This window comes from Muscardinus avellanarius (assembly GCF_963383645.1).
Source record: "Muscardinus avellanarius genome assembly, chromosome: X".
NCBI classification, from domain to species: domain Eukaryota; kingdom Metazoa; phylum Chordata; class Mammalia; order Rodentia; family Gliridae; genus Muscardinus; species Muscardinus avellanarius.
This window is the reverse complement of record NC_137792.1, coordinates 50,392,094-50,461,830: the sequence shown is the minus strand read 5'-3', so window position 1 is coordinate 50,461,830 and position 69,737 is coordinate 50,392,094. Positions and strand designations below refer to the sequence as shown.

General features: G+C 48.3%; 5 protein-coding genes across 8 annotated transcripts in view; 4 read left to right on the top strand and 1 right to left on the bottom strand.

The window, feature by feature from the left end:
• Nucleotides 1-2,444, bottom strand: part of DNASE1L1 (deoxyribonuclease 1 like 1) — a gene marked incomplete at both ends in the record, with an annotated part of 11,181 nt that extends 8,737 nt beyond the window's left edge. Inside the window, 3 exons of the mRNA XM_080718891.1 lie at nt 124-210; nt 289-377; nt 2,310-2,444. Coding sequence (XP_080575017.1) covers nt 124-210; nt 289-377; nt 2,310-2,444 — 311 coding nt within the window. The remainder of the gene's footprint in view (nt 1-123; nt 211-288; nt 378-2,309) is intronic.
• Nucleotides 2,445-14,733: 12,289 nt separating this feature from the next.
• Nucleotides 14,734-26,111, top strand: TAFAZZIN (tafazzin, phospholipid-lysophospholipid transacylase; the record flags this gene model as incomplete). 4 transcript variants are annotated; one of them, XM_080719624.1, is made up of 10 exons in its annotated part: nt 14,734-14,842; nt 15,009-15,137; nt 16,875-16,920; nt 17,145-17,230; nt 24,259-24,339; nt 24,419-24,460; nt 24,666-24,728; nt 24,856-24,908; nt 25,815-25,892; nt 26,010-26,111. In XM_080719624.1, 10 exons carry the CDS (start codon nt 14,734-14,736, stop codon nt 26,109-26,111), a joined length of 789 nt encoding a protein of 262 aa, XP_080575750.1. The 4 variants fall into 4 exon arrangements, with proteins under 4 accessions (XP_080575750.1, XP_080575751.1, XP_080575752.1 ...); XM_080719625.1 differs by lacking the exon at nt 24,419-24,460; XM_080719626.1 differs by lacking the exons at nt 24,856-24,908; nt 26,010-26,111 and having other exon boundaries at nt 25,815-25,864.
• Nucleotides 26,112-40,218: 14,107 nt separating this feature from the next.
• ATP6AP1 (ATPase H+ transporting accessory protein 1) lies at nt 40,219-50,117 on the top strand (the record flags this gene model as incomplete). Its single annotated transcript, XM_080719313.1, has 10 exons — nt 40,219-40,373; nt 40,619-40,745; nt 45,249-45,323; nt 46,161-46,354; nt 46,883-46,923; nt 47,451-47,536; nt 48,446-48,684; nt 49,324-49,371; nt 49,459-49,690; nt 49,908-50,117. 10 exons carry the CDS (start codon nt 40,219-40,221, stop codon nt 50,115-50,117), a joined length of 1,407 nt encoding a protein of 468 aa, XP_080575439.1.
• A 1,349-nt stretch (nt 50,118-51,466) lies between these two features.
• Nucleotides 51,467-57,275, top strand: GDI1 (GDP dissociation inhibitor 1; the record flags this gene model as incomplete). The annotated part of the gene is made up of 11 exons (XM_080719262.1): nt 51,467-51,511; nt 52,713-52,820; nt 52,993-53,092; nt 53,234-53,368; nt 53,828-54,026; nt 54,271-54,402; nt 55,733-55,832; nt 56,218-56,389; nt 56,700-56,844; nt 56,980-57,034; nt 57,123-57,275. 11 exons carry the CDS (start codon nt 51,467-51,469, stop codon nt 57,273-57,275), a joined length of 1,344 nt encoding a protein of 447 aa, XP_080575388.1.
• Nucleotides 57,276-59,090: 1,815 nt separating this feature from the next.
• On the top strand, nt 59,091-67,888 carry FAM50A (family with sequence similarity 50 member A; the record flags this gene model as incomplete). The annotated part of the gene is made up of 13 exons (XM_080718890.1): nt 59,091-59,201; nt 61,436-61,520; nt 61,623-61,722; nt 62,210-62,355; nt 66,058-66,134; nt 66,275-66,341; nt 66,493-66,554; nt 66,715-66,791; nt 67,114-67,168; nt 67,323-67,371; nt 67,464-67,534; nt 67,654-67,764; nt 67,880-67,888. 13 exons carry the CDS (start codon nt 59,091-59,093, stop codon nt 67,886-67,888), a joined length of 1,020 nt encoding a protein of 339 aa, XP_080575016.1.
• Nucleotides 67,889-69,737: the final 1,849 nt, after the last annotated feature.

Here is a 69,737-nt window from a genome sequence, read left to right as displayed (position 1 = left end):
GAGAACAAAGCACAGCAAGAAGGTGAGACTACCCAGGAGGGAGGGTCTTGTGGCTCTTGGAACTAGTGAGCCAATAAACAGCAAGGCCAGGGGCCACTCCTGTCCTTCTCAATGCATTCTTACCTGTAGATGTACACATACTTCTCTTTGTATGTGCTGCGCCCCAGCCGGGAGCTGTCCAGGGAGCTATAATGCTTGGAGCCATCAAATCTGCTGGAAAAAGGGGAACCCAGGGTCATCCTAAGGTTCTGGGCAGGCCCTGGATTAGACCCACGGAACCCTCCTCACCGTTTGAGTTCTTGTAGCAGAAGGGAAATGGCGTTGTTAGAAGAATCCACCACCTCCTGCAGCACCATGATGTCACAGCGAGCCAGAATCTGCAGGATACCAGGAAGACCAGCCCTACTCAAAACCAGCCACTACAGTGGGGCCGGGGGCTGTACCTGAGAAAATTACTATGGTGTGGTCAATACTGTTAGGACTCATTAGCTGCAGCCTAGAGAGCAGTGGAATTAGAAAGGACCTGGGAAGTGGGGTGTGGTGGTGCATGGCTGTAATTGCAGCACTTGGGAGGCTGAGACAGGAGAATTGCAGGTTCGCAGCCAGCCTCAGCTACTTAGTGAGGCCCTCCAAAACTTTGTGAGACCTTGCTTCCAAATAAAAATAAGAACTGGGCATGGTAGCACACACTTGTAATGCCAGCATTTGTGAGGCTGAGACCGGAACATCGCGGTTCACGGACAGCCCCAGCTACTTAGTGAGGCCCTCTGCAACTCAGTGAGACCCTGTTTCAAAATAAAGAATAAAAAATTGGGTAGGGGGTGTAGCTCAGAGGTCAAATGCCTCTGAGTTCCATCCCCAGAATTGCAAAAAAAAAAAAGGGGGGGGGGGTTATGGTGTAGCTTGGAGGTAGAATGCTCCTGGGTTCAATATCCAGCACCACCACCAAAATAAATAAATAAATAAATAAATAAATAAATAAATAAATAAATAAATAAATAAGAAAGAAAGAAAGATAGATAGCCGGGCATGGTGGCGCACACTTGTAATCCCTGCGCTTGGGAGGCTGAGACAGGAGGATCATGCAGGTTCAAAGCCAGCCTCATCTGGCTTAAGAGACCCTGTTTACAGATAAAAGTAGAAAATAGGTCTGGGAGTGTAGCCCGGAGGTAGAAGGCCCCTGGGTTCCATCTACAGTACCACAAAAAAAAAGAAAGAAAGAATAAAAAATAGGGCTGGGGGTGTAGCTTGGAGGTAGAATGCCCCTGAGTTTCGTCCTCAGTACTGCAAAAAAAAAAAAAAAAAAAAAAAAAAAGAAAAAGAAAGAAAGAAAAGAAAAAGAGAGAAAGAAAGAAAAGAAAAGACTGTCATCTATACCGATCCCTCACCCATTTTACAGAGAAGGAGTTTGAGGGCAATGACAGGTAAGAGACAAAATCCACATTTGCACACTTGCATTTCTACTTTTTTTTTTTTTTGCAGTAACCAGGATTTGACCCAGGGGAATTCTATATCTGAGCTACACCTCCAGACCTTGTGTGTGTGTGTGTGTGTGTTACTGGGGATGGAGCATAAGGGCTTTCTACCTCTGGGATACACTCCCAGACCTTTTTTTTTTTTTTTTGCAGGTTTGGGGATGGAACCCAGGGGCATTCGACCTCCGAGATTCACCCCCTGCCCTGATTTTTTTTTTCTTTTTTCTTTTTTTTTTTGCGGATCTGGGGATGGAACCCAGGGGCATTTGACCTACAAGCTACACCCCCTGCCCCATTTTTTATTCTTATTTTGAAACCGGGTCTCACTGGGTTGCAGAGGGCCTCACTAAGTAGCTGAGGCTGGCCGCGAACCACGAACCACGATCCTACAGTCAGCCTCCTGAATGCTGGGATTACAAGTGTGCACCACCACGCCCAGCTTTTATTCTTTATTTTGAAACAGGGTCTCACTAAGTTGCAGATGGCCTCACCAAGTAGCTGAGGCTATCCGCGAATCACAATCCTCCTGTCTCAGCCTCCCTAATGCTGGGATTACAAGCATGCGCCACCACGCCTGGCTAGCTTTTATTTTGAAACAGGGTCTCACTAAGTTGTTGAGACCCTCACTAAGTAGCTGAGGCTGGCTTCGAACCTGTTCAATCTCCTGTTTCAACCTCCCAAGTACCGGGATTATAAGCCTGCACCACCATGCCCAGCTTGCACATTCATATCTCTAGATGTCCCCTCTACTCTGGAACATGCTCTGGTCAAGCAGGGCTGGGGGCTTCGGGTTATGGTCCTAAGGAGCACAGATTCCTGCAGCAATTAACTTACCTGAACTAAGGTGTCCTTGACTTGTTCCTTGGCCACCTTGGCCAGCGTCAGCCGCTGGGTGTTGAAGGCGCAGATTCGAAAGGCCTCAGCCCCACCAGTCAGCAGGATGAGCAGGAGAGAAGGTAGACCACACATGGTTGCGTGTGGCTATGTGGTCTCTCTAGAGAAATCCAAGCTGCCCAAGATGCACTCCCAGATGGACCTGGTTAAGCAGCAGCCATGCTGCAGGGGTCCTGCCTCTTCACATATGGCTTGACCACATACGAAACATTTAGCACAAAATGTACCATCTAACTAAGTAATGTACAGTCCAGTAGCATTAAACACATCCACACTGTGATGTAACTGTTACCGCAATCCATCCCCACACTTTTTCATCTTTCCAAACTAAAATGTTAAGCCCATTAAACATAACTGGTGCCAGGTGTCCTAGAGAACGCCTGTAATCTCAGTACTTGGAAGGCTTAACATGGAAGATAACAGGTTCGAAGACAGCCTCAGCAACCTAACGAGGCCCTCAGCAACCTAGTGGGACTGTTTCTTTTTCTTTTCTCTCTTTCTTTTTTTATTTGTGGTACTGGGGGTTGAATCCAGGGGTATTCTACCTCTGAGCTACACCCCCAGACCTTTATTTTATTTATTTATTTATTTATTATACAGGAGATTGAACCCCAGAGTATTCTTTTTTTGAATGTGTGTGTGTAACTAGGGATTGAACCTAGGGGCATTCTACCTCTGAGCTATACTCACCACCCTATTTTTTAAAAATTTGAAACAGGGTCTCAATAGGTTGATAAGAGTCTCATTACTTGCTGAGGCTCTCCTTAAACCTGTGATCCTCCTGTCTCAACTTCCTAAGTACTGGGATTACAAATGTGTACTACCATGCCTGGCTGAGATTCTTTCAAAAACAAAAAAAACAAGTCAGGTTCTCAGCCAGCCTCAGCTACGTAGTGAGGCCCTTTGCAACTCAGTGAGACCCTGTTTCAAAATAAATAATAAAAAATAAGGCTGGGGGTGTAGCTCAGAGGTAGAATGCCCCTGGGTTCCACCCCTAGTACCGAAAAAAAGAAAACAGCCGGGCAGGGTGGCACATGCTTGTGATCCTAGTACTTGGGAGGCTGAAACAGGAGGACTGCAGGTTTGCAGCCAGCCTCAGGAACTTAGTAAGGCCATCTGCCACTTGGACCCTGTTTCAAATAAAGGAGTAAAATAGGGCTGGGGGCATAGCTGGGAGGTAAAATGCCCTTGGATTCCATCCCCAGTACCTCAAAAAAAAAAAAAAAGCCGGACATGGTGGCACACTCTTATAATCCCAGTACTTGGGAAACTGAGACAGGAGGATCACAGTTTGAAGGACAGCCTCAGCAAATAGTGAAACTCTCAGCAATCTAGGGAGACCCTATTTCCATATAAGAAAGCAAATTGGTATAGCTTGGAGGTAGAATGCCTCTGAGTTCAATTCCCAGTATCATACACACACACACACAAAAAAAAAAAAAAAAAAAAAAAAACAGGGCTGGAGTTGTAGCTCAGAGGTAGAATGAACCTAGGTTCAATACCCAGCGATTTCCTGGAGGATGGGGGAGAACATAACTTTCTTGTCAAGAAGCTGAGGGAAGCTGGGTGTGGTGGCACACACTTGTAATCCCAGCATTTGGGAGGCTGAGACAGGAGGATCACGGTTCTTGGACAGCCTCAGCTACTTAGTGAGTCCCTTTGCAACTCAGTGCAGCTACTTAGTGAGTCCCTTTGCAACTCAGTGAGACCCTGTTTCAAAATAAAGAATAAAAAATAGGGCAGGGGGTGTAGCTCAGAGGTTGAATGCCCCTGGGTTCCATCCCCAGACCTGAAAAAAAAAAAAAAAAGCTGAGGAAAGTCGGGTGTGGTGGCGCATGCTTATAATCCCAGCATTTGGGAGGCTGAGACCGGAGGATCGTGGTTCGGGGACAGCCTCAGCTACTTAGTGAGGACCTCTGCAACTCAGTGAGACCCGGTTTCAAAATAAAGAATAAAAAATAGGGCAGGGGGTGTAGCTCGGAGGTTGAATGCCCCTGGGTTTCATCCCCAGACCCGCAAAAAAAAAAAAAAAAGAAGAAGAAGCTGAGGGAAGCTGGGCGTGGTGGCGCACGCTGAGACCGGAGGATCGCGGTTCGTGCACAGCCTCAGCTACTTAGTGAGGCCCTCTGCAACTCAGTGAGACCTGGTTTCAAAATAAAGAATAAAGAATAGGGCAGGGGGTGCAGCTTTGGAGGTCAAATGCCCCTGGGTTCCATCCTCAGACCCGCAAAAAAAAAAAAAAAAAAAAAGAAGAAGAAGAAGCTGAGGGAAGAAGATTGCTGGAGCCCAGGAGTTTGGGACCAGGATAGGCAACATAGCAAGACTCTGTCTCTCTGTCTGTCTCTTTTGGTACTTAGGATTTAACTCAATTGAACCCAAGGGAGTTCTACCTCTGAGCTATACCCCCTAGATGTGTGGGGGGGGTACTAGAGATTGAGACCAGGGACATTCTACCTCCAATCTATATCCCAACCCTTTTTATTTTTTTGTTTGGAAACAGAGTCTCTCTAGGTTACTGAAAGTCTCATTATGTTGCTGAGGCTATCCTCGAACCTGCAATCTCCTGTTTTAGCCTAAATACTGGGATTACAGGGTAGACCATCATGCTGGGCAAAACTAGGGATGAAATTCATTCTACCTCTGAGCTACACTACCAGCTCAATTTTATTCTTTATTTTGAATCAGAGTCTCACTAAGTTGCAGAAGGACTCACTAAGTAGCCGAGACTGGCCGCAAACTTTTGATCCTCTGGTCTCAACCTCCCCATGTACTGGGATTCCAGCATACGCCACCACGTCTGGCTAACTCCCTTTTTTTTTTTTTTTTTTTTTTTTACAAATTTTGTTGTTGTTGTTGGTACTGGGGATTGAACCCAGGGGCAACCTACCTCTGAGCAACACCCCCAGCCCTATATTTAATTCTATATTTTGAAACAGTCTCACTAAGTTGCGGAGGACCTCACTAAGTAGCTGAGGCTGGTCGCGAACCTGTGATCCTTCCTATCTCAGCTTCTCGAATGCTGGGATTACAAGCATGCACCACCACACCTGACTAGTTCCCTTCCTTTTAAAGGCTGAATAACATTCCATTGCATGTATAGACACACTTTATTTATCTACTCACCCATTAATAAACAAATAATGAGTTGTATTCACTATTTGGACATTTTGCTACCATACAAATAACTTGATTTCTTCCTCCCTCCCTCCCTCCCTCTCTCTTTCTTTCTGTTTTGCCATACTAGGGATGGAACCCAGGGGCATTTCTACCTCTGAGCTACACCACCAGTTGTATTTTTTTTTAGTCTTTTTATTTTTTGAAACAGGGTCTCACTGAGTTGCGAAGGGCCTTGCTAAGTAGCTGAGGCTGTCCACGAACCACGATCCTCTGGTTTCCGCCTCCTGAATGCAGGAATTACAAGCGTGCCCCACCACGCCCAGCTGGATTTCTTGCTTTCAGTGATTTCCTGTTATGTACCCAGAAGTGAAATTGCTGGATCATATGGTAGTTCTATTTTTAATTTTTTTCAGTACTGGGGGTTGAACTCAGCGTCATTCTACCTCTGAGCTAGACCACAGCCCTATTTTTTATTCTTTATTTTGAAACAGGGCATCATTAAGTTGCAGAAGACCTCACTAAGTAGCTGAGGCTGTCTGTGAATCCATAATCCTCCTGTCTCAGCCTCCCATGTACTGGAATTGTAAGTGTATGCCACCATGCCTGTGCACATTTATTTATTTTTTGTTTGTTTGTTTATTTATTTTGTGGTACCAGGGATTGAACCCAGGGACATTCTAGCTTTGATCTACACCCTCAGACCTATTGTATTATTTTATTTTGTGGTGCTGGGGATTGAACCCAGGGGCATTCTACCAGGGACATTTTACCTCCAAGCTGCACTTCTAGGCCTATTTTTATTCTTTATTTTGTTTTTCTTTATTTTTTAAATTATTATTGATTTTTTTGGTGGTACTGGGGTTCCTGGAAGCCTCCGGGCTACACTCCCAGACCTATTTTATTTTTGGAAACAGGGTCTCTTAAACCAGGGCGGCTGGCTTTGAACCTGCGTGATCCTCCTGTCTCCGCCTCCCAAGCTTGGGGATTACAAGCGTGTGCCACCACGCCCGGCCTTTATTCTTTATTTTGAAACAGGGTCTCACTGAGTTGCAAAGGGCCTCAGTAGCAGCTGAGGCTGTCCACAAACCACGATCCTCCTGTCTCAGCCTCCCGAGTACTAGGATTACAAGCGTGTACAACCACACCTGGCTGCATTCTTTTATTTTGAAGCAAGGTCTCACTAATTTGAGGAGGGCCTCACATGTTGCTGAGGCTGGCATCAAACCTGCAATCCTCCTGTCTCAGCCTTCCAAGTACTACGATTACAAGCGTGCACCACCACACCTGGCTCTACTTTTTATTTTTACACACACACAGAGACATACACATTTTTTTGTGGTACTGGGGATGAAATTCAGGGCTTTCTACCTCTGAGCTACACCCCCAGACCTATTTTTATTCTTTATTTTGAAACAGGGTCTCACTGAGTTGCAAAGAGCCTCACTAAGTAGCTGAGGCTGACTGCAAACTGCAATCCTCCTGTCTGAGCCTCCCTAATGCTGGGATTACAGTGAGCGCCACCATGCCCGGCATTATTATTATTATTATTATTATTATTATCATTATTATTTTAGTTTTGGAGATGGAACCCAGGGGCATTCGACTCCGACTACATCCCATGTCCTATTTTGTATTTTTATTTTGAAACAGGGCCTCACTAAGTAACTGAGGCTGTCCACGAACCTGGATTCTCTGGTCTAAGCTTTCCAAATGCTGGGATTACAAGGGTGGGCCACCACGCCCAGCTGGCTCTATTATTTTTTATTTCGAAAGATGGCCTTGCTAATTTGCTGAATCTTGCCTCAAATCTGTGATCCTCCTGTCTCAGCCTCCCAAGTACTGAGAGTCCAGGCATGTAGAAGCCAGCCATGCTCTCTCCGCTTATCTTTCTCAGGCTCACCTCCATTCCACCCTGTCTTTTAGGCTCGGTCTCTCACTCCTCTACCTGTCCACGTTGCTCACATTCTGAGACATAAAGCCCTCTGCTTCACTCTGTCTGCTTTTCTCAGTCTCCCTTTTACCTTCCTCTCTCGGTTCTCTTCCTTGTCGCGTCGCCCTCTGTGTCTCAGTCACTGTATCTCCCTCCTGGCTCGCTTTGATGCCGATTTCTCCCTCACCACCTGCTCTGTCACTCATGCTAATTTGGGTCTCCTGCCCTGGCGCCTATTCTTGGATATATGTGGCCATTCGGACAGCCCTGGGCTGGCACTGGCAGGTTTGGAGACTTTGGAGCCAAGGGCTCCCACCAGGGCTATGGGCGTCAAGAATCAGAAAAAGGGACTGTTCCTCGCTTGAGCTCATAGCCCAGCCCAGTTTGACACCAGATCCGAGCTTCCTTTCCCTTCTGAATCCTCTCCCCAGGGAGGGAACACCTCTCCTTCTTTCCCTCCTCCCGCAGTGCTCTCATACCTTCAGCACACATGGATGAATTCACGCCTACCTCAGTGTTCAACGGATCGCAACAGCCCACGGGATCGCAGGGCCTATTTGGATAGAGACCGGAGGGCCAAAAGAGGAAGCGGACTTCCAGACCCACCCTGCGGAGCCGGGCGGGATGCCCAGCCCTCCAGGAGAGACAGCCCCGCCCCGCCTCGGCCCCGCCCCGCCGCAGGCCTGGGAACCGCCTTGCTCCAGACCAAGGGTCCCGCCAAAGCCGCCCTCCCCAGGCGGAGTAAGGAAGGCCCCGGGGGCTCGGCGGCCTGTAACATTTGTGCATCCTGAGTCACCAGAGCAGAGCAGAGCAGAGCAGTTAGGGCTGAGTTAGGTGTGTCCTCGCGGGCCCTTTCGAAACTCAAAACGAGGACAGGGTGACAGGATCCGCGGAGGTCCTCAAAGGATGATTGTAATGAGGTCCTGTTTGAGTGTGTCGATACCCCTTTTAGGCCCACGGCTGGAAAGTTTTGTTTTGTTTTCTGGTGCTGAGGATGAAACCCAGGCCTCGAGTATGCTAGGCAAGCACAAAAAATATATATTTTATTATTATTATTTATGATGATGATGATGAATGATGATGATGCTGGGTATTGAACCTAGGGGAATGTGTGTGTGTGTGTGTGTGTGTGTGTGTGTGTGTGTGTGTGTGTGTTACTGGGGGTGGAACCCAGGGGCTTTTCTACCTCCGGGCTATACTCCCAGACCAATTTCTTTTTTTTTTTTTGCGGGTCTGGTGATGGAACCCAGAGACATTTGACCTCCAAGCTACACCCACTGCCCAATTTTTTATTCTTTATTTTGAAACAGGGTCTCACTGAGTTGTAGAGGGCCTAAGTAGCTGAAGCTGTCTGGAACCACGATCCTCTGGTCTCAGCCTCCCAAATGCTGGGATTAAAAGCGTGTGCCACCATGCCCGGCTCTCCCAGATATATTTTATACTTTATTTCAAAACACGGTCTCACTAAGTAGCTGAGGCTGGCTTCCAACCTGTGCAATCCCCCTGTCTCAGCCTCCCAAGTGCTGGGATTACAAGCGTGCTCCACCATGCCTGGCTAGATGTGTTATTTTTATTTATATTTCATTTCATTATTTTTGTGTGTGTGTGGTACTGGAGATGGAGCCCAGGGGCCTTCTACCTCCGGGGTACACTCCCAGACCTATTTTATACTTTATTTGGAAACAGGATCTCACTAAGTTGCTGAGAGCCTCACTAAGTAGCTGAGGCTGGCTTTGAACCTGTGCAATCCTCCTGTCTCAGCCTCCCAAGCACTGGGATTACAAGCCTGTGCCACCATGCCTGGCGGGAACACAGGAGATTCTACCACAGTGTTACACCCCCAGCTGTTTTTTAGTTTATTTTGAAACATAGTCTCTCTAAATTACCACCCATTGACCTCTAAACCTTGATCCTCCTGTCTCAGCCTTGCAACTACTTAGATTACAGGAGTGTGCCACTGTACCTGGCTGAAAAATTAATTTTGTGGTTCTGGGGATTAAACCCAGGGGCAGGCATTGTATCTCCAAACTACCTCCTTATTTATTTATTTATTTATTTATTTATTTATTTATTTATTTATTTGTACTAGGGATGGAAGACAGGGGAATTCTACCTGTCAGCTGCACCCCCATTCCTATTTTATTTTATTTTATTTTATTTTATGTGGCTCTGAGGATGGAACACAGGGATATTTGTCCTCCGAGCTACAACCCCTGCCCTATTTTTTATTCTTTATTTTGAAACAGGGTCTCACTGAGTTGTGGAGGGCCTCACTAAGTAGCAGAGGCTCTCCACAAACTGTGATCTTCCAGTCTCAGCCTCCCAAATGCTGGGATTATAAGCGTGCACCACCACGCCCGGCTTTTCCATGCCTATTTTATTATTTTTATTTTGAAACAGGATCTCACTAAATTGCAAAAGGCCTCACTAGGTTGCCAAGGCTGGCTACAATCCTGTGATCCTTCTATCTCAGCCTTCCTGTACTGGAAGGCTGTGCTACCACACTCAGCTTACTTTTTGTTTTGGAACAGGGTCTTGCTATATTCATGAGTCTTGCTAAGTTGCTGATGCTGTCCTTAAAATTGCAGTCCTCCTGTCTTAACCTCCAGAGTACTGGGAGTACAGGTATATGCCACCATGGCCCACTAAAGAAAAAAATTTTTTTTGCAGTACTGGGGATTGAATTTAGGGGCATTCTACCTCCGAGTTATACTCCCAGCCCTAGTTTTGTATTCCTTATTGATTTTTATGTAGCCAAGAGATTTATTGGAGGGGCTGGCACGAAAGGAAGAAACAGAGAGAGGGAAAGAAAGAAAGAAAGAAAGAAAGAAAGAAAGAAAGAAAGAAAAAGAAAGAAAGAAAGAGAAAGAAAGAAAGGAGGGAGAGAGAAGCAGAGGGGGAGAGAGAGAGAAAAGAACAAAAGAGAAATAGATCTCACTAAATTGCAGAGGGCCTCACCAAGTAGTTTAGGCAGGCTGTGAACCTGTGATCCTCCTGACTCAGCCTCCCAAGTACTGAGATCACAAGGGTGATTTATTTATTTATTCATTCGTTTGTTTATTTATTTATTTATTTATGCAGTACTAAGGATAGAACTAGGGCATTCTACCTCCAAGCTATTTTTTTTTTGCAGGTCTGGGGATGGAACCATTTGGCCTCCAAGATACACCCCCTACCCTATTTTCTATTCTTTATTTTGAAACCAGGTCTCATTGAGTTGCAGAAGGTCTCACTAAGTAGCTGAGGCTGTCCGTGAACCACGATCCTCCAGTCTTAGCCTCCCGAATGCTGGGATTACAAGAGTGCACCACCACGCCCGGCTATTCTTTATTTTAAAATAGGGTCTCACTCCAGCCAAGCACAGAAGGAGAAGGTACATATGTTTCCGCTAATATGCACAAATTAGGGAATCCAGAGTATACCAGTGGTACTCCAGATAATGGAGGGGAAATACCAGCAAAGCTTGAATGGAAAGATAGAGGAGGAGGAAGGCTGAACTTGATTAATGAGGGTCCACATGAATATATGTAAAATTATGAATATGGCATGGTTACCCGGGACAATCATTGTTTTACTGCTGGGAGGGGGGAAGGGAAAACAGGGGCGGGAGGGGGGAGAGGGCATCAAGTATAGTTTAAATGTATACCATTTATGTTCAATAAAAAAATAAAAAAATAGGGTCTCACTGAGTTGCAAAGGGCCTCACTAAGTACCTGAGGTTGTGTTTGAATCGTGATCCTCCTGTCTCAGCCTCACAAATGCTGGGATTACAAGTGTGCACCACCATGCCCTGCTTTTTTTTTTCTGGTTACTGGGGGTGGAACCCAGAGGCTTTCTACCTTCGGGCTATACTCCCAGACCTATTTTATATTATTTATTTGAAAACAGGGTCTCACTAAGTTGCTGAGAGCCTCATTCAGTAGCTGAGGCTGGCTTCGAACCTGTGCGATCCTCCTTTCTCCGCCTCCCAAGCATGGGGATCACAAGCATGTGCCACCATGCCCGGCATTCTTTCTTTCTCTCTCTCCCTTTCTTTCTCTTCCTTCCTTCCTTCCTTCCTTTCTTCCTTCCTTTCCGGGTCCGCGGATGGAACCCAGGGGCATTCGACCTCCGAGGTACACCCCCTGCCCTATTTTTTATTCTTTATTTTGAAACCGGGTCTCACTGAGTTGCAGAGGGCCTCACTAAGTAGCTGAGGCTGTCTGGGAACCTGCAATCTTCTCTCAGCCTCCAGAATGCTGGGATGACAAGCATATGCCACTATGCCTGGTTTACTGGTACATTATAATTATACATATGACTTGAAATTTTAAAATTAATAAAATTATGGTCTGGGTCCAGTGGTGTATACCTGTAATCTCAGTATTTGGGAGCCTGAGACAGAGGATTGCAGGCTCAAGGCCAGCCTCCACAAGTAATGACACTCTCATTAACTTAGTGAGACCCTGTTTCAAAATTTAAAAAAATAAAATCAAGCTAGGTGTGGTGGTGCACACTTGTAATCCCAGCATTTGGGAGGCTGAGACAGGAGGATCGCGGTTCACGAACAGCCTTGCTACTACTTAGTGAGACCCCCTGGGTTCCATCCCCAGATCCACAAAAATAAATAATAAATAAATAAATAAATAAATAAATAAAAAGAAAGAATAAAAAATAGGGCTGGAGGTGCAGCTCAGAGGTAGAATTCTCCTGAGTTCCATCCCCAGTACTGCAAAAAACAAACAAGCAGGCATGGTGGCGCACGTTTATAATCCCAGCATTTGGGAGGCTGAGACTGGAGGATTACAGTTCGTGGACAGCCTCAGCTACTTAGTGAGGCTCTCTGCAACTTGGTGAGACCCTATTTCAAAATAAAGAATAAAAAAATAGGGCAGGAGACATAGCTTGGAGGTCAAATATCTCTGCGTTCCATCTCCAGACCCGAAAAACAAACAAACAAATTGGGCTGGGGATGTAGCTCAGAGGTAGAATGCCCCTGGGTTTCATCCCCAGTACCTTAAAAGAAAAAAAAAAGTGCTGCATGTGGTGGGCCACCACCTTTGGCAATGAAAAAATTTTTAAAACCCACTACTTTAAGCTGGGTGTGGTAGTGGACAACTATAATTTCAGTACTTGGGAGGCTGAGACAGGAGGATTACAGGTCGAGGACAGCTTCAGCAAATAATGAGACTCAGTGACTTAGGGAGACTCTTGTTTCAAAATAAAAATAAAATAGGGCTGAGAGTGTAGCTTGGAGGTAGAATGACCCTGAGCTAAATCCTCAGTACCACACACACAAGAAAAATGAAGTAAAAAATAAAATTGGAGCCCAGTGTGGTGGCGCACACTTGTAATCCCCATACTTGGGAGGCGGAGACAGGAGGATCGCGCAGGTTCGAAGTCAGCCTCACTGGCTTAAGAGACCCTGTTTCCAAATAAAAAAGTATAAAATAGAGTGTAGCCTGGATGTCTAAGGGTTTCCAGGAACTCCAGTACCATCCCATCCCCCCAGATATAAATAAATAAATAAATAAATAAATAAAATTGGGCTGGGATTATTGCTCAGAGGTAGAATGCACCTGTGTTCAATACACACATACACACACAGCCCTACTTTAACAGAGACAGGGCTTTGGGGGTAACGAAATATGCTTTGGAGCTAGAGATAGTGGTTGATAGCTCTATGAATGTACAAAAGATATAAATTACTGTTATATACTTATTATGTAAACTATGCAATATCTTGTATGTATTAGTATATGTTCTACATAAGGTTGTTACATATTACATTCAAATTTTTTTGGTGGTACTGGAGGTGGAACCCAGAGGCTTTCTACCTCCGGGCTATACACCCAGACATATTTTTTATATTTTATGTGGAAACAGGGTCTCACTAAGTTGCTGAGAGCCTCACTAAGTTGCTGAGGCTGGCTTCGAACCTGCACGATCCTCCTGTCTCAGCCTCCCAAGCGTGGGGATTACAAGCGTGCGTGCGCCACCACGCCTGGCTACATTCAATTTTATATACACATAATACAGTACCATCATGCAATGTTGTAACTATGTAAAATTGTATGTTTGTAATTATGTCAAATTACAAAATATAATATATAATATATATGCATTTTATAGGATATGTAACATAAATTGGCTTAAATATTAAAAATTGGCTAATTTTGTTATGTGAACTTTACCTCAATAAAAACAAAGAAGATTTATTTAGAAAAAAAGAGGATAAAATGACGTGAAGGGCGGGGTGTGGTGGCGCACGCTAGAAATCCCAGTACTTGGGAGGCTGAGACAGGAGGATCGATCACACAGGTTCACTGCCAGCCTCAGCTACTTAGGCCCTCTGCAACTTAGTGAGACCTTGTTTTGAAATAAAGAATAAAAAATTGGAAGCCAGGCGTGGTGGCGCACGCTTGTAACCCCAGCATTTGGGAGGCTGAGACTGGAGGATCGCAGTTCGTGAGGCCCTCTGCAACTTAGTGAGACCCTGTTTCAAAATAAAGAATAAAAAAATAGGGCAGGGGGTGTAGCTCGAAGCTCAAATGCCCCTGAGTTCCATCCCCAGACCCGCAAAAAATAAATAATTAATTTAAAAAATTGGGTTGGGGGTGCAGCTCAGAGGTAGAATGCGTCTGGGTTCATTTCCCAGCACTACACATAAAAAAAGAATAAATGAATGAATGGATAAATAAATAAATAAATAAGGCTGGGGTGTAGCTCACTGGTAGTAACTAACACAGCACTGGAGGTGTAGTCTGGAGGTAGAATGCCTTTGGGTTCAATCTCCAGTACCGGAAAAAAAAAAATGACGTGGAGGGCTCCGCGAGCCCAGATCTTGAGTGACTTTAGGTAATCCTAGTGTTCAATCCTCATTACCTAATGGAGACTTGAATTGAGGACGCCAGCGGCTGGCCACTTCCCACTGAACTCCGCTCGGGCGGGGCCAGGTGGGCGGGCGTGGACACGCCTCTGCTGCCGTCAAGCGGCCTGGGAACGTTTTGCGACAGACGGTGGGTGGGGGAACCGGGCATCTTCGCCGACTTGCTTTCCGGCGGGCGCGCGGGGCCCGCGGCTGCCTCAGCCAACCCGCTGGGACCCCGGTTCCTGTCCCCGGTGGCGGCTCCTCCGGGGAGGGAGAGCGGGGCCAGGTGCGGTTCTGGTCTCACCCGCTAAGTGACCTTGGTCCAGTCCCCGTCCCGCCGACCCGCGGCTCCGGTCTCCGTACGTGGGCCAGTCAGAGATCCCTCTCGGCGATCGACACACGGGCCTAGATCAGTCTCGCAGGCTGCTCAGTGGCGGGGCAGTGCCGGGCCCGCGGGGCCGGAGGAGATGCCCCTCCACGTGAGATGGCCATTCCCCGCGGTGCCGCCGCTCACCTGGACCCTGGCCAGCAGCGTCGTCATGGGCCTGGTGGGCACCTACAGCTGCTTCTGGACCAGTGAGTGGGCCCGAGGCCAAGGCAGGGTCTGTCAAGTGTCCCCACGCCTAGCCAGAGTTGGGGTTTGGGGACGGGGAGTGGGGGGACTGGCAGGGCCGAGCTTAGCAGAGGTAAGCCTTGGGCCGATGGGGAGGAAACTGAGACCTAAATGCCCTTCTCCCCTCAGAGTACATGAATCACCTCACCGTCCACAACAAGGAAGTGCTGTACGAACTCATCGAGAACCGAGGCCCCGCCACCCCCCTCATCACCGTCTCCAATCACCAGTCCTGCATGGATGACCCTCATCTCTGGGGTACCCAGGCCAGTGTGCTGGGCACAAGGAGGCAGGGAGAGAGCCAGACCTGGCCAAGCAAAAGCAGAACAAGCTCACTTCTCACTTGGCTCTGCATAGCGCTGGCACTCTTGTTTTGGATGTCTTGCCTCAGGGGTGGAAGTTTGATTTGGACCTCTTTGGGGATCCTCTCCAGGAATGGGATTTGTGAGCCTCAGAAATTTACAACTGGGCATGGTGGTTCATGCTTGTAACCCCAGTACTTGGAAAGCTGAGACAGGAGGTTCTGAACCATCCTCAGCTACTTAAGGCCCTTCGCAACTTAGTGAGACTCTATTTCAAAATAAAGAAAAAAATAGGTGTAGCTCAGCGATAGAATGCTCCCGGGCTCAATCCCCAGTACCGCAAAAAAAAAAAAAAAAAAAAAAAAAAAAAAGAAAGAAAGAAAGAAAAATTTAGGAGTGAGAAAGTGGCTACATGCCATGGTCCTAATAGCTTCTTTATTTCAATGTCACACCTGTGGAATCCTCTTCTAAACCATTGAAGGTCCTCCACTAGAGTCTTGGGAACAAAGTGTGGGGATTATAGAGTATTCTGTCAAGGAAGTTCTGGGCTGGGAGTTTAAGATAAGCAACCTGGTTCCAGGATTGCCCCTGGCTAGGTTTACACCCCTTAAACAGACACATTTGATAGCCCTGTTGCCCTACTTAGAAGTTCTGGCTCTGTTGACTTCATTTCTTGGCTCCAATCACAGCTTGCTAAGTGGAGGGGTGCCTAGGATCTCCACTGCTGAATGGAGGAGTTAGACTGTCCTAGAGTTCATAGGAGCTAATTGGTCAGATTGGAGCCTTTCAAAGCTCACCCTGGCTGCCAGGTGAGAAGGACCTGTAAATGCCACAGATGGATCTTGGAAGTGTTCAGTAGCCTGGACTATGGAAGGTAGAGAGGTTTACAAGAATGAACATTGTCAAAACATATCAGGAAGCTGGGTGTGATGGCACATGGTTGTAAATCCCAGCATTTGGGAGTCTGAGACAGGAGAATCAAGGTTCAAAGACAGCCTCAGCTACTTAGTGAGGCCCTTTGCAACTCGGTGAGACCTTGTTTCAAGATAAAGAATAAAAAACAAAAAAACTCAGGCATGGTGGTGCACGCTTGTAACCCCAGCATTTGGGAGGCTGAGACAGAAAGATTGAGGTTCAAGGACAGCCTCAGCTACTACTTAGTGAGGCCCTTTGCAACTCAGTGAGACACAGTGAGACCCTGTTTCAAAATAAAGAATAAAAAATAGGGCTGGGGCCGGGTGTGGTGGCACACACTTGTAATCCCTGAGCTTGGGAGGATGAGACAGGAGGATTGCACAGCTTTGAAGCCAGCCTCAGCAACTTAGTGAGACCCTGTTTCCAAATAAAAGTATAAAATAGGTCTGGGAGTATAGCCCAGAAGTAGAAAAGCCCTGGGTTCCACCCCCAGTACCACCAAAAAAAAAAAAAATTAGGGCTGGGGGTGTAGCTTCATCAAATGCCCCTGGGTTCCATCCCCAGTACTGAAAAAAGAAGTATCAGGGAAGAGTAAGATATGGGGATAGGATAAGGGAGTGGGAGTGGGAGGGGTCAGGGAGAATGTGGTCCAGCTCTACAGTCTGGAAGATGCCACTTTGGCCTGTAGGGAAATAGTAGTGCTTCTGCCCTTGTTCCTTAGGACACTCCTGGGAACAAGGTAACTTGGGGGCAAAAAGCTTTTCCTTTCCTCCTCTAGGGATCCTGAAACTCCGCCATATCTGGAACCTGAAGTTGATGCGTTGGTGAGGAGGAATGGGCCCCACCCATCTCTGCCCAGATTTGCCTTCCTCCTGTTCTGCCCAGGAGGTGGCGTCTAGCAGTCCAGGCAGGGCATGGGGTGGGACATCAGAGGCCCTTCCCCTGGGCCTCCATTTTGCATGCCGATGATGGCTAACATTGTGTTGGGATTGGGGCAGGTGTCAAGGAGCCTAGGAGGCAGGGATCACTGGGTCTCTCCCTGTTCCAGGACACCTGCAGCTGCAGACATCTGCTTCACCAAGGAGCTTCACTCCCACTTTTTCAGCTTGGGCAAGTGTGTGCCTGTGTGCAGAGGTGAGCTTCTCCTCTGGGAGACCCTTCTAGGAGATTTTAGGCATCCCCTGGGGCAGTGAGGCTGGTGGCCAGAGCCTCTTTCTTGGAGGCAGAGACTGCTGGAAGAGGGATGGTTTATTGGGGAGCCCTCAATTCTCTGTAGCTGTCCAAAAATTGTATGTACCTAGAGCTCTGAAATGAGAACTTAGGCATTATCCACAGAGAGGTCAATTAGAGACTCACTGGTGGCTGTTTGGTGTCATCAGTTCACGATGGCAGTGGCATGTACTGGAAAGTCACAGAATTTTGCTTCTGAGAAAACAAACAGGTTTGTGCGGTGAGAGGCGTGAGGTTCAGTGACCACTCAGTGCCTCTCAAGAACCCCTCAAGGCCAGGTGTGGTAGCACTCACTTGTAATCCTAGTATTTGGGAGGTTGAGACTGGGGGATCACAGGTTCTCAGCCAACCTCAGCAACTTAGTGAGGCTTTTAGCAACTCAGTGAGACTCTGTTTCAAACTAAAAAAATAAAATAGGGCTGGAGGTGTAGCTCAGAGGTAGAATGCCCCTGGGTCCAATCTCCAGTACCAAAAAATAAAATATCAAGTCACATGTATAATTAAAATATATCAAGCCAAGCATGGTGGTGCACAATTGTAATCTTGTAATCCCAGCATTTGGGAGGCTGAGACAGAAGGATCATGGTTTGTAGTCAGCCTCAGCTATTTAGTAAGGCTCTTTGCAACTCAGTGAGACCCTGTTTCAAAACAAAGACTAATAGCCGGGCGTGGTGGTGCACGCTTGTAATCCCCGCGCTTGGGAGGCAGAGACAGGAGGATCGCGCTGGTTCGAAGCCAGCCCCGCGCGCTGGCTTAGGAGACCCTGTTTCCAAATAAAAATGTAAAAATAGGTCTGGGAGTGTAGCCTGGAGGTAGAAGGGCTTCCAGAAACCCCAGTACCACCAAAAAAAAAAAACAAACAAACAAAAAAAAAAACAACAAAGACTAAAAAGCCAGGCGTGGTGGAGCACGCTTTTAATCCCAGCATTCGGGGAGAATCGCGATTTGCGGACAGCCTCAGCTACTTAGTGAGGCCCTCTGCAACTCAGTGAGACCAGTTTCAAAATAAAGACTAAAAAGTAGGGCTAAGGGTGTAGCTCGGAGGTCGAATGCCCCTGGGTTCCATCTCCAGACCCGCAAAAAAAAATAAATAAATAAATAAATAAAAACTAAAAAATAGGGCTGAGGGTGTCGCTTAGAGGTAGAATGCTCCTGGGTTCCATCCCCAGTACCACAAACAAAAATATTGCACCAGTAAAAATGAAAATAAAATATAATGTGAAAAATAAACTAAAAAAGACCCCCTGCCAGGCGTAGTGGTGCAAATTTGTAATCCTAGTACTTGGGAGGCTGAAACAGGAAGATTACACAGATTCAAAGCCAGCCTCAGGTACTTAGTGAGGCTTTCAGCAACTTAGTGAGACCCTGTTTCCAAATAAAATATAAAATAGGAGCCGGGCGTGGTGGTGCACGCTTGTAATCCCAGCATTTGGGAGGCTGAGACCTGGAGGATCGCAGTTTGCGGACAGCCTCGGCTATTTAGTGAGGCCCTCCGCAACTGAGTGAGACCCAGTTTCAAAATAAAGAATAAAGAGGTCAAATGCCCCTGGGTTCCATCCATCCTCAGACCTGCAAAAAAATAAAAAATAAAAATAAATAAATAAATAAATAAAATAGGTCTGGGAGTATAGCCTGGAGGTAGCAAGTCTCTGGGTTCCATCCCCAGCACCACAAAAAAAAGAACCCCTGAAGGTAGGGGTCATTTTTTTTGTGTGTGTGTGTGGTACTGAAGATTGAATCCGGGTGTGTTCTGAGCTGCATCCCCAGCCCTATTTTACTTTTTGTTTGTTTGCTTATTTATTTTTTATTTTTGTGGTAATGGGGACTGAACACAGGGATATTTTAACTCTGAGCTACACCCCCATCTCTTTATTTTTAGAGGAGGTCTCCCTGAGTTACCACACATTGGTCTCAAACCTATGATCTTCCTGTCTCAGCCTCCCAAGAACTGGGATTACAGGTATGCACCACTGCACCAGGCTGGTAGGGCCATCTTGATTCCCATTCTCCAGACAGGGCTTGGAGGGATTAAGCTGCTGCCAAGGTCCCAGGGTGAGAGGTGGCAAAACCAGGATTCAAGTCCAGATTCCTCTCCCCTCAGAGGAAGCAGAATTTTTCAAGCACAGAATGAAGGGAAAGTAAACATGTGTGAGATGCTGGAGAGGTAAGAAAGAAAGGTAGAAAATATTGGTTGCAGGCAGAATGTAAAGGTTTTAGAATAATTCTGTTAAGAATTTTGAATTCTGGCCGGGCGTGGTGGCGCACGCTTGTAATCCCAGCATTCGGGAGGCTGAGACCGGAGGATCACAGTTCGCAGACAGCCTCAGCTACTATTTAGTGAGGCCCTCTGCAACTCAGTGAGACCCAGTTTCAAAATAAAGAATAAAAAATAGGGCAGGGGTGTAGCTCAAAGGTCGAATGCCCCTGGGTTCCAACCCCACACCTGAAAAAAAAAAAAGAATTTTGAATTCTGCCAGGCGTGGTGGCACACTCTTGTGATCCCAGCATTTGGGAGGCTGAGACAAGAGGATTGTTGCAGGTTCTCAGCCAGCCTTAGTTGCTACTTAGTGAGGCCCTTTGCAACTCAGTGAGGCCCTGTGTTGGGATGTAGCTCAGAGGTAGAATGCCCCTGGGTTCCATCCTTAGTAGCAAATACACAAAAAAGAGGGCTGGGGGTATAATTCAAAGGTAGAATGCCCCTGGGTTTTATCCTCAGTACTGCTAAATAAATAAATAAATAATCCAGGTGGCACATTTGTAATCCCAGTACTTGGGAGGTGGAGACAGGAGGATTACAGGTTCACAGCCAGCCTCAGATACTTAGTGAGGCTCTCTACAATTTAGTGAGACCTTGTCTCAAAAGTAAAGAAAAAATGGGGCTGGGAGCCGGGCATGGTGGCACACGCTTTTAATCCCAGCATTTAGGAGGCTGAGACCAGAGGATTGTGGTTCTCGGACAGTCTCAGCTACTTAGTGAGGCCCTCTGTAACTTAGTGAGATCCTGTTTCAAAAAATAAAGGATATGGCCAGGCGTGGTGGCGCACACTTGTAATCCCCACACTTGGGAGGCAGAAACAGGAGGATCGTGCAGGTTCAAAGCCAGCCACGCTGGCTTAAGAGACCCTGTTTCTAAATAAAAAGTATAAAACAGGTCTGGGAGTGTAGCCCGGAGGTAAAAGGGTTTCCAGGAACCCCAGTACCACAAAAAAAAATAGAGTAATAAAAAAAGAATAAAAATAGGGCAGGTAGCCGGGCGTGGTGGCACACGCTTGTAATCCCAGCATTCGGGAGGCTGAGACTGGAGGATTGTGGTTCGCAGTCAGCCTCAGCTTCTTAGTGAGGCTCTATGCAATTTAGTGAGACCCTGTTTCAAAATAAAGAATAAAAAATAGGGCAGGAGGTGTAGCTCGGAGATCGAATCCCCTTGGGTTCCACCCCCAGACCCGCAAAAAAAAAAAAAAAAAAAATTTAAGCCGGGCATGGTGGCACACGCTTGTAATCCCAGTGCTTAGCAGGCTGAGACAGGAGGATCACACAGGTTAGAAGCCAGCCTCAGCTACTTAGTGAGGCTCTCAGCAACTTAGTGAGACCCTGTTTCTAATAAAATATACAGGTAGGTCTGGGAGTATAGCCCAGAAGTAGAAAGTACCTGGGTTCCATCCCCAGTAGCACAAAAAAAAAATTAGAAAAGGAGATAAGGACACAGACACACACATAGGACAACCATGGGAGGACATGGAGAAGATGCCATCTCTAGTCCCCCCCCAAAAAAAAAGAAAAGAAAAAGAAAGAAAAGCTTGGCATGGTGGCACACACCTCTAATCCCAATAACTGAGAGGCTGAGATAGAAGGATCACAGGTTCAAGACCAACCTCAGAATTTAGCAAGACTTTCAATAGCTTGGTGTGACCCTGTTTCAAAATAAAAAAATAAAACCAAACGTGGTGGAGCATGCTTGTAATTCCAGCATTTGGATAGCTGAGAAAGGTGAATTGCACAGGTTCAAAGCCAGCTTCAGCTACTTAGTGAGACCCTTTGTAACTCAGTGAGACCCTGTTTCAAAATAAATAGAGCTTAGCGGGCGTGGTGGCACACACTTGTAATCCCCGCGCTTGGGAGTTGAAGACAGGACGATCGCGCAGTTTCGAAGCCGGCCGCACTGGTTTAAGAGACCCTGTTTCAAAGATATAAAATAGGTCTGGGAGTGTAGCCCGGAGGTAGAAGGGCTTCCAGGAACCCCAGTACCATCAAAAATAAATAAATAAATAAATAAATAAATAAATAAATAGGGCTGGGGGTGTGTCTCAGAGGTAGAATGCCTCTGGATTCCATCCTCAGTACTGCAAAATGAGTGAATGAATGATTGAATGAATGAATAAAAGAAAATAGAGGCTGGGTCTGGTGGCACACACTTGTAGTCCCAGCATTTGGGAGGCTGAGACAGGAGGATTATGGTTCACGGCAAGCCTCAGCTACTTAGTGAAACTCTCTGCAACTTAGTGAGACCCTATTTCAAAATAAAGAATAAAAAATAGGGAAGCCGGGCGTGGTGGCACACACTTGTAATCCCAGCACTTGGGAGGCTGAGACTGGAGGATCGTGGTTCGTGGATAGCCTCAGCTACTTAAGAAGGCCCTCCGCAACTCAGTGAGACCCTGTTTCAAAATAAAGAATTAAAAAAATTGGGCAGCTGGGCGTGGTGGCACATGCTTGTAATCCCAGCATTCGGGAAGCTGAGACCAGAGGATCATGGTTCGCAGACAGCCTCAGCTATTTAGTGAGGTCCTCTGCAACTCAGTGAGACCTGGTTTCAAAATAAAGAATAAAAACTAGGGCACGGGGTGTAGCTCGAAGAGCGAATGCCCCTGGGTTCTATCCCCAGACCTTAAAAAAAATTGGGCAGGGGGTTTAGCTCGGAGGTCAAATGCCTCTGGGTTCCATTCCCAGTCCCGCAAAAAAAAAAAAAAAAAAAAAAAAAAAAAAGAATAGGGAAGGGTGTAACTGTAGCTCGGAGGTAGAATGCCCCTGGGTTTCATCATCAGTGCCATAAAAACAAAACAACAACAACAAAAAAAAACTGGGTGTGATGGTGCACACTTGTAATCCCAGTACTTGGGAGGCTAAGACAGGAGGAATACATATTTATGGCCAGCATCAGCTGCTTAGTGAGGGCCTCTGTAACTTAGTAAGACCCTGTTCAAAATAAAAAAAAGAGTAGGGCCAGGGGTGTAGCTCGGAGGTAGAATGCCCCTGAGTTCCATCCATTACCAGTACTGCAAAATAAATAAATAAAATAGGCCTTGGGGTGTAGCTCAGAGGTAGAATGCCCCTTCATTTGATTCCGAGTAGAAAAACAATAAAATCTTGCAGCCGGGCATGGTGGCGCACGCTTGTAATCCCTGCGCTTGGGAGGTGGAGACAGGAGGATCGCGCAGGTTCGTAGCCAGCCTCACTGGCTTAAGAGACCCTGTTTCCAAATAAAAATATAAAATAGGTCTGGGAGTGTATCCCAGAGGTAGAAGGGTTTCCAGAAACCCCAGTACCACCAAAAAATAAAATAAATAAATAAAATCTTGCAGAGAACAGGTTAATAGTTCATTTCTTTGTGCATCAGCCAGAAATAGTCTCCCTTTTGTGATAGGGCTTTTTTATCAGATGAGAATATTTACCCTCTTCCTTCAACCTCTCCCTCCTCTTTCCTGGTTTTGTCTATCCTAGGGTTACTTTTCCATCATCAAGATTGATCAAATTGCTTATTATGTGCAGGCAACTATGGGTTGCGAGCCAGCACACAGGATTAGGCCTTCCCATCTGGATCCAGGTTTGCACTGCATTCTCTTGGGTCCAATCCATGGTCTTGGAACATCTCCATGGCAGAAAAGTTAGCACTGGGGGGCAGCCTGACTCCATTATTTTTAGTCTAGCAGGTTTGACTTTTTCCCAAGCTCTTGATACCACCTCTTTAATGGAATGTTCTCCTTTGTCCAAGAGTCTTCCCTAAAGGACCATCTAGTGTTCTGGGAAACATTGAGAGGAAGGGACCAGTAAGAGGGAGGGGTGGCCGGGTGTGGGGGCACACGCTTGTAATCTCAGCATTTTGGAGGCTGAGACGGGAGGATCACGGTTTGTGGCTAGCCTCAGCTACTTAATGAGGCCTTTTGCAACTCAGTGAGACCCTGTTTCAAAATAAAGAATAAAAAATAGGGCTGGGAGTATAGCTCGGAGGTAGAAGACCCCTGAGTTCCATCCTCAATACCACAAAAAAAGATGGAGGGGTAGCAGAGGCTGAGGCCTCAGGTGGATACCCTGTGAGGGGTGTCTATGGGAACTGGCTAAAATCCTAAAAAAAAAACCCTGCTGTTTGGAACCTGGGCTACAGATTCAGCCCAAGTGAGGCTGAGTTTCACTGGTGGACTTGGTTTATTCCAACAATGCCCTCTGGGCCAGGGTTGTACCGCCAAAGAGAGGGAGACTGCAGGAGTGGCTGACTGGCAGCCAGAGGCCTGGCTGGGTTGGGGTGGATAGTGAGCTGACCTGGAGTCCTACAGAGGATACAGGTCTGCGCATATATCTGAAGCGTCTGAGAAGGGAGGGGGTTATAGGTAGGCAGAGAAATTGTCAAAAGTCATAATTTTAGAAGATGGCTCAGGTTGAAAGGATATCGTTAAATGCAGAAAGTCAAGTGCCAAATGTGGCCATTGCAGCCCAGGCCCTGGAAATAGTCATTGGGGGGGGGTGTCTGTGGATAGTGTAAGTAGAGCAAGTCCCTGAGCTGCTGTCTCTGTCCCAGTGAGGAGAAGCTGAGGGTGTGTCCTCAGCATATGAGCCCTAGGGAGAAGGGCCTATTTTAGGAAGGGTTAGAGAGCAAGAAGGGCAAGTTTCCTACTCCGCAGAGTATATGGGGACTGATGGGGACTGGCCTTTCTCTGCAGGAGACGGTGTCTATCAGAAGGGGATGGACTTCATTTTGGAGAAGCTCAACCATGGGGACTGGGTGCACATCTTCCCAGAAGGTCAGTGAGGCTGGCTAGGCGGAGTCCCCACACCATGTGTGAGACCAGCTTCCAATCTTCGCCTCTACTCTCTCACTAGGGAAAGTGAACATGAGTTCCGAATTCCTGCGCTTCAAGTGGGGTAAGTGCCGCCAGCTCTTGGTCAGAGCTGCCCTCTCTGCCCTGTGGTGGCCCTGTGGTCTCCCTCCTCCCCTCTGGCTAGACTGGGACAGGTGGTAAGATAAAGATTAGCCTAGCAAGTTGGTTTGAACTGGGGGGTGGCAGGAGTAGCACTGGCCAGAGGCTTGGTCCAGCCGTTCCAATGCTTTTGCCTCTCCCCTGGCCAGGAATTGGGCGTCTGATTGCTGAGTGTCATCTGAACCCCATCATCCTGCCACTGTGGCATGTTGGTGAGCCTGGGATTAGGGCTGGGAGATGGGCTTTCCTCAATGGTACTTGGGGGTTTTCAGAGAGGGGTGCCTGAGATAGAAGGCTCCCACTTCTCAGACATCTGGCCTTCTGTCCACTGTGCTGCAGGAATGAATGACGTCCTTCCTAACAGCCGGCCCTACTTCCCCCGCTTTGGACAGGTGTGTAGGCACTGTTAACCCTTGTCTGGCTGGCTGTCTACCTCTCATCTGCCCTGGTCTCCTATTCCACACTATAGAGGACAGATGTGGGAGGAGCTGAGTTTAGGACTGCAACAGGGGGACCTCCTGGCACCAGGGCCTTTAAAATGAGAACAGGAAATCAGGCCAGGGCAGGGATAGGCCCTGGAGTTGGGATAAGATGAGTCATCTATAGGATGGGTCTCAGAGCTGGGATGGCCCTTCGGTGCTGCTGCATCCAACTGCCTGTGATAAAGAGGGAGAAGGGAGCTGGGCATGATGGCACGTGCTTGTAATCCCAGCATTTGGGAGGCTGAGACAGGAGGATTGAGGTTCAAGGACAGCCTCAGCTACTACTTAGTGAGGCCCTTTGCAACTCAGCGAGACCCTGTTTCAAAATAAAGCATAAGCCAGGCATGGTGGTGCACGCTTGTAATCCCACCGCTTGGGAGGCTGAGACAGGAGGATCACACAGGTTTGAAACCAGCCTCAGCTACTTAGTGAGGCTCTTAGCAACTTAGTGAGACCCTGTTTCCAAATAAAGTGTAAAATAGGTCTGGGAGTATAGCCTGGAGGTAGAAAAGCCCCTGGATTCCACCCCCAGCATAGAGAGGGGGGAGGGGGAGGGAGGGAGGAAGGAAGGAAAAAAGGAAGGGAGGGAAGGAAGGAGGGAGGGAGGGAGGGAGGGAGGGAAAAAATAGGGCTGGGAGTGTAGCTCAGAGGTAGAATATCCCTGAGTTCCATCCCCAGTGCCACAAAAGCAAAAAAAAAAAAAAAAGAGGGAGAGGGGCCTGAGGTGGTGTACAACATGTTTGGTCAGTTTGCTGGGGCTGGGACTGAGGGCATTCCCCTGTTCCTTGTCACCCTTGGTGGATGGCCTTCCCACAGAAGATCACCGTGCTGATTGGGAAGCCCTTCAGTGCACTGCCTGTGCTTGAGCGGCTCCGGGCGGAGAACAAGTCAGCTGTGAGTTTTCCTCCAGGTTCCCCGTTGCTGTCTTTGGCTCTCCCAGTCCCCTTGGCTTCCCGGGGCACCTGGGCCAAGGTCCCCAAGGGTTGTAGGCCAGCCCACGCTTGTCCTCAGGTGGAGATGCGCAAAGCTTTGACAGACTTCATTCAGGAGGAATTCCAGCGCCTGAAGACACAAGCAGAACAGCTCCATAACCACCTCCAGCCTGGGAGATAGGTGCTGCCTTGTCTGGCTGGCCGCCAACCCTGACTTCCTCAGTCCTGGGATCCCAGTCACAGCCTGCCTGGCCCATAGTGGTGCCCTTGGATTCTTGCTCCACACAAAGCTGGGGCTAGGGTTGGACTGACATTTTTAGCTCAGATACGGTTTTTAGAAAGAATGGATCCTGCCGGGCGTGGTGGCGCACCCTTGTAATCCCAGCATTTGGGAGGCTGAGACAGGATGATTGTGGTTTGCAGACAGCCTCAGCTACTTGGTGATGTCCTTTGCAGCTCAGTGTAACCCTGTTTCAAAATAAAGAATAAAAAAATAGGGCTGGGTGTGTAGCTCAGAGGTAGAATGCCCCTGGGTTCCATCCCCAGTGCTGCAAAAAAAAAAAAAAAAAAAAAAAAAAGAATGGCTCCTAACCCCTACTGTACACCCTTTTGTAATTGGTGAGCATGCCACTCCCTTTGTGGCACATCAGCTAAATAATAGGCCTCTGTTTTTCCTCCTGCTGGGCCAGGAAGAGAGGAAGGAGCTTAGACAGGGGCCTCTTTTTTCGCCTTTTGATGTTTTCTCCCAGTGGCTGGCGTTGGGAGGGAGCACAGCAGGCAGGTGAGCAACTAGCTGGAGGGGGAGCAGGTGGCTCGCCTGGCCTCAGCCTGCCTTGCACCTGCCCTGCACCTGCCCATCCTTTCCAACCCAGGAGCTGCCCACTGCCTCTCAGGGATGAATGTCAGCCATGTCTTCCTTCTGCCTGAGTTTCCCCCACTGCAGGCCTGGCCTTGGGCAGGGCCAGGCTTCAGTTGGCCTGCCTGAAGAAGAACAGTCCTTGGCTAGAAGTCCAGTTCAGCTGAACAGAGCCTGAAGCAAAGAACTGAGCCCCGGCCATTCCCCCAGTGCCAGGGTCCCAAATCCTTTCTGTTTTGGTATCCCTCATGTTCTGGGATCTGGGTTTTCAATTTTTTAAAATAAAGGCACCATGTTGCACTATTGTACCTTTGGCCTCTATGTAGGGGTGGGGATGGGAGGAAACCTGTTAGACACAAAGGCTGGTTCCTTAGAGCCTTGGGAACATTGAGATCACTTCAGCAAGTGGACATTGAGCTCTCACTGTGCTCCAGTCATTTAAGGCTTTGTTATTGTCTGTAATTCCCATAACAGCCGTGTAAATGTAGAGACTGACTTTGCAAAGGAGGCAAAGAAGGCTAATGAACTTGCTTCAAAACCCAAAGCTAGGCCTGGGGGTATAGCTCAATGCTAGAGCATGCACTTGGTCTTCATGAGGACCTAGGTTCAGACTCTAGCACCAAAAGAAAAAAAATCAATGAATGACCCTTCCCCAGTAAAACCTAAAACTAGTCAAGTAGGTTGGGGCCACACTTGGGAGAGCCCCTAGTAGGAAGAATCAGTTCAGTCCTACACAGGCTAATTCAAGAAGTAATATAGCCGAGCATGATGGTGCACGCTTGTAATCCCAGTGATTGGGAGGCTGAGACAGGAGGATCGCACAGGTTCTTGGCCAGCCTAAGCTACTTAGTGAGGCTCTCAGCAACTTAATGAGACCCTGTTTCCAATTAAAGTATAAAAAATAGGTCTGGGAGTATAGCCCAGAGGTAGAAAAGCTCCTGGATTCCACCCTCAGTACCACAAAAAAAAAAAGAAGAGAGAAGGACTCTGAAGGTCCAGAGACCTGCTAGCAGTGAGTGCTATGATCAGGAAGTGGAAAGGGAACATCTAGATTGAACTGGGGACCCAGGCAGGAGCAGGAAGATCCAGGGTGGTGGTGCTCCTGGGTTTTTTTTTTTTTTTTTTTTTTTTTGGTGGTACTGGGATTGGAACCCAGGGGCCTTTTACCTCCGGGCTACACGCCCAGACCTATTTTATATTTTATTTGGAAACAGGGTCTCTTAAACCAGCGGAGGCTGGCTTTGAACCTGCACGATCCTCCTGTCTCAGCTTCTCAAGCGCTGGGATTACAAGCGTGTGCCATTGCTATTTATTTTTTATTATTATTATTATTATTATTATTATTAATTTATTTATTTTTTAGTGGTACTGGGGTTCCTGGAAGCCCATCTACCTCCAGGCTACATTCCCAGACCTATTTTATACTTTTTTTTTGTGGTACTGGGGGTGGAAACCAGAGGCTTTCTACTTCTGGGCTATACTCCCTGACCCATTTTATATTTTATTTGGAAACAGGGTCTCACTAAGTTGCAGAGAGCCTCACTCAGTAGCTGAGGCTGGCTTCGAACCTGCTCGATCCTCCTGTCTCAGCCTCCCAAGCGCGGGGATTACAAGCATGCGCCACCACGCCTGGCCTATTTTATACTTTTTTAAAATTTGGAAACAGGGTCTCTTAAGCCAGTGCGGCTGGTTTTGAACCTGCACGATCCTCCTGTCTCCGCCTCCCAAGCACGGGGATTACAAGCGTGTGCCAACATGCCCGGCTGCTCCTGGGCTTTTTAAAGGGAAAAAAAACATGTTCCCTTTAGGCCTTCAGTTTGCCCATAGATTAAGAGCAACCAAGAAGAGTCCACAAATATTCCCAAAACATATAAATAAAATATTGTATTGTCATCAGCAGAAACAAGAACAAATTGAAACCCTTTGCTACTTCTAATACTGACAGGATGAGACACAAGATTAATACTATAATGACAATATGTTTTTGTGTGTGTGTGTGTGTGTGGTACTGGGGATGGAGCTCAAGGGCTTTCTACCTCCATGCTACACCTCCAGACCTATTTTATATTTTATTTGGAAACAGGGTCTTATTAAGTTGCTGAGAGCCTCACTAAGCTGCTGAGGCCAGCTTCGAAACCTGTGATCCTCCTGTCTCAGCCTCCCAAGCGCTGGGATTACAAGTGTGCGCCACCACGCCCGACTCTCTATAATGACAATGTGGAGAGAGAAAAAATACAGACACAAAAATAAGCCAGAAGCTGAACATGGTGGCACACACCTGTAACCCTAGTACTTGGCAAGCCAAGACCAGGAGGATTGCATGTTTGCAGGCAGCCTCAGCAATTTAGTAAGGCTCTGCAACTTAGACCCTATTTCTTTCTTTCTTTCTTTTTTTAGGGTCTGGGGATGGAATCCAGGGGCATTTGACTTCCAAGCTACATTCCCTGCCCTATTTTTTTATTCTTTATTTTGAAACAGGGTGTCACTAAGTTGTGGAGGGCCTCACTAGGTAGCTGAGGCTGTCCGTGAACCGCGATCCTCTGGTCTCAGCCTCCCAAATGCTGGGACTACAAGCATGTGCAACCATGCCCGGCTTACTTAGACTCTATTTCAAAATAAAAAAATAAAAAAACAGGGCTGTAGGTGTATCTTGGAGGTAGAATGCCCCAGGTTCAATTCTAATTACAAAAAGGAGGGGCGCAGGCTTGGTAGCTCATGCTTGTAATCCCAGTACTTGAGAGGGCTAGACAGGAGGATCACAGGTTCGCAGCTAGCCTTAGCTATTTAGTGAGACCCTGTTCCGAAATAATAAAAATAGGGTTGGAGTAGTAGCTCAGAGGTAGAATGTCCCTGGGTTCAATCCCTACTACAAAAAAAAAAACAAAAACCTACACACACACACACACACACACACACACACACACACACACAAGGGAGGGCTGGCCTAGAGGTATAGCTTTGAGTTTAACTGGCCCTGGGTTCCATCCAGGTTCCACAAAAGAGGGGTGAAGGGGCAGCAGGAGTGTATCTCAGAGGTAAAAGGTAGCTGGGCATAGTGGCATATGCCTGTAATCCCAGTACTTGAGAGGCTCAGACAGGAGAAGACAGTCTTAGGAATTTAGTGAGACACTCAGAAACTTATTTTTCAGATAACTTTGTTTTCAGATAAAAAATAAAAAAAGGAGCTGGGTGTGGTGGTGTATGCTTGTAATCTTACTACTTGGGAGGCTGAGACTGGAAGGTCACAGGTTCAAGGATAGCCTCAGCAATTTTTGGTGAGGCTCTCAGCACTGTAGTGAGATCCTGTTTCCAAATAAGAAATAAAATCAGTTTGGGGGGTGTAGCTCAGAGGTAGAATGCCTCTAGGTTCAATTCCTAGTACCACAATAAATAAATAAAATAAAAAAGGACTGGGGTATAGCTCAGAGGTATAATGCTCCCGGGTTCCATCCCCAGTACCACAATTTAAAAAGGGGAGGTGGAAAACTGGGCGTGGTGGTGCACGCTTGTAATCCCAGTGCTTGGGAGGCTGAGACAGAAGGATTGCACAGATTCAAAGTCAGCCTCAGCTACTCAGTAAGGCTCTCAACAACTTAGTGAGACCCTATTTCCAAATAAAGTATAAAATAGGTCTGGAAGTATAGCCCGCAGGTAGAAAAGCCCCCGGGGTTTTACCCCCAGTACCACACACACACAAAAAAAAGTCATACAAAGGGCTGGGTTTGGTGGCCCACACTTGTAATCCCAGCATTTGGGAGGCTTAGACAGGATGATTGTGGTTTGCAAGACAGCCTCAGCTACTTAGTGAGGCCCTCTGCAACTCAGTGAGACCCTATTTCAAAATAAGGAATAAAAAAATAGGGCTGGGGGTATAGCTCTGAGGTAGAATGCCCCTGAGCTCCATCCCTAGAACTGAAAAAAAAAGTCATACAAAGCCAGGAGCGGTGGTACATGCTTGTAATCCTAGAATTTGGGAGACTGAGACAGGAGGATCGCAGGTTCCTGGCCAGCCTCAAAACATAGCAAGGCCCTCTGTAATTAGTGGAAAAAAAAATATCTGGGGCTGTAGCTCAGAGGTAGAACGCGCCTGGGCTCAATCACCAGTACCACAAAAAAGAAAACAGGAGTTGGGTGTGGTAGTGCACATTTGTAATCCCAGTACTTGGGAGGCTGAGACAGGTGAGTCACAAGTTCTGGGCTACTTCAGCTACTTAGTGAGGCCCTCTGCAACTTCATGAGACCCTGTTTCAAAGTAAAGAAAAAACAGGACTGGGGTATAGCGCAGAGGTAGAATGTCCCTGGGTTCAATCTCCAGTTCCATAAAGTAAAAGAAAATAGGGATGGATATATATAGCTCAGAGATAGAAAGCCCATAGTTTCAGTCCTCGTACCACCACCACTAGCACCACAAAAACACAACAAAAAAGGACTGGGGGTGTAGCTCGGAGGTAAAATTTCCCTGGGTTTAATTCCAAGTACCAAAAAAGTCACACACATTTTTTTTTGAAGATTGAAAGAAGTTTGTTAGAAAGATAGAAATACAGAGGATAGGTACAGCTCCATACCAGACTGGCATGGAGGGGTGACTCGAATGAATACACCCTCATTTTATTTTTTATGTATTTATTTTGTATTACTGGAAATTGAACCCATTGGCATTCTACCTTTGAGCTACACCCTAGCACTTTAACATTTTTTTTTTGTTTGTTTGTTTTGAAACAGGATCTTGTTAGTTGTGGAGAGTCTAAGTTGCTGAAGCTGGTCTCGAACATGTGATCCTCTTGTCTCAGCCTCCCAAGTACTGGGATTATAGGCATGGTACACCACCATGCCCGGATTTATTTATTTATTTATTATTTATTATTTATTTATTTATTTATTGTGGTACTCGGGATGGAACCCAGGGACATTCTACCTCCGAGCTACACTCCCAGCACTATTTTTTTTTTTTTTTGCAGGTCTGGGGATGGAAACCAGGGGCATTCTACCTTCAAGCTATACCCCCTGCCCTATTTTTTTTTTTTTTTTGCGGGTCTGGGGATGGAACCCAGGGGCATTCTACCTCCAAGCTACACCCCCTGCCCTATTTTTTATTCTTCATTTTGAAACAGAGTCTCACCAAATTGCAGAGGGCCTCTCTAAGTAGTTGAGGCTGTCCGCAAACTGCGATCCTCTGGTCTCAGACTCCCGAATGCTGGGATTACAAGCGTGCACCACCAAGCCCAGCTCCCAGCCCTATTTTTTTATTCTTTATTTTTTATTTTATTTTATTTTATTTTATTTATTTTATTTTATTTTATTTTATTGGTGCACTGTATTCATACATCATAGTGGGATACAAACTTTTGTAGACATACATGCACACATCGCACAGTCAGCCCCCACCCAATCCCCACCCCATTCTCTCCCCATCCCTCCCTCCCATGCTTGGCTTAGTGGTTGACATCTAGTATTATAGTAATTTATCCAAAATTAAAAATGATAATCTCACATAACAGTTTCATTTGTCTGATGCCAAGCTTTTGATGATTTAAAGATAACATTTCAATATTTCTTTTTGCTTTCTTTCTTACCAGAGCATATTTTTTTCTGTTTTTTTGGTGAAACTATCATATATTTATATATTTATTTTTCAGAAAAAAATCTATCCTAATATGGAATATGAATTCTAGATACCCAAAATGATCTTGAAGAAGAACAAAGCTAGAAGATATATATTTTCTGATTTCAAACCATATAAAGCTACAATAATTGAAACAGTGTAATACTGTTCTAAAGGCAGATATATAAACCATTAGAGTTAAATACAAGCCTAGAGCTAAATTCTTCCCTATATTGTCAAGTTATTTTTGATAAGGTTTCCACGAACATTTGGTGGTGGAAATAATATTCTTTTAACTAAATATTGTTGAAACATAATAATTACATGGAAAAGAATAAAATTGGACCCTTACCTAATCCCACATACAAGTATTAACTCAAAATAGATAAAAGACCTAAATATAAATCTTAAGACTATAAACTTTTAGAAGAAAATCTGGGTCATAAAACCTCACAACATTGAAATTGGCAGTGATTTCTTGGATATGATTTCAATGGCACAGGCAACAGAAGAATATACAAACTCCCTAAAAAATAAAAAAATATTGTATATCCAAAGACAATGTAAACAGAGTTAAAAGTTACTAATAGAATTGGATAAAATATTTCCAAATGCTATATCTGAAGGTATATTAATATCCCAACTAGAAATCCTAAAAATTAACAACAATAAAGGCAAACAATACAATTTAGAGATAGGTAAAAGACTAACATAAATTATGAATCTCCACAGATAACCAATCTTAGTTGTCTGTTGGATGGAAAATCTTGTTTCTCTGGTTCTGGTGAGTGTTACCTATTTCTTCTTTGTAGTTAATCTCTTTGAGTATTTTCTCTAGCGCTGGTTTTGAAGACATAAATTCCTTCAGTTTCTGTTTGTCATGGAAGCTTCTTATTTCTCCATCTAATTTGATAGAAAGTTTTGCTGGATAGGAAATTTTTGGATGGAAGTTGTTTTCTTTCAGAGTTTGGAATATGTTACTCCAAGCCCTTCTGGCTCTCATGACTTGGTTTGGGAAGTCTGGAGTGATTCTAATTGGTTTGCCTCTGAATGTCACTTGGCCCTTTGTTTTTGTTGCCTTTAAGATTCTCTGCTTGGCTTCCACATTGGTCATTTTGACAATTATGTGGCGTGGGGATCCTCTTCTCCGATCCTGTCTAAAGGGAGGTCTATAAGTTTCCTGGACCTGTGTATCAACCTCTTGCTCTATGTTTGGAAAATTTTCTGCTATTACTTCCTTGAAGAGATTGTTGATCCCTTTGGTTTCACTTTCTTTTCCCTCCTCTATTCCAATTATTCTTAGGTTAGCTCTCTTAAGATGGGCCCATATTTCTTCAATGTCAGATTCCTGCTGTCGGATATTTTTTTCTAGATTAGAAACTATGCGTTCATTTTTGGATTGCTCATCTTCTAAGAGCGAGATTCTGTTCTCCATGTGGTCTAATCGGTTGTTTGTGCTTTGAATTGAGGCCTTTACTTCATTAATTGCATCCTTTATCTCTTTTTGGCTCTCTCTGAGTTCTTTTCGAAGCACCTCTATTATTTCTACAGTTATTTTCCTGATTTGATCTTCTAGAAATCTCTGATTTTCTGTTTTATCAGGTTCTGATGTTGTGGGGTTGTGGGCGGCATTCATTGCTCCAGTATTATTCCTCTTTCCCATGATTTCGGATGTTTGTGCCTTCTCTGGGTTCTTCCCTTGGGTCACTATGACTTCACTTAAGGTGTTCTGGATCTCGAGTCAGTAGTATCTCAGACCCCACTACTCCTTTACTGGGTTTTATCACAGAGTCTCCGACCCAGAGAGTCAATAGAGGCTGCTTTAAACTATGGGGGGTGCCAGGTTGTACGTTCTCCTATGGTGTGATATCTCTGCCACCACCACTCCCTCACTGGGTACCTCAGTGAGGTACAGTACTGGGATTCCTCCTCTGTGGCCCGCAATTTGACTCACTGTTCTTGAGTACGCAGATGTAGCTGTACTGGATTCAGCGAATTCACTGCTGCTGCCGCCGCCGGTGGCAATATGGCGCCGCGGCCACGCCCTCGGCCATGAGGCTGGCGTATTTTTTCTTCTCTGGTTTTGATTTCCACTCTGAATCCCTGCAGCGTGTGCTGAGCTCAGCCACTGGGAGCTTTAAATCCTCTCTGCGCCGAAAGGTCCCGCCTGGCTGTTCCGCAGCGGCTCACCTCAGCTTGCTGTAGCCGTCCGATGAGTTCGCCGCTGCCGCCGGCAGTATGGCGCTGCTACCGCGTCCTCGGGCGCGTGTGTCTCCTCTGTGGCCCTGAGCTCTGTTCTCAGTCCGCATTCTCTCTGGAGCCTGGTGGTTTTTTTTTTGTTTTTCTGGTGATGGTGTTTTCTGGCTATGAAAGGCGCTGGTTTTGTGGTAATGGAGATTGGTTGTTAGCAGGGCTCTTAAGCCCCGCTTTTCTCGGTCGCCATTTTCCCGGAAGTCTATTCTTTATTTTTTAAATAGGGTCTCACTAAGTTGTGGAAGGCCTCAGTAAGTAGCTGAGGCTGTCCTAGAACCGCAATCCTCCGATGTCAGCCTCCTAAATGCTGAAATTACAAGCATGCACTACCACACCCGGCTTGGATTTATTTTTATTTTTTGTGGTACTGGGGATTGAATCCTGGGGCATTCTACCACTGAACTACATCTCCAGCCTTTTTTATTTTTTATTTTGAGACAGGGTCTCACTAAGTAGCTGAGGCTGGCTTTGAACTTTTTTTTTGTGGTACTGGGGTTCCTGGAAGCCCTTCTACCTCCGGGCTACACTCCCAGACCTATTTTTACATTTTTATTTGGAAACAGGGTCTCCTAAGCCAGCGCGCGCAGCTGGCTTCGAACCTGCACGATCCTCCTGTCTCTGCCTCCCAAGCGTGGGGATTACAAGCGTGCACCACCACGCCTGGCTGGCTTTGAACTTTCTATCCTCCTACATCAGTCTTCTGAGTCTCTGGGATTGTAGGAGTGTGTCACTGCCCTAGACTAGTCATGCACATTTTGCAATTTGTTTGATACTGCCAAATTGAAAATTTCTACCAATAGTTCAAACCACTGGTATTTCCTAACATCGTTCTCAACAAAATTTCTATTTTTTTTTTTTTTTGGAGGTACTGGGGTTTGAACCCAGGGACATCTCTGAGATACATGCCCAATCCTATTTTACTTTTTATTTTTATGTTATTATTATTTATTATTATTATTATTATTATTATTATTATTTTTGGTGGTACTGGGGTTCCTGGAAGCCCTTTTACCTCCAGGCTACACTCCCAGACCTATTTTTACATTTTTATTTAGAAACAGGGTCTCCTAAGCCAGCGCGCGCAGCTGGCTTCAAACCTGCGTGATCCTCCTGTCTCTGCCTCCCAAGCGCAGGGATTACAAGCGTGTGCCACCACGCCCGGCTACTTTTTATTTTTTAATTTTATTTATTTATTTATTTATTTATTTATTTATTTATTTATTTGGTGGTACTGGGGTTCCTGGAAGCCCTTCTAACTCCGGGCTACACTCCCAGATCTATTTTATATTTTTATTTGGAAACAGGTTCTCCTAAGCCAGCGCGGCTGGCTTCTAACCTGCGTGATCCTCCTGTCTCCGCCCCCTAAGCACAGGGATTACAAGCATGTGCCACCACATCCGGCATTATTTTGAAACAGGATCTCACTAAGTTGCTGAGGCTGGTCTTAAACTTTTTTTTTTTGAAGTCTATTTTTTATTAGGAATTATTATTTACCGCCAAATACAAAGTTTGAAAGTCAAATGTTCTGGGGCTGGGGACATAGCTCAGTGGCAGAGTGCTTCCCTAGCATGTATGAGGCCCTAGGATTCAATCCCAAGCACTGCAAAACAAATTGAAATTTTACGTTACTTTTTTCCTTTTTTTGCGGGTCTTGGGCTGGAACCCAGAGGCATTCTACCTCTGAGCTACACACCCTGTCCATTTTTTTATTCTGTATTTTGAAACAGGGTCTCACTGAGTTGTGAAGGGCCTCACTAAGTAGCTGAGGCCCTGTCCGCGAACTGCAATCCTCTGGTCTCAGCCTCCCGAATGCTGGGATTACAAGCATGCGCCACCACGCCAGGCTTATGTTACTTATTTTAATTAAAGTCACCCCCCAAAAGATTTACATACAGGCTTGAACCCAGAAAAATGAAGGTTAAGTATAAATATTAATTTTCACTATATTTAGAATTGTTCCAGAAAGATACAACAACTCAGGATAAATAAAATAGAAGAGTGTTATATTTGGGGTTGTTTGAGATATACATAAGGTACAAGTTGATTATGTTTTTTCTCAAGGATCTGTCTCTTGAGGAATAAACTAAATATAATTCTTCTTGTGTATGTGTATGTGATACTGTGGATAGAACACTGGGGTATTCTACTTCTGAGCTACATGTTCAATCCTATTTTACTTTTTATTTTGAAACAGGATCTCACTAAGTTGCTGAGGCTGGCCTTAAACTTGCAATCATCTTGTCTCAGCCTCCCGAGTACTGGAATTACAAGTGTGTACTACCATGCCTGGCTTCTCCCTATGTTTTTTTTTTTTTTTTTTTGTGTGTGTGTGTGGTACTGGGGATGAAACCCAGGAGCCTTCTACCTCTGGGCTACACTCCCAGACCTATTTTATATTTTATTTAGAAACAGGATCTCACTAAGTTGCTGAGAGCCTCACTAAGTAGCTGAGGCTGGCATCAAACTTTCTGGGTCCTCCTGTCTCAGCCTCCCAAGCACTGGGATTACAAGCATGCACCACCATGTCCAGCTCCTCCCTAAGTTTTTACCATGAAATATATAAAATATATAGTGTGTTAGTTTCTTAACTAACAGAAACTGGTTGGCTTAATGCAACACAAATCACAAATATCTCTCTCTCTCTCTCTCTCTCTCTCTCTCTCTCTCTCTCTCTCTCGGTACTGAAGATGGAACCCAGGGGCATTCTACATCTGAGCCACACCCCTAGCCCTATTTTCTATTCTTTTTTTTCTTTTTTTTGTGGTACTGGGGATGGAACCAGGGACATTCTTCCTCGGGCTACACCCCAGCCCTATTTTTATTCCTCTTTCTTTATTTCTTTCCTTTTTTGTGGTGCTGGGGATGGAACCCAGAGGCTTTCTACCTTCGGGCTACACTCCCAGCCCTATTTTCTATTTTATTTGGAAACAGGGTCTCACTAAGTTGCTGAGAGCCTCACTAAGTAGCTGAGGCTGGCTTTGAACCTGTGGGATCCTCTTGTATCAGCCTCCCAAGTACTGGAATTACAAGCATACGCCACCATGTCCAGCCTTATTCTTTATTTTGAAACAGAGTCTCACTGAGTTGCAAGGGGCCTCACTAAGTAGTAGCTGAATCTGGCCGCGAACCACAATCCTCCTGTCTCAGCCTCCTAAATGCTGGGATTACAAGCGTGTGCCACCCTGCCTGGCTGCAACAGAAATACCTTCTCACACAGTTCTGGAGGCCAGAGGTCCAAAATCAAGGTTTTGATAGGGCTGAGCTCCCTCTGAAAGCTCTAGAGAACAATCTGTTCTAGGCATTTCTCCTAATTTTGAATATTTCTAGCAATCCTTGGCTTGCAGCTACTTCCTTCCAATCTGTCTCCATTCTCATCTGGCCTTTTCCCCCAGTTTATCTTATTCCAGACTTTCCATTGGATTATGGCCCTTCCTAACCCAATATGACTTCATTGTAAATTGATGATTACATCTGCAAATATCTGTTTTCCAAATAAGGCTGCATTTACAAATTATGGGTGGACATGAATTTGGGGATGGTACCATTCCACCCAGTGCATATAACAAGGTCAAGAAAAGCCTACAGAGGTTAGAGGTGTAGTTCAGATGTAGAACCTGTGCTTAGTATGTGGGACACACTGGAGTCAATACCCAATACTCTCCTAAAAAATTATAGTGAACACCCATATAGATTTTGCCTCCTAGATATTGCCATTAACATTTTGGTATTTTTGCCTTATATACCTATCTCTGTACCTACCTTTTTTTCATTTTATTTTTGGTGCATTTCAAATAAGTTGCAGATATCAGTCCCTCTCACCTAAATTAACCAACTTAATGTGTGTGTGTGTGTGTGTGTGTGTGTGTGTGTGTGTGTGTGTGTGTGTGTTTTAACCCAGGGACATTGTACCTCTGAGCTACACCCCAGCCCTATTTTATTTATTTATTTGTAGTACTTGGGTTGGAATCCAGGGGCCTTCTACCTCCAGCCTATACTGTCAACTATATTATTTTTTATTTTGAAGTAGAATCTCCCTAAGTTGCTGACAGCCTCACTAAAATGATGAGGCTGTCCTCAATCCTGCAGTCCTCCTGTCTCAACCTCCCAAGTACTGGTATTACAAGTGTGTACCACCTCCCCCTTGCTGTGTGTGTGTGTGTGTGTGTGTGTAGTACTGGGGATTGTGTGTGTGTGTGTGTGTGTGTGTGTGTGTGTGTGTGTGTAGTACTGGGGATTGAACCCAGAGGCATTCTACCTTCTAGCTACATCCCCAGCCCAATTTAATTTCTTATTTGGAAACAGGGTCTCTCTAGGTTGCTGAGTCGCACTACCTGCTGAGGCTGTCCAGGAAGCTATGATTCTCCTGTCTCAGCCTCCCAAGTACTGGGATTACAGGGGTGCATCACCACACCTGGCTCAGCACAATATCCTTAAGAATAAATGTTTGGTGTCTTTATCATTGTTTGCAACAATCACTAATATAAGCAATCAAAAACAGTCCAGAAAAAGATGAAAAGTCTCCCAATTCGTTTGAGGCTCTTTCATCTTCTAACTTAAGCTGTCATATTCTTCCTCCCTTTAAGGCAAATCTCAGGAAAGGACAATCCTATACCATGTCTTCAGTAACTCACACTGGGATTACTTTTGTCAAAGTGCCAGTTGTTAGCCGGGCATGGTGGTGCACATTTGTAATCCCAGCGATTGGGAGGCTGAGACAGGAGGATCGCCCAGGTTCGAAGTCAGTTTCAGCTACTGAGTGAGGCTCTCAGCAACTTAGTAAGACCCTGTTTCCAAATAAAGTATAAAATTAGATCTTGGAGTGTAGCCAAGAGGTAGAAAAGCCCCTGGGTTCCAACACCATTACTACACACACACACACAATAAGACTAAAAAATAGGGCTGGAGGTGTAGCTCGGAGGTAAAATGCCCCTGAGTTCCATCCCCAGTACTGCAAAAAAAAAAAAAAAAAAGTTGTTGCCAAGTTTGACACTGACATTGTAAATCATGGTGTCCACCATTTCGTGGTGTCCATGAAGCCAGGATTCTCCCTGGGATTTTTCTCTCCTCTCAGGTAGTTGGTTCTGGTATCTCTTTTCTGGACCTTCCTCCTCCCTGCCCATTCATTTTAAGTGCTAGTGTTCCTCTGGATGGTATCCTGGATCCTCCTCTCTCCTCTCGCTAAAGGATTGCCTTCTCTCGCTTGCATCAGGGAGGGTCTATCTGCAGGGAAAATATACTCCTTTAAATTTAAGCAAAAAATTAAGTTAAAGCAGGGAAGAGCGAACCTTGAGCGTGGGGTCCCAGCCGCCACCCTGCCCAGCCCAGCCCAGCCGGAGCCGGTAGACCGTGGCCCCGCCCCTTTTCCCTCTCAGAGCCTGCGTGCCCGGAGCAGTGTACAGCCAACCAGTGAAGCAAAGTGGCGGTGAGTGCCACGCACTTGGCCCAATACCGTACGACGTTGGTGAGGAGGCCTACTCTCGGACCAATGGCGGGGCGGGGCGGGGTGGGGCTCGGGCGGGGGCGACGGTCATCTGATCTGCGGCGGCAGAGGCGTCTGAGGCTCTGGAGTCTGAGGCTATGATGGCGGCGATAGTGGCAGCTTGGGTGCCGACGGGGACACGGTGGGCCCCGGGGCTCTGGAGAATGCCGTGGCTGCCGCTGCTGCTGGTGATGGCGGTGGTAGCATTGGCGGCGGAGCAGCAGGTGCCTCTGGTGCTGTGGTCCAGTGACCGGTGAGCAAACTGGGCCGGGCTGGGGCGGGTTAAGCGCCGCGCTGCTGAGGCGTCCTCGCCCGGTTTTGGGATTGTCCTCGGTGAGGGTTGCGACGATCAGAGGGAGACTGCCCCTCGCTTGGGGACTTGCTTCTAGTCGGCCGGCATCAGAGCCCTGGGCCCTGGGCATAAACTGGGTGCCCATGGGCTTCGGGATCTCAAGCCCTGCGCCCCCACATGACAGCACTTCTTCTGTCCCCTGTCAGGGACTTGTGGGCTCCTGCGGCTGACACGCACGAGGGCCACATCACCAGCGACATGCAGCTTTCTACCTACTTAGACCCCGCCCTGGAGCTGGGCCCCCGGAATGTGCTGCTGTTCCTGCAGGACAAGGTGCGCCCGCCCCAGCCTGCTCTGTCCTGCTCTGTCCTGCTCTGTCCTGCTCTGTCCGGGTAGTTGGGAGGCAGGCGGACCCCCTGTCTCCACCTCCTGTTCCTCAAGGGAACCTTCAATGACCTTGTTCCAGTTGTAGGGAGGTGTGGCTGTACTCTTGGGACAGCTTGTAGAGAAGCTTATGTGAGAATGGTAAGAGCCACAGACATGGCACCTGCTTGATTGGAGGAAGTAAGGGGTCAGAAACTGGACACCTACTAAATACCAAGTACTCTAGATAGTCCCTGACTTTCTATATTAAGGTGGAAATTATTATCATTGTTTATGGAGAAGACTGATCCTGGAGAATAAGTGACTTACCCAAGGTCACACAGCTAATGACTGGTGGCGTTGTAATTGGAAGTGTAGTGATCTGCTGGGTGTGGTGGTGCACACCTGTAAACTCAGTACTTGGGAGGCTGAGATAGGAGGATCACAGGTTTGCAGCCAACTTCAGCAATGTAGGTCCCCCATAACTAAGTGAGACCCTATATCAAACTAAAACAGAAAATAGAGCTGGGGGGTGTAGTTTGGAGGTAGAATGCCCCTGGGTTCAATCCCCAGCACCATATACACACACAATGATCACTACGCTTAATAGGAATAATCCAGAAATGTCCATTATTTAGAGCTTCCAAAACATTGTGCTAAGTTGATGTCATTGTCTTGTTTTACTACTAAGAAAACTCAATTTGTAGAGATGTAATGATTTGTGGAAGTTCCATGGTTTAGAGACACCACGTTAATTCGAGCTTGAGTCTCTCAGAACTTCCCCACAGTTTATGCTCATAACCAGCATGCTGTTTTCCCTCGTCTCCAGGCCTCTGCCCCCAAAGCAGATATATAGATCACAAGAAGATTCTAGGGCAGCATAAGATTGGTGTTTTTGAAGCTGTCAAGCCTCTGCTTGTCCTTTCCTTGTTAGTGGCCTGTCTGACCCATCCCCTTTGTGGCTTTGCTCTATTGCTATGTTTGCAGGTGGTAGTGGTGATATTGGCCTCTAGTCCTTCTAGTAGGTGGCAAACAATACAGTCAGACTGGAACTCAGCCCTAGTTTTACCATTTACCCTTTGGATGCATCAAATTATTATTATATTATTATTATTATTATTATTATTATTATTATTATTATTATACTGGTGATGGAACCCAGGGGCATTCTACCTCTGAGGTACATCCCCAGCCCTATTTTTTATTTTTTATTCTGAAACAAAGTCTCACTAAGTTGCAGAAGGCCTCACTAAGTAGCTGAGGATGTCAGAGAACCACAATCCTCCTGTCTCAGCCTCCCAAGTGTTAGGATTACAAGCATGCACCATCACGCCTGGCACTGAAATAATCTTTTTATAAATGATAGTTTCTACAAGTATAAAATGAAGATACCACCTACATCAGAGAGCTGTAAGAGGAACAATTCTTTGTGTGTGTGTGTGTGTGTGTGTGTGTGTGTGTGTGTGTGTGTGTGGTACTGGGGATGTGGAACCCAGGGGCATTCTACCTCTGAGCTACACTGCTAGACCAATTTATGGAGTACCTAGTACATAAATTGGTACGTGTTGGGGTTATTGCAGTGGCAGAATAACGGACGTTTCTACACTCAGGAAGCTGACATTCTTGTGAGGGCAACCAGTAAATACTAAGTTGGTATACTATAGGGAAGGAAGCAGTCTGAAGGAATAGTGACTGGAGACCCTGGTTTAGATAAGGGTGATCAGGCAAGACTAAGTAGGTGATACCTGGATAGGGCTCCATCTGGCTTTAGGAGAACATCCTTAGTAGGGGGACAGTGGATGCAAGGGCCTTGGGGCAAGGAGTGCTGTTGGCAAGTTCAAGGAAGTGCTGGTGTGGCTGGAGCCTAGTGAGAGAAAGGAGTAGAAGATAGCTTCCAGGTAGCCAGGTGATGATGGAGAGTTGTCTAGGCCATGAGGGGAAGGTCAGTTGCAGTTGTAAAGGTGACAGGAAGCCTTGGGTGATGTGAAGCTGAGAGTGATGTGATATCTCTTTCTCTCCCTAGTACTGGGGATTGAACCTAGGGGCATTCTACCTTTGAGATACATCCCCAACCCTATTTTATTTTTTATTTGGAAACAGAGTCTCACTCAGTTGCTGAAAGCCTCTATAAGTAAGTTGTGTGAGGCTGATCTTGAACCTGCAGTCTTTCTGTCTCAGCCTTCCAAGTACTGGGATTATAAGCATCTGCCACCACACCTGGATAATATGATCTCAATCTCTCTCTCTCTTTCTCCCCCCCACTCTCTCTCTCTGGTGGTACTGGGGTTCCTGGAAACCCTTCTACCTCTGGGTTACACTCCCAGACCTATTTTATATTTTTATTTGGAAACAGGGTCTCAAACCAGTGTGATCCTCCTGTCTCCGCCTCACAAGCACGGGGATTACAAGGGAATTACAAGCCTGCAGTCACCATGGCTGATATTATCTCTTGATAAAAAGAAGCCCACTGAGCCGGGTGTGGTGGCACATGCTTGTAATCCCAGTACTTGGGAGGCTGAGACAGGAAGATCACAGGTTTGAGGACAGCCCAATGGTGTAGCTCAGAGTTAGAATGCTCCTGAGTTCAATCCCCAGTACCCCACCCAAACACACACAAAGGAAGCCCATTGAACAGTAGCGTCAACAGCCAAATAGGGTCAAAATTCCTGCCCAGAAAGGAGGGGCAACAGGACAAGTGTATATACTAAACAGAGCAAGGTTAGGGAAGCTGAGTAAGATCATCTGGTGTGGTAGTGCACATCTGTAATCCTAGTACTTGGAAGACAGACAGGAGTATCACAAGTTGAAGACCAGTGTCATAAACTTAGCAAGACTCTCAGCAACCTAGTAAGACTCTTTCAAAAAATAAAAGGGAGCCAGATGTGGTGGCTCACGCTTGTAATCCTAGCATTTGGGAGGCTGAGACAGGAGGATTGTGGTTTGCGGCCAGCCTCAGCTACTTAGTGAGGCCCTCCGCAACTCAGTGAGACCTTGTTTCAAAATAAAGAATAAAAAATAGGGCTGGGTGTGTAGCTTGGAGGTAGAATGCCCTTGGGTTCTAGCCAGTACCACAATCAATCAATCAATCAATCAATAAATAAATGGGCTGGGGGTATAGTTTGGAGGTAGAATGCCCCACGTTCAATCCCCAGTACCTCTTCCACCAAAAAAGAAAATCTCTGCAAGTCAGGTGTGGTGGCGCACACCTATAATGCCAGTGCTTGGGAGGCTAAGACAAAAAGATCATGTTTTTTTTTTGTGTGTGTGTGTGTGTGTGGTGATACTGGGGGTGTAACTCAGGGGCTTTGTACCTCTGGGCTATACTCTCAGATCTATTTTATATTTTATTTGGAAACAGGATCTCACTAAGTTGCTGAGAGCCTCACTAAGTAGCTGAGGCTGGGTTTGAACCTGTGTGATCCTCCTGTCTCAGCCTCCCAAGTGCAGGGATTACAAGTGTGTGCCACCATGCCTGGCGGGATCATGGGTTTGAAGTCAGCTTCAGCAACTCAGTGAGACCTTTGGCAACTTAATGAGACTGTTTCAAAATAAAAAATATAATGTTGGGCTTGCTTGGTGATTCTTGCCTGTATTCCCAGTGCTTAGAAGACTGAGATAGGAGGATTGCAGATTTGAGGCCAGCCTCAGAAATTTAGTAAGACTCAGCAGCCTAGCAGGACCTGTTTTGAAACAAAAAAAAATTAAAAAGGCTGGGAGAATAGCTTGGTAGTAGAATGCCCCTGGGTTCAATGCCCAGTACTAAAAATAAATAAAATAACATAGGGCTGGGGATGTAGCTCAGGGGTAGGATGCAGTAGTGTTTAATCTCTAGTTCTACAAAATTAAAAGATCATCTCCGGGCCTAGGTGGGAGAAGTCAGCGGGAGCTGGGGCTTGATATGAAGGGCAGGAGTTAAACAGAACATAGGCAGAGGGAAGGGGGTAGAATTGGGGCTAATGTGTGCCTGAGAGTTTAGAAGACTCCACTGCTTCCTCCAGTGTGTTCCCAGATCCTCAACTTTTCTCCCCTTCCACCAAAATGTGGCAGGGTGGGGACTTGTTATCCTCGTAGTCCTCCTGTCTAAACTGGACATAGCTGGCCCTCCTTACTCTGACTTCTGTTTCCATCTTTGGAGGTATGCCATGAACGCTCTTGCCTGCCCCCTTTCCTACCCCCAGCTTCCCTTTTACCTCTGTAGTTCCTCTTGCTGGCTGATTCCTACTCTCGAGGTTACCACAAACCAGCTGCCTGCAGAGTTCCTCCCAACCCCATGACCATTTATGTGTCTTGAGAGTGCTGAAGGGAATAATGAGCCATCTGACCCCCACCCAACATATCCGCAGCTTGTCTTCCTCCATCACGCCAAATCGGATTAGAAATCAGATTTTCCTGGCCCAGAGAATACATAGGCTCCCTGCCCTGGCCCCTGTTCCTCGTTCATCCTCTGACTTGTCTTCTCTGCTTCCCTGTTAGCTAAGCATTGAGGATTTCACAGCGTATGGTGGTGTGTTTGGAAACAAGCAGGACAGTGCCTTTTCTAACCTTGAGGTAAGTTTTCTTCCAACCCCAGGGTGTGTGTGGTCAAGCCATCCTGGGCCTCTTCTCCTAGCACAATAAAAATGATACCTAGGGCATCGTGGCACATACCTGTAATCCCAGTAGGCTAAGGCAGGAAGATCACAAATTTGAGGCCAGCTTCAGAAACTTAGTGAGACTGTTTCTAAATTAAATAAAAACTGGGCATAGTGGCACATGCCTGTAATCTCAGTACTTGGGAGGCTGAGACAGGAGGATCACGGGTTGGAAGCCAGTCTTAGCAACTTAGCGAGAGCCTGTTTCCAAACAAACAAATAAACAACAACAACAAAAAAAAACAGAGCCAGGTCTTGTGGCATACACTTGTAATCCCAGGACTTGGAAGGTTGAAATTGGAGGATCGCAATTTGCAGCCAGCTTCAGCAACTTAGGACTTCCCCAACTTAGTGAGACCCTGCTTCAAACTAAAAAATAAAATAGAGCTGGGGATGTAGCTTGGAGGTAGAATGTCTCTGGGTTCAGTCTCCCCCTACCAAAGAAAGAAAGAAAGACAGAAAGAGAGACAGGAAAAAAAAAAAAAGAAAGAAAAGCGCTGGAGATAATGGCTGTCAGAGTCCCTGGGTTCAATCTGTAGTACCACAGGAAAAACAAACAAAGAAAGAACTGTACTGTTTGGGATCAGAGATTCTGGGTTGGAGCCTGAGCATCAGGGCCCCAAGAGGCCATTTTCTTTCCGACCCAGAGTGGGAACCCTGTGGGGGTATGGTTTGCTAGGGACATTTGGGGGGGGCAAGCCCTGGCCCACTGATCCCTGACTTACTCAGCTTTTGACTTCTTTCCCACCCCCAGAATGCCCTGGACCTGGCCCCCTCTTCACTGGTACTCCCTGCTGTCGACTGGTATGCAGTCAGCACTCTGACTACCTACCTGCAGGAGAAGCTCGGGGCCAGTCCCCTACATGTAGACCTGGCTACCCTGCGGGAGCTAAAACTCAATGCCAGCCTCCCTGCCTTGCTGCTTATCCGCCTGCCCTACACAGCCAGGTATGGCTCAACCTTTATACTTGGGGCCCATAGAGCAGCAAGGCTCTGGGCTCCAGTTCAGCCAAAGATGATGGCACTCCCCAACAATTTACCACCTTAAAACCCTTCCAGAAGGTTCCCTATATGCCCAGAAGAGAAAGAAAAGGGCCTCCTGTGAGGCCATGATTAGGAGTTGATGCCCAGCACTGAGCTAGGCCTGTTGGACCTCCAGATGTGAGGCACACCTGGGCCCTGCCTGTGGGGAACCTCCTCACCTACCTAGGCCACTGAGCAGGTGATAGGGATTGTAGTGTGGCCATGAAGCCCAGGGAGAAGGTCTGGGACACGGGGTTATTGAGAGTGATCCGTACACGGGTTTCAGAGTGCCAGATGATATGTGCGAGCTTGGGGAGTGGGACTAGTAGGGAGGGAGGAGAAGCTAGAGGGGCCAAGGGAAGGTCAGCTGCAGAACAGAGTTTCTGCAGGCCAGCTGTTTGGACTCCAGGACAGAGTCATCTGTGCAGTTCTTAAACTCTGTCTCATCCATAGCTCCGGTCTGATGGCACCCAGGGAAGTTCTCACAGGCAATGGTGAGTTCTCATCTCCCACCATCCAGCCAGGGCAACAGAGGGCTGGCTGGTTGCTCTTCAGCTCCTCCTGTCACAGGGTAGCCCACTACTTCCAAGGGCAGCTCACAGTTGGGTGGAAAAATGCTGGCCTCCTCTGCAACCAGCCCTGGAGCCCACTGTGGTAGTGACCCAGGGATCCAGAGTTTTGAGTTTCATAGACCAGCAACTTGGTGAAAAATCATTAGGAAGACTCGTCTTTGCTCTAAAAGCTAGTCATTCCCCACGGGAGGGGATTTGGGTGGCGATGGTATTTTCTTTCTGTGTTTTTTTTCTTTTCACTTAGTTTGTGTGTGGCATCAAGGAGGTGATGACTTAGGCTACAGTTTTCCCTGGGGAGGCTTGCAGATGGGGTGGGAGGAGAATTAGCTGTTCTTAGGGATCCACAGTGGAAACTAAAAGTACCACTCTTGTATGGTCTAGAAGCTTTCTAAAGCTGATGGTGTGGGCTGCCCAGTGACCTGGTTTTCTGCTTTCCTGTCACCCCTCAGATGAGGTCATTGGGCAGGTGTTGAGCACACTCAAGTCTGAAGATGTTCCTTACACAGCAGCTCTCACAGCAGTCCGCCCCTCCAGGGTATGTGCCCTTCCAGCAGGGGTTCTGTGGAGTGTGGGGTGCTGCCATGTGGCAAGTTTATTTGGAGGTGGGATACATGCCGAATGCAGGGCCTCTCAAAAGCCCCAGGGCTTGGGGGAGTGGTGGGCCGAGAACCCCAGTGAGGCAACTCTGGGGAGGACTAGGAGAAGCCAACAAGTCCTACTTCTCTATCTGGGAACAGCTTTCTATTTTACTCTGAACATTATGGGTGGCATCCTTGGCCAGTTAGTCCAAATGATCATGAGTATCATGAGGCCAAATGATCTGGGCGTGGTGGCGCATGCTTGTAATCCCAGCACTTGGCAGGCTGAGACGGGAGGATTGTGCAGGTTTGAAGCCACCCTCAGCTACTTAGTGAGGCTCTCAGCAACTTAGTGAGACCCTGTTTCCAAATAAAATATAAAATAGGTCTGCCGGGCGTGGCGGCGTATGCCTGTAATCCCTGCGCTTGGGAGGCAGAGACAGGAGGATCGTGCAGGTTTGAAGCCAGCCATGCTGGCTTAAGAGACCCTGTTTCCAAATAAAACCTATAAGATAGGTCTGGGAGTGTAGCCCGGAGGTAGACGGGCTTCCAGGAACCCCAGTACCACCAAATAAATAAATAAATAAAATAAAATAAAATAGGTCTGGGAGAGTATCGTGGAGGTAGAAAGCCTCCAGGTTCCATTCGAGTACCACAATAAAATGAAATAAAATAAATGAGGCCAAATGACTATCAGAGCTAGCGGCCAGCAAGAAAAGCTTCGTAGAGGAAGCTGCCTACTCTGACTAGTGGGACTTGTAAGTGGTGACTAGGGTGCCTATTTGAGAGAGGAGAGAGGACGTGGCAGTGTCTCCGGGCTTGCACCCAAGACTGTCAAGGGAATACCTTGCTTGGTGTTTTTGTAGGTGGCCCGTGACGTAGCCATGGCAGCTGAGGGACTAGGTCGCCAGCTGCTCCAGACACAGGCGGCATCAGCTGTGATTCATCCTCCTGTGAGTTACAATTACACTGTCCCGCGGATTCTGTTCTGGGCCCAAAACTTCTCTGTGGCATACAAGGACCAGTGGGAAGACCTGACCTCCCTCACCTTTGGGGTACAGGATCTCAACCTGACAGGTTCTTCCTGGAATGATTCTGATGCCAGGTAAGGACACCAGGTTGTGGAGGAGCATGCCACCACATATTACTGTGGGTTAGGGTGAGGGGAGGGAGCCAGGATCAGGTATGTGTGTTGGGAGTAAGGGTGGTCTCGGTGGGATGTTGTCACACAGGGTAATGTAGGTGGTATCTTAGGGAAGAACTTTTGGGGAGCTGCTAGTGGGGGAGCTACTCAGAGTTCTGTCTCCCCCTGTTCCACAGGCCATGGTTTGGACCTGGGATATTTACACCACATAGTAACTTGGGAACCTGGCATTTCTCCTTGGAGAAAAACTTTAGGGCTGCATGTGGGCAAACACCAGACCAGCTATCAGAACCAATTTTAGGGGTCCCATGCCCTCCAATTTGCCCTCATTCCCAAATCCTAAACTAAGCAGCTCAGTGGCCCCAAGAGAGAGCTGAAAGGAGGGGGCTTAGGGCTACTAGAAGGAGCCCTAAGCTGGAGATGCAGGACCTGATTCCTGGCTCCCAGCTCTGTTCCTGACTTGGTTATGACTGGAGCTATCTGTCAAGTAAGGACACTGCCTCCTCAGGTGGCTACAAGGGCCTGGGGCAGCTTAGGTAGGAGCTGACCTGAGGAGCTGAGACTAACAACATAACAACCTCTGCTTTGCTTTGCCCACAGTCTTTCTCTGACCTATGATCAGCTCTTTGGTACCACAGTGACTTTCAAGTGAGTCCTGCGGGCGGTGGAGGTGTGGGTGGGTTGGTGTGGCACCAGTCTCCCCTGCTCACCTGACTCCCCTGCCACCTGCCCTAGGTTTGTTCTGGCTAACCGCTTCTACCCAGTGTCTGCCCGGCACTGGTTTACCATGGAACACCTCGAAATCCACAGCAATGGCTCGGTGGCGTACTTCAATGTTTCCCAGGTCACAGGACCTAGCATCTACTCCTTCCACTGCGAGTACATCAGCAGCCTTAGCAAGAAAGGCAGTCTCCTTGTGGCCCGCACACAGCCCTCCCCCTGGCAGATGACTCTTAAGGACTTCCAGGTTTGGAATGGGGAGGGGCCAATTTTTAACTGGGGTACAGACTGGTCATTGCAGGATACTGGCCGAGGGAGGGGAAGGAAGGGCATGTGGTTGAGAGTCCCATTCCCTCACTGCCTGTCTCTGGGAGTGTGGACTGTCAACTGACTTGGGAACCCCAGCCCTTGTTCAAGCGGGGCTATGTGGTCCCTCTTAATGACCCACATCTGTGTTCCCCCAGATCCAGGCTTTCAATGTGACAGGTGAGCAGTTCTCCTATGCCAGTGACTGTGCCGGCTTCTTCTCCCCTGGCATCTGGATGGGTCTGCTCACCTCCCTCTTCATGCTCTTCATCTTCACCTATGGCCTGCACATGATCCTCAGCCTCAAGACCATGGATCGTTTTGATGACCACAAGGGCCCTACCATCTCTTTGACCCAGATTGTGTGACAAACACCACAAGAGGGTTGAGGGTATAATGGTGTCCAGGTTGTCACTTGCTCACCTTGTGGCACACTGGACAGAAGGACTTCCCTCCTTCCTACCATAGCATGAACCCCAAGCTTCCCTCAACCTGTCTTGATCCCTCAACCCACTGAGGGGCTTCCCTGGAGTTGCTCCCCATCTCTACCAACAAGGTGTACATATTCTACGTAGATATTAGACAGATTACCCGCCCCAGGCTCAGTCATTGTGAGGGGAGGAAACATTAATTCTAGGGTCCCCTTTCTTATTTATTCTTGTCTCCACCATATCCCTTGCTGTTTATAATGCTTTGGTGTAGCAAGTGTTCCCTCCTCAAGCTTTATGGGGCTCCCCGCAGCAGCCATGAGCTTGAGGTCCCCTGAGTGCGGAGGTGTGTTCAAGTACTACTCAACCGTCTGTCCAGCTTGGCTGTTATCATTTTTGGTGATGTTGTGCTAACAATCAGCAGTACACTGGGGTTTATTTCTGTGGCCTGAAAAGGAAGGAACCTCCAGAACAGGTGGGCTGGGTGTGGTCACTGACTTTCTGGCATGTTCCCACCAAGAGTGCCTGGCAGGAGCCCGGAGTGCTCTGTTGTTTCCTTCCTAATAAAATAAAAATGGGTCGCCATGCTGGAGCCTCTTGTCATTCATTTCTGCACCGGGCATTAGGTAGCCCTTGGCTGAGGGATGTGGGAGAAGGCACTGAGGTATAGCCCAGCTAGGCCTCAGCGGGAGGCTAGAAGGCTCTCTCAGAACCAGGGTGGCCTGAAGGGTCTTCGACAAGCCGAGCCCCTAACTAGTCAGGGTATGAAGGGGCGGTTGGGGTAGAGTCGAGATGTGCTCCGGCGCCTCGGGAGGATGGCCTCGTGACAATGGCAGCTCTCAGAGGCGAGGGGCCGCCCCTAGCTGCGGCTGCTAGAGCGCGCACCCTCAGGCCCGCGCGACCGCGGCGAGGCTCCCGGGGGGCGGGGCGGGGCGGGGCGCGCGCGGCTCCCGCGCATGGATCCCTCGCGGGCCGCAGCACCGGTCCCGGCCCGCCCCGCCCCGCAGCGTTATTGCCTCCGGCGAGCAGCGTTTCCCGTGCGGTTGCGGCGGTTCAGGGACCCGGGAGCCGGGATCCCTCTCGGGAGGCGAGCTGAAGAGGCGGCGGCCTCGGACGGCAGTGGCAGGGCGCGGGGAGGGGGCGGGACTCTTTGACGCGGCGGAGGGATCGGGAGGTGCACGTAGAGCCGCCATCTTTGGTCCAGTGCGGCGGCAGCGGCGGCGGCGTTGGCTGCTGTGGTGAAGGAGGAGGAGGAGGAGCCGACCGGACGCTGGCACTTAGGCCTAACCATGGACGAGGAATACGATGTTATCGTGCTGGGGACCGGCCTCACCGTAAGTGTGGCCTCGGCAACCCGGGGCTCCTCATCGTGCCTTCCCCACTCCCCCGCGATGTTGCAGCCCCCGGCCTCCGACCCCATCCTCCCGTCATTGCCGTTTTCTCTTGGGCCTCTCAAAAGCCATCCCCGTTCCCACCCCACTACCCCCCTTCACCATGTCGACTTTGTCCAGCTGCTATCTCCTGGTCTCCTCGAAGGGGTCCCTCGCTGTATCTCCCCCTCCCCAGGTCCGGGCTCCTAGTCCCCTTCCGTCCTCTCTCCCTTGCCCTGCTGGACCTCAAAACGCACTCCTAGTTGACCTGACGTCCCCCCAACCCCGCCCTCCCGGTTTCCACCCATTGCCTGAACCCATCACCTGCTCAGCATCCCTGCCCATCTTGTGCTAATTTCAGAGAGGATTGTTGTACAAGGCCAGGGGTTCGGGGGTCCTTGCAGGGTGGGTCCTCATCCCACCTCTCTGGCGTCTTTGGGGGATTAGGGACCCAGGGAATGTTCTAGAAGCAGCAGCAGTGGGGGCCATGACCACATTCCCGCTACCCCACCCTGGTTTCCCATGGAGACCTCAGGCTGAGTAGTATCTGCAGCCTTTGTCCTTGGGCTAATAACAGTGATTGGTGAGGGTGTTTATCTTTCCCCTTTTTCCAAACCTCATTGGCCTGCTCCCCTGAGATTCATCTTCCTCAATCTGGGCCCAGACACCCCCTTCCTGAGGATGTGGCCAAAAAAGCTCAGAGTCAGGGTCTCCTCTCCTTTGAAGAAAGAGTAGCACAGGGTGGGGCCTGCAATTTCAAGGACTGTGCTAATCTAAGCTTCCGTTTGGGGTGCCTCTTGAGATTCAGCTGTGTTTTCTCTATGGTTTATTGTGACTTAACCTGTCTTTTTGTGCACTTTATGTAGATGGATGACTTTCTTGGCATCTTGGTGCTGGAAGACCATCCTTGTGTCTGCTAAATGCTCTGTCTTCCTCAAAGCCTTCGTTGTTTTTTCCTTGTTTATCTCTTTATCTATCAAGGTTATAAAGGAGATTAGTCAGATGAAGCCATCACGCCCAATTTTAATCAATGCAACTATCTACCCCCCCTCCCGGGTGGAAGGAGCTGTCCATTGTGGCAGGTTTGGGTTGTGGAACAAATCAGGGCTATTGGTGGGAATGTGGGCAGGTGGAAGTGCGGGAGCAAATGTCACCCCTCCCCCAGGAATGCATCCTGTCAGGCATCATGTCTGTGAATGGGAAGAAGGTGCTGCACATGGACCGGAACCCCTACTATGGAGGCGAGAGCTCCTCCATCACTCCTCTGGAGGAGGTAAAGCTGCTTGGACCAGGTCTAGGCCCACACCCAGACCCAGACCCATCCTTCACTAACCTCTCAGATAGAAGCACGGGGTAGAAGCAGCTCCCTTGGTTCTCTGGGTAGGAGGGTGGGGATATAGGGATACTCTTTAAAGGTATTTTCTTTCTTTTCTTCCTGCTTACAGCTATATAAGCGCTTTCAGTTGGTAGAGGGGCCCCCTGAATCGATGGGCCGGGGCCGAGACTGGAACGTTGACCTGATCCCCAAATTCCTTATGGCCAATGGTGAGAAAAGTGAACTATTGTCGGGGGGAAGGGCAACTGGGAAGACTAGAGGAGGGTCAGGCTCCAGAACAGAGGCAGCCAGACCAACAAACACTTCTGGAGAGAACTATGCTAATGTTACCCCTCCCCTACCCCCAACAGGGCAGCTGGTGAAGATGCTGTTGTATACAGAAGTGACTCGCTACCTGGACTTCAAGGTGGTGGAGGGCAGCTTTGTTTACAAGGGGGGCAAGATCTATAAAGTGCCATCCACTGAGACTGAGGCCTTGGCTTCTAGTAAGTGTGGGTCCCCTGAGCCAGAGAATAATGGGGTGGGAGATGGTATACTGTTCTCAGGATGGGTGGCAAGATAGCCATCCAGAGCAGGGCTCCCTTTTGCCCCAGGTCACATTCCCTATGCAGTACCAGAGGCCCCTTGTTTTGTATTCTTATTATCCCATGCTGTCCCTTATGGCAGATTTCCAGGAGGTGAGCACACATGCAGAGGAGATAACGGAGACGGGGGCTCATTTTTGAAAGATGTCAGCCTTTGTCAGGGGTTCTACTTAATCCCTGAAATCCCCAGGGGGTGGAGCTGGGAGGGCTCTGCCCAGCCCAACCCCCTCTTACAGGTGGGGAAACCAAGGCCAAGTAGGGCAGACACTTTGACAGAGCTCAGGGCATCCACTTTCTTGGCCTGTTCTGGTGGGAAGGGGAGTTTTGTGTTCTAGTAGTGCAAAGGGCTGCCTTCCTCAGATCTGATGGGCATGTTTGAGAAACGGCGCTTCCGCAAGTTCCTGGTATTTGTGGCAAACTTTGATGAGAATGACCCCAAGACATTTGAAGGTGTCGACCCTCAGACCACCAGCATGCGTGATGTCTACCGGAAATTTGACTTGGGCCAGGATGTCATCGACTTCACTGGCCACGCCCTGGCGCTCTACCGCACTGATGAGTGAGATGAAGCTGATGTGGCAGGACCCCCCTCGCCCACCCCACACCCTCCCTCTCCACACCTGCCTGCTGTTCCTTCTACCTACCCTCCACATCCCTTGTACTCAGCAACCGGTTCATCTGTCACCTTTCCATCCCTTCCCTGACTTATGTCTTTGCCAGGCCATGCAGGGTGGTGAGAAGGCTGGCCTGGGTGGGGGGATATGGGTGCTGTTAGAGCATCTTCTCTGATCCCTATCCCTCAGCTACCTGGACCAGCCCTGCCTCGAGACCATCAACCGCATTAAGTTATACAGTGAGTCCTTGGCCCGGTATGGCAAGAGCCCATATTTATACCCACTCTACGGCCTGGGTGAGCTGCCCCAGGGCTTTGCAAGGTGAGAATGTGGCTTTTTTTCAGATGGCATTACTGGGTAGGACTAAAGCTGAAAATAAAAATGGCCCTCTTAAGCATTTCTATAGCATTTCATACTTTCCTATCTGTGATCATCGTTTAGTTTGTTTCATCCCTGGGTTGATGGGGGCATAGCCCTAGTACATTGAAGTAGTACAGAGTCAGACAACCAGATCTCTGTGAACATGACTTTCTGAGTTCCCAGCAAAACCAGGACTGGGCCCAGAGCCGTGGAGCCTTGCATTTGGACTTAGCTGAGAACTGTTCCTTCTCCAGAGAGTCCTTTTTTCTCTTCCAGTGAGCCATTTCTATGTGAAGCTGCTCCCTCATGCCACTCTAGTGCTAGGCAGAGCCAGATGTGGTGTTGTACGCTTGTAATCCCAGTACTTAGAAGGCTGAGACAGGAGGATCACAGATTTGCAGTCAGCCTCAGCAACTTAGCGAGGCCCTCTGCAACTTAGTGAAAACCCTATTTCAAAATAAAAAAATAAGCTGGGTATGGTGGCTCACGCTTGTAATCCCAGCACTTGGGAGGCTGAGACCAGAGGATAGTGGTTTGCGAACAGCCTCAGCTACTTAGTGAGGCCCTCAGCAACTTAGTGAAACCCTGTTTCAAAATAAAGAATAAAAAATAAGTCAGGGGGTAGCTCAGGGGTTGAATGCCCCTGGGTTCCATCCCCAGACCCGCCAAAAAGAAAATTTCAAAAAAGGTTGGGCATGGTGGTGCACACTTGAAATCCCAGTTCTTGGGAGACTGAGACAGGAGGATCACAGGTTCAGGGACCACCTCAGCAAGTAGTGAGACTCTCATCAACCTAGTGAGACCATGTTTTCCAAATTAAAATAGGGATGGGGATGTACCTTTGAGGTAGAATGCCCCTTGGTTCAATCTACAGTACCACCAAAAAAAAAAAAAAAGCTAGATATGGTGGCACATGCTTGTAATCCTAGTGCTTGGGAGGCTGAGATAGGATCATGGATTCACAGCCAGCCTCAGCAACCTCGAGGCCTTCTGCAGTTTAGTGAGATCCTGTTTCAAAATAAAAAATAAAATCGGGCTGGGGGTGTAGTTCAATTCTCAGTATGATAAAAAGAAAAAGACTAGGTAGAAGCTACAAAGAGAAAAGAGGATGCCGAGATGGGTCCTCCATTTGTGGCAGGGACAGCTGGGGTGAACAGCTGGATCGCCTACCTTCCATTTGCTAGTGGCAGTCTTCTCTGTACCTCAGTGGTAGGGTAGGGAACTTGCAGTGGAATTAGTTCCCCTCATTTCTTCAGGGAGGGGAACTTCACCATTCCTCTGCTCACTACAGATTGAGTGCCATCTATGGGGGGACATACATGCTGAACAAACCCGTGGATGACATCATCATGGAGAATGGCAAGGTGGTAGGCGTTAAGTCTGAAGGAGAGGTAAGCTATCTCCATAGGGCCCCTCTTGCCAGGAAACCTGACCGCTGCTGGGTCTGCTGCTCCTCAACCCCAAAGCTCCCAAGAGCTAGGAACTGGGGGGACCCAACTACATAGCTATTCCTGTTGGCAAGAGGTAGTCCTCAAAGGCCACATGCTTTTTCTGTGGTCCAGAAAGGATTCCTAATTACAGTGTCTCAGCAGCAGGCTTGCCCAGCCTAATGTGTTAGGGCTCATGGGGAAGGGTTGTGTATTACCAGAGGAGCAATAGTGATAGCTCAAAGGAGCACCCTGCCTGCCAGAGCTGTCTGTCCTTATAGTGGGCTCAGCCTATGACCACCCAGGGCAAGGGGTGATCTGATAGGGATGAGGCCTTATGCCTTCACAGGTGGCCCGCTGCAAGCAGCTGATCTGTGACCCCAGCTACATCCCAGACCGTGTACGGAAGGCTGGCCAGGTTATCCGCATCATCTGCATCCTCAGCCACCCCATCAAGAACACCAATGATGCCAATTCCTGCCAAATCATCATCCCCCAGAACCAGGTCAACAGGAAGTCAGGTAGGCCAGGTCATGGTTGACTACCTTCTGTGTGCTCTCTTTGGGGTGGTTATGCCTCTCCCTCAGCATTGGGGCTCCCCACATATTCTGCTCATGGAACAAATGGGACCCTCATTGCAGTCACTACCGCTTAAGGCCTTAGGGATTGGATGGCTTGGATTCTTTCCATCTGTGAGGATGACAGCTTGGATGCTGCCTACAGTGGGGCTGGGAAGGGTAGATGGGCCAGAATTGTGTCCAGCCCTGGGAGCCTTCCCCGGGTGTGGCTATTTCCTCTGGCCTACCTTAATGGAGCGCTTTCTGTGGCCAGATATCTACGTGTGCATGATCTCCTACGCACACAATGTGGCAGCACAGGGCAAGTACATTGCCATCGCCAGCACCACAGTGGAGACTTCTGAGCCTGAAAAGGAGGTTGAGCCAGCGTTGGAGCTGCTGGAACCCATTGACCAGAAGTGAGGGGCCAGGCTGAGCATGATGGGCAGGCTGGGAGGGAGGGAGGGACTAGCCAGCTCAGAAGCTGGTAGTGGCATGTAGGAAGGGCATGGCCCATTGTGAGGCTTGTCTTCTCCTTTCCATCTTCCCCGCAGGTTTGTGGCTATCAGTGACTTGTATGAGCCCATTGATGATGGTTCTGAGAGCCAGGTAAGAAGCTTTTCCTAGCCCTGGCTCCTGGTTATCCACCCAGGACCCCTGCCCAATTCACCCTGACCCTGGCCTCTGCTGTTTCCAGGTGTTCTGTTCCTGCTCCTATGATGCCACCACACACTTTGAGACAACCTGCAATGACATCAAAGACATCTATAAACGCATGGCTGGCTCTGCCTTTGACTTTGAGAACATGAAGCGCAAACAGAATGATGTCTTTGGAGAAGCTGACCAGTGATTGCTGACCCCTCTTCCCCAGCCCCTGCTGCCCTCCCCCAACATGTGTCTGTTCTCCTCAAGGGCTGGGGAGACGGTATAGCTGGGCACCCCTGTTTCCAGCATCCTCTGCTTCCCCCACCACATTCCCATCACCCACCTCATTGATTCACTGACCAAATCTTTAACTTTAGCGATGGTTTGGGAGATGGGGGTTGGATAGCATCCTCTTTTTTGGCTCTTCCTTACCCTAGGAAGAGAGGGTTCCTCTCCTTGTGTATGTCTCCTCTCCCCCCCCCAACTCCTAATTCTTCTGCTCTGTTTGGGAAGGACGTGGAGGAAAAGCTGATTTCTGTCCCCTCTGCTCTTACCCCCACTGTAGTGGCCTTTGGAGATGCCCCATACCTCCCCCCACCAACTCTCTTGTGTGTTGGAGAGAAGGGGTCCTCCCAGCACAAAATTGCATTCCCCCCATAATTTATTCTAATTTATTAACTCCCCCCTCTGAGCCTGAAGCCCTTTGGTGCAGCCTGGGGGCTATAAAGTGAGCTGCTCCAGCCCCCTCCAGCCCTGGTAAAGCCTGGGGAGGGAGAGAAGGCTTAGGTGTGGCCCCACTGGAGGTTGATCTTGCTGTTTTTATTCCTTGTCTTTTTATTTGTGTTCTCTGGTTCTTGATAGAAAAGAAATGTAAGCAAAGCAGAAGGAGGTGGGAAAATGGATCCAAACCCCAGTGTGCCCCTGCCCCATTCCTTTCCTTTAGTGGTGGGAAACCCTTATCTTGCAAAGTGAATGTGTCCCTTTCCTCAATCTCTAGTGTATTTCTCAGAAACAAAACCTCCCAATAAAACTGTGTTGAAACCTGAGCCTGGATTTTTTTTTTTTTTTTGCGGGTCTGGGGATGGAACACAGGGACATTTGACCTCCGACGTATACCCCCTGCCCTATTTCTTATTATTTATTTTGAAATACTAAGTTGCGGAGGGCCTCACTAAGTAGCTGAGGCTGTGAGAACTAGGATCCTCCTGTCTCAGCCTCCCTAATGCTGGGATTACAAGCATGCACCACCACGTCTGGCAACCAAGCCTGGATCTTAAAATTCATTTCCCAAAAAGCTGGGTTGGGGGCTCTGGCTCAGCTTTTAGCACCTGGACTGTATACCTCAAGGGTCAATGCAGCTGAAGTAGGGGGGCTATGTCTGGCATGGGTTGGGGATCAATGAACAGAACTAGCCTCTAGGGCAAAAGGAGGAGGCAGAGTGCACCAGAGGCCAGCTAGGAGACCCAAGCGTCAAGGCCCAAGCAGGCTGGCAAGGATACTAGTTCCTGTCAATGCCGGGGGAGAGAGCCAGGGGACTGGGGCCTGGCCTTGAGCAGAGAACAAGGAAGTGGAGGGGGCGAGTCCAGCCCTGGGTCTACATGGGAAGTAGGAGTTCCTACTTCAGCTCAGGATCCACGAGGAAGCACAGAAATCTAGGGTATTAGACCTCAGTGTCTATGATAAAGAGGGGACAGGAGGGGCTAGGGCCGGCCTCGGGGATACTCGACTAGCAGAACTGAATTCTCACCACGTGAGGAGGCCTGCGGGGTGGGGCGTGGCGGGGTGGGGTGGGAGGGCGGAACAGGCCGAGTCACGTGCTCCGCGCCCGCATGCTCCCTAGTGGCTGACGTCAAGCGTCAGCTGACTTCACGACCGCCGCAGCAGCTGCCTCTGCCGCCGTCCTTCCTACCTCCACCACCACCCTTGCTGCCTCCACCACCACTACCACCACCACCTAGCCTCTGGCCGGCCTCTCGCTGTCACTGTAGTTGCTGAGGCCGCCACCACCGCCGCCGCCGCCATGGCTCAGTACAAGGGCGCCGCGAGCGAGGCAGGCCGCGCCATGCACCTGATGAAGAAGCGGGAGAAGCAGCGCGAACAGATGGAGCAGATGAAACAGCGGATCGCTGAGGTGCGGGCTGGGCCCTGGCGGCTCGGAGCATGCGCGCTGCGCGGCCCTCCGTAGGCGCGGCTGGACCCTGGCCCTGGGAGACCCGGGGCAGCGGGCTGGGGGCTATAGGGGAGCAGTTTCCGGGCCTGGAGCGGGACCTTTGCCTGCCGTCCTCTGGCGTGCAACAGATACGACCCGCCGACAGTCTCATTTGTAAAATGGGCTCAGAGTGGGGCTATGTCAGAAGCAGAGACAGCTAGCTTGTGACAAGCCTCTAGCAGGAGGGAGCCACAGTCAATTTTTCTACTGGTGGCATTGGTACCAGTTGGGCCTCCCTGGAGCCCCTCCTGAGTACAGAGCTTCCTGGTCCAGGCTCCCCAACCCTAAGAGCAGACATCTGCCGAGATCCAGTGAATACCAGGAAGGACAAGCCTGCTTTCTCTCTGAAGAGGCACGGGAGCTGGCCACTGAGGCTCATTCAAAAACCCTTTGCGCCCATGACAAAGGCTGGTGCAAGCCTCTGGGGTCCTGGCCAATGAAGGTGGGCTTGGGGTTGGAGGACCCAGGAGCCTTCAGAGCAGGGACTTAGGGCTCCAGGGAAGAGCAGGCCTTGGGTAAGTGGGGGAAGCGCTGCCTAAGAAAGCAGCCTTCAGGCAGAGGTCACTTTCACCCACAGCTCACGATTTGTGTTTGTCACAAAGCCCTCCAGCCCCAGCCCCCACTGTCTGAGTGGGGAACTCCTGGCAAGCTGAAGGTATATTTCTGTGTTACGGCCACTTTGGAAGCCCTGATCAGAGCCGCATGGTACCCAGTGGGATAGAACTATGCTAGAGAGAGCAGGCTTTCTGGGAAGTTGTTGGCAACATCTGAGGCTGTGAGGGAGGGAAATTGTTAAGTGAGGAACTAGGTCCTTCCACCTCACTTTTATTCTTTATTCACTCCTGTCACCCCTTGGCTTAGGACTCAGGAGCTTCATTTTATTTTTATTTATTTTTTTATCTTTTGCGAGTCTGGGGATGGAACCCAGGGGCATTCAACCTCCGAGCTACACCCCTGCCTTTTTTTTTTTTTTTTGGTGGTACTGGGGATGGAACCCAGGAGCTATCTACCTCCAGGCTATACTCCCAGACCTATTTTATATTTTATTTGGAAACAGGGTCTCACTAAGTTGCTGAGCCTCACTAAGTGGCTGAGGCTGGCTTCAAACCTGTGTGATCCTCCTGTCTCAGCCTCCCAAGCGTGGGGATTACAGGCGTGCGTCACCACGCCCGGCTGGGAGCTTCATTTTAAAGTCTGGGTATTAGTACTTGGGAGGCTGAGGCAGGAGGATTGCAGGTTCAAAGCCAGCCTCAGCAACTTATTGAGCCTCTCAGCAACTTATTGAGACCCTGTTTCTAAGTAAGAAATAAAATTGGGCTGGGGCTGTAATTTGGAGGTAGAATGTCTCTCGGTTCAATCCCAGTATCAAAAAATAAAATAAAAAGTCTGAGTATGAGGCCGGGCATGGTGGCACATGCTTGTAATCCCAGCACTTGGGAGGCTGAGACAGGAGGATCGCGCAGGTTTGAAGCCAGCTTCAGCTACTTAGTGAGGCTCTCAGCAACTTAGTGAGACCCCGTTTCCAAATAAAAGTATAAAATAGGTCTGGGAGTATACCCTGGAGGTAGAAAAGCCCCTGGGTTCCACCCCCAGTACCATAAATAAATAAATAAATAAATAAATAAATGTCTGAGTATGAAAAAGGCCACCACTGGGCATGGTGGCACACGCTTGTAATCCTAGTACTTGGGAGGCTGAAACAGGAGGATCAAGGTTTGCCACCAGCCTCAGTACTTAGTGAGACCCTCCACAACTTACTGAGACCCTATTTAAAAATAAAGGATAAAAAATTGGGTTGGGGGTATAGCTTGGAGGTAGAATGCCTCTGGATTCAATCCCCAGTACCACACACACACACACACACACACACACACACACACACGCACAAAAGGCCAAAGGTGAGTAGGGTCCATGTCTGCCACCGAGGGCTCTCTGGACTCAGCTAGAGACATAAAGGGGCCAGAGCAGTGCAGGAACTGATGGGAAATGACCCCAGTTGACTCCCTTAGCACTGGAGGAGCCCCCCCAGCTTTGTTGAACCTTGCACCTACAAAGGAATCTTTTCCAGTATCACATCAAAATATGTCTAGGACCAGATCTAAAATCCAGATCTTCCACACTGGATGGCCCTCACCACTGTGTTCCATCCCATGCAGGAGAACATAATGAAATCCAACATTGACAAGAAGTTCTCTGCACACTATGATGCCGTGGAGGCAGAGCTCAAGTCCAGCACCGTAGGTGAGCAGGGTGTATATGCCACCCTTTCTTGGGCCCAGGGAGGCTACTCCTTTGCTGGCTCTGGGTGACCGGCCCTTCCCCACATTTCTCCTTGCCTTCTAGGTCTCGTGACCCTGAATGATATGAAGGCCAAGCAGGAGGCACTGGTGAAGGAACGGGAGAAGCAGCTGGCCAAGAAGGAACAGTCAAAGGAGCTGCAGCTGTGGGTCCCCTCCTTGGTCCCTTGGCCAGTGGCTCTCCCCTCAATATGCAGCTAGTATTTGGGAGCTTCTAGGGGTGGGTCAAACTATTCTGGTTCAGTGGGGGGACATTTTCTGCTTTGGGAATAGATATATCATCTCGATTGGAGCCCACACTGAAGTCTTACCTCCCTGGTTTACCTTTCCTCTTTCTGACCCTCTGTAAAGGTGGTGAGTCTTTTCTGGGCACTTCCTTTCATTGGGTGCCTTATCAGCCTGCATTGTACCCCTCTGTCTTTGTCTCATTACCCTTGTCTCTATGCCCACTGTATTGTAATCAGAGCCTGCCTATGAGCTTGAAATGACCCAGGGCAGTCGGATCCCTCCGGGACACTGGGGAGATGCAGCCTGCACTTGGAGGGCCCCACACTGAGCATACAGGTGGCTCTGGGTCAGGGAAAGGGCTTCAAGGCAGGGAAATGGGCATGATGGCCACCCATACCTTGGTAGAAAGCTGGAGAAGCTGCGAGAGAAGGAACGCAAGAAGGAGGCCAAGCGGAAGATCTCGAGCCTGTCCTTCACCTTGGAGGAGGAAGAGGAGGGAGGTGACGAGGAGGAGGAGGTGGCCATGTTTGAGGAGGAGCTGGAAAGGGAAGGTGAGGGCCCTGCCTGCCAGAACTAGGTCCTGGCTTTGGAAACTGTAGAAGGAAGAGGTCTATTGCCCAGCCACAGTTGCTTGCTGTGCTTCTGGTCTCCAAGCTCACATGGGGGAGGAGAGGAAAACAGGGTATCAAGCCTACTGTTTTTGTTTGTTTGTGTTTTGCAATATTGGGGATTGATTGCAGGGCCTTATGCATGCTGGGCAAGAGGTCTACCACTGACCCAGACCCCAAGCCTTTTTATTTTTTATTTTGTGATAAGGTCTTGCTAAGTTGTCCAGGCTTGCCTCAAACTTGCCATCCTTCTGCTTCAACCTCCCGAGTAACTAAGATTACAGGTACGCACCACCTTGCTCAAGTGTACTGTTTTTTTTTTAAAGCAAAGCAGGGGCTCACTGTTAGTAAAATATTGAAACAGCCCAGCCTGTGGCCCCTAGCCATCAAAGCCACCAGTGCAAGAGGCTATCAGAGTGAGGCTGGTACTCAGTCTATCAGGTTCTAGAAGCTGTCCTCCGTAAGTTGGGGAGAGGAGGGAAGATATTTTGGACCAGGCTTGGCTGCTTGAACTTTCTTTTTTTTTTGTGGTACTGGGGGTGGAACCCAGAGGCTTTCTACCTCTGGGCTATACTCCCAGACCTATTTTATACTTGATTCGGAAACAGGGTCTTACTAAGTTGCTGAGAACCTCACTAAGTAGCTGAGGCTTCGAACCTGTGCAATCCTCCTGTCTCAGCCTCCCAAGCGCAGGGATTACAAGCGTGTGCCACCACGCCCGGCTTGGCTGCTTGAACTTTCTGCAATCATGGAAATGTTTATGTCTGCACTAGCCAGCATGGTAGCTTCTTGCTACAGGTAGCCACCAAGCACTGAATTGATTCCATTTGATTAGTTTCACCATAAGTGTACACTGAATTTCAGTGGCTACTTGGTAGACACTGTAGTCCTCAGGTGTGAGAACTAAGGGCTGTGAGGGACAATTTGAGAGGACTGGAGAGCAAGTCCAAAGCCAGCCTGCACCACTCTGTGGCACATACCTGCTCTGTGCCTAGCCAGGGACACACAGAACAGTGTCCCTCTCCTAGTAGAAGTTACATAGGTCAATGTGTGTTCAGAGTTGCTGCTCTACCTGAGGTCCAGGGGACTAGCCCAAGATCAGGGAGGGTGTCACATGGGGATACAGTTTGGTTGGGCCTTAAAGATGAAGGGAATTTCATTACTCACAAAGATGAGAGGGGTAGGGAGTGTGGGTTGTGAAAAGATATCTTTATACTGAAACAACAGGAAAAGAGTAGACATATGTACGCTGGGTACGGTGGCAAGTGCCTGTCATCCCAGCTGTTGAGGAGGCTGCAGCAATGGTATCACAAGTTTGAGGCCAGCCCAGGCACATTAGCAAGACCCTGGATAAAAAGAAATAAGCCAGGGGCAGTGGCACATACTTGTAATCCCAATAGTGGGAGGTTGAGACAGGAGGATTATAGGTTCCTGGACAGCCTCAGCAACATAGTAATACTCTTATCAAGGTAGAGAGACCCTATAGGGCTGGGTTCAATCTCCAGTAACACATACATACACACATAGATAAGTAAAAGCCAGGCTTGCTGGCTTACTCCTCTAATCCCAGTACTTGAGAAGCTGAGACAGGAGAGATTCAAGGCCAACCTTAGCAATTTAGTGAGACCCTCAGGAACTTGGCAAGATCCTGTTTCAAAATTAAAAAAAAAGGGCTGGGGATGTAGTTTGGAGGTAGAATCCCTCTGTGTTCAATACCCAGTACCAAGAAAAAAAATTAAGAAGGAGCTGGGCGTGGTGGCACACACTTGTAATCCCAGTATTTGGGAGGCTGAGACAGGAGGATTGCAGGTTCGAAACCACCCTCAGCAGCTTAGTGAGGCTGTCAGCAACTTAGTGAGATCCTGTTTCCAAATAAAATATAAAAAATAGGTCTGCAAGTGTAGCTCAGAGGTAGAAGGCCCCTGGGTTCCATCCCTAGTACTACAAAAATAAATAAATAAAAGGGCTGGGGATGTAGCTCAGTGGTAGAGTCCCGGGTTTCAATCCTTAGTACCACAAAATAGATGAATGGTTGATAAAATATTTGAGGACTCTGAGCAAGTTGCATCACAGGCCTCAGGGGAAGGCATGGTAGCAGGCCTGGGATATTTAGAAATTGTGATGCACCGGGCATGGTGGCGCACACTTTTAATCCCAGCATTCGGGAGGCTAAGACTGGAGGATTGCAGTTCGTGGACAGCCTCGGCTATCTAGCGAGGCCCTCTGTAATTTAGTGTGACCCTGTTTCAAAATAAAGAATAAAGGCCGGGCGTGGTGGCGCGCGCTTGTAATCCCAGCATTAGGGAGGCTGAGACCGGGAGGATCACGGTTTGCGGACAGCTTCAGCTACTTAGTGAGGCCCTCTGCAACTCAGTGAGACCCGGTTTCAAAATAAAGAATAAAAAATAGGGCAGGGGGTGTAGCTCGGAGGTCAAATGCCCCTGGGTTCCATCCCCAGACCCGCAAAAAAGAAAAATAAATAAATAAAATAAAGAATAAAAAATAGGGCTGGGGGTATAGCTCAGAGGTAGAATGCCCCTGGGTTCCATCCCCAGTACCGCAAAAATAAATAAATAAATAAATAAATAAATAAATAAATAGAAATTGTGATGCTCAGGGAACAGTGATGGTAGACCTGAGGTTGGTGGTGGTGGGGGTGCTTCAGGGATGCTGCATGGCCATGGTGACAGGCTGAGTGTGATGGCTTTGAGAGGAGTGTCCAGACTGTCCTGTGATTCTGAGTGTACCAGGAGCCAAGTAAAACAGAAGCCAGGCGTGGTGGCGCACTCTTGTGATCCCAGCATTTGGGGGACTGAGACAGAAGGATTGCGGTTTGCAGGCAGCCTCAGCAACTTAGTGAGGCCCTTTGCAACTCAGTGAGACCCTGTTTCTTTCTTTTCTTTTTGTTGTTGCAGTACTAGAGGTGGAACCCAGGGGCATTGTACCTCCGAGCTACACCCACAGTCCTATTTTTTAGGACTTTTATTTTTGGAAACAGGGTCTCATTGAAATGTGAAGGGCCTTACTAAATAGTTGAGGTTGTCTGTGAACTGTGATCCTCTGGTCTCTACCTCCTGAATGTTGAATGCCGGGATTACAAGCGTGTGCCACCACGCCTAGCTGAGACCCTGTTTCAAAATAAAGAATCAAAAATAGGGCTAGGGGTGTAGCTTAGAGGTAGAATGCCCCTGGGTTCCATCCCCAGTACCACAAAAAAAAAGAAAAGAAACATATAATTTTAGTAATTCATTGTATTTAACCTGACTTCATCCAAAATGTTTCTATTGTGGCTTGTGGAGCTGGCTGCATGTCAAGTGCCACGTGCTTGTTGCTCAGTGCACTGTGTGGCAGGAGCTACTGTTGGGACTGCACAGTCCTGGGGGGAAGGTTGTGAACCTGTTGTATATCACTGGGACTTTTACACAACTCTTGCGTAGTGGGCTCTTTCCTTCCTCTGAAGGTTCATTTTTGAGGGTGCTTCATTTTAGTAATGGGACCCAGACAACTTTCTTTTTTTAGGTTAGTTTCTGCCTGTCTTCTAGGTTAGTGTTTCTATGTGTACTCCAGAGACCCTTGTGGGGATTCATGAAATCAAAACCATTTTCAGAATAATGCTAACACATTCTTTGCTTCCTTTTGCTCCAGAGATCACCACAAAGAAAAGGAAATTGGGAAAGAACCCAGATGTGGATACAAGCTTCTTGCCTGACCGAGACCGGGAGGTAAAGGCTGCCTAGCCTCAGCTCTGACATTGAACCTGACCCTCTTCTTGGCCCTGGCAGGGTGCCTGGGTCAAAGAGTGGGATACTTTGTGCATCCCTCAAGCAGCCATGGGCCTCACTTCTCTCGTTTCCTTTCCCAGGAGGAGGAGAATCGACTCCGAGAAGAGCTGCGGCAAGAGTGGGAAGCCAAGCAGGAGAAGATTAAGAGTGAGCGATTTCAGAGTTGGACACACGTGGTCTAGCCCCTGGGATGCTGGGCCCCAAGCAGCACTCCTGTCAGCAGTCCCCTGGGCTGTGCCCTGAGGAAGCTCAGTGTGTGGTGGGGTGCTGGCAATCAAGAGTCAATTCTGCCTTGCAGGTGAGGAGATTGAGATCACTTTCAGTTACTGGGATGGCTCTGGACACCGGCGGACAGTCAAGGTAGGCAGCGGTGGTGGGGGCCTCCCGTGGGTTCAGTGGGAAGGAACTGACAATTATGACAGTTGTGGCTCTGAAAGCTCCTGGAGATCGTGAGGGCACTTTCTCTGGGCCTCTTTGCTCCCTTCCCAACCCCTTGCTTTCTGGTTGTTGGTTCCTGCAGATGAAAAAGGGCAACACGATGCAGCAGTTCCTACAGAAGGCACTGGAAATCCTACGCAAAGACTTCAGTGAGCTCAGGTGGGGGATGCATGTGCACTGCATTTGCAAGCCTATGAACCCAGCCAGGGTACCAGCCAGCCAGAAGGATCACTCCCTGATTAGGAAGATGGCATGCAAGGCACTGTGCTCCCTAGACTCCCTTTTTCTTCCCTCTGGCCATAGAAAACTTAGGTGGGAGCATCCTGCCTCGGTACCTCGGTCCAAAGGTGCAGGAAGGTGGGATGCCCATCATGGAACTTCCCTCCAAATGTTCCAACTGGCCCTCTTTAACTGGCTACCTCCTTCCTCCCCGGGCTAAGGATACTCTGTCCGTCCAGACAGTCCTGTCTTTATCTCTCAGGTCAGCAGGGGTGGAGCAGCTCATGTACATCAAGGAAGACTTAATCATCCCCCACGTGAGTCCCTTCAGCCCCATGTCAGGTGTGGGTGCAGGGTCAGGTGTTGGTGTCGAGACCCTGTGTCCGGCCTGCAGGTGGGAGGGCAGGGAGTGGTTGGTGAGAGAGGCCAAGATGGGCCATCAAGTTGACCTTCGCTGTCCTTGGCTCCTAGCATCACAGCTTCTATGATTTCATTGTCACCAAGGCTCGAGGGAAGAGTGGTGAGTGCTCCTGGCCCTGCCCTACACACAACTCGCCTCTCTATTTGGGGTTGGGACAGCACTGTGACTTGATGGCTACTTCTCCCTGACAGGACCACTCTTTAATTTTGATGTTCATGACGATGTGCGGCTACTCAGCGATGCCACCGTGGAGAAGGATGAGGTATGATAACACCAGAGCACTGGGCAGAGCAAGTGTCTCTGGACTGTGGAAAAGTCCAAGGAAGGGGAGGCCGGGGAGGTTGGCCATGAGAAGCACAGCTGACCTTTTCCCTTCTGCAGTCTCATGCGGGCAAGGTGGTGCTGAGGAGCTGGTATGAAAAGAACAAGCATATCTTCCCTGCCAGCCGCTGGGAGCCCTATGACCCCGAGAAGAAGTGGGACAAGTACACGGTGAGGAGGCCAGAAAGATGGGGAGGTGGCCCTGGGACTAGGCCGGGCGTTTGAGGGTGGGGCAGCCTGGCTCTCAATAGGCTGTTCATCTCCTCCCCCCTTGTCTTCACACCAGATCCGGTGAACATCCAGGAAGGGGCGTGACCTTGGCTCACCCAAGTACACGCTGTGTCTCCAGGACTCCAAGCGCCCTACTCTTCTCTGACTATGCTGGGAAGACAGTGGCTGCTCACCCCCTGGCCCTGACAGTTATTACTGCTCTTTTCTTTTACAATAAAGAAATGCACACGTCAGAGCTGGAGTACCTGCCTTGTGAGCAAGTGTGTTTTGTTTTTAAACACTATTTAAACTGGGCATGGTGGTGCACACTTGTAATCCCAATATTTGGGAAGCTGAGGCAGGAGAAGCTTTGGCAACTTAGCAAGGCTCTCAGAAACCTAGATCCTGTTTCCAAATAAGAAATAAAATCTTGCTGGGCGTGGTGGCGCACACTTGTAATCCCAGCATTTGGGAGGCCGAGACCGGAGGATCGTGGTTCGCGGATAGCCTCAGCTACTTAGTGAGGCCCTCTGCAACTCAGTGAGATCCTGTTTCAAAACAAAGAACAGGCTGAGCATGGTGGTGCACGCTTGTAATCCCTGCGCTTGGGAGGCTGAGACAGGAGGATCCCACAGGTTCGAAGCCAGCCTCAGGTGACTTAAGAGACCCTGTTTCCAAATAAAAATATAAAATAGGTCTGGGAGTGTAGCCCGGAGGTAGAAAAGAAAATCTGGCTGAGGGTATAGCTTGGAGGTAGAATACCTCTGGGTTCATTCTTCAGTAGCAACAAAACAAAACGCTATTTATTGAGATAAAGTTCACATTAACAGTAATCCTAGTATGTGGGAGGTTGAGACAGGAGGATTGGAGGTTTGAAACCAGCCTCAACAACTTAGCAAGACCCTTTTCCCAACATTTAAAAAAGCCAGATGTGGTGGCGCACCTTCCCTGGGTGACAGTGGTTCTTTACTGTGGGCATTTGTTCTTAGGCTATGGTGGCTCTCCAGCGTGCGAAGAGAGTTCTGTCCTCAGGCCTTCCTCCCAAACCCATGGGCTTCTCTATCTGTTCCTCCCTTAGGAGACATGGCCGTTCTTGCTTCTCCCTGCTCTTCTCCACAGTCCCAGCACAGGAAGGCTGCTTGCTTACTCCACCTGGGCCTGTTTTATTCTGCCTGCTCAGGGGATGGTCACTATAACAGCCCTGGGGCACTGAGGATACAGATAGGAAGGAAGACAGTCTGTAGCTCACCCAGGCTCCGTGTGTGTGTGTGTGTGTGTGTGTGTGTGTGTGTGTGTGTGTGAGAGAGAGAGAGAGAGAGAGAGAGAGAGAGAGAGAGAGAGAGAGAAAGAGAACACGAACGAACTCAGGGCATTCTACCTTTCAACTACACCCGGAGGCCTATTTTTATTTTGAAACAAGAGTCTTACTAGGTTGATGAGAGTCTACCTATGTGGCTGAGGCTGGCTTTGAACCTGTGATCCTGGCTTGGCCACCTAAGTTGCTGGGATTCAGGCATGTACCACCACACCCGGCTTTTTTCATTCTTTTTTAAGCCACATAGTAAATTATGTCAATATTGACCAACTCCCCTCCCATGGCATGGCATGCCATATTTTTTTTTTTTTTTTTTGCGGATCTGGGGATGGAACTCAGGGGCATTTGACCTCCAAGCTACATCCCCTGCCCTATTTTTTATTCTTTATTTTGAAACAGGGACTCACTGAGTTGCAGAGGGCCTCACTAAGTAGCTGAGGTTGTCTGCGAACCACGATCCTCCAGTCTCAGTATCCCAAATGATGGGATTACAAGCGTGCACCACCATGCCCGGCTGGTGTACCATATTTTGCATCCTTACCAGAGTGCCAGCTCCCCTGAGCCTCACTCACAGGGTACTGACACTCCTCACCTACCAGGAAGGAGACATATACTACAC